Source organism: Pelobates fuscus, chromosome 12 (assembly GCF_036172605.1).
Source record: "Pelobates fuscus isolate aPelFus1 chromosome 12, aPelFus1.pri, whole genome shotgun sequence".
Classification (NCBI taxonomy): Eukaryota; Metazoa; Chordata; class Amphibia; order Anura; family Pelobatidae; genus Pelobates; species Pelobates fuscus.
This window is the reverse complement of record NC_086328.1, coordinates 126,139,939-126,212,027: the sequence shown is the minus strand read 5'-3', so window position 1 is coordinate 126,212,027 and position 72,089 is coordinate 126,139,939. Positions and strand designations below refer to the sequence as shown.

General features: G+C 41.5%; 1 protein-coding gene across 3 annotated transcripts; it reads left to right on the top strand.

Annotated features, from left to right (window-relative positions):
• The first annotated feature begins 27,870 nt into the window (after positions 1 to 27,870).
• SPI1 (Spi-1 proto-oncogene) lies at positions 27,871 to 65,961 on the top strand. Of its 3 annotated transcripts, none has more exons than XM_063438224.1 (5): positions 27,871 to 28,029; positions 63,466 to 63,556; positions 63,738 to 63,943; positions 64,758 to 64,914; positions 65,092 to 65,961. In XM_063438224.1, exons 1-5 carry the CDS (start codon positions 27,997 to 27,999, stop codon positions 65,406 to 65,408), a joined length of 804 nt encoding a protein of 267 aa, XP_063294294.1. In that variant the 5' UTR covers positions 27,871 to 27,996; the 3' UTR covers positions 65,409 to 65,961. The 3 variants fall into 3 exon arrangements, with proteins under 3 accessions (XP_063294294.1, XP_063294293.1, XP_063294292.1); XM_063438223.1 differs by lacking the exon at positions 27,871 to 28,029 and adding an exon at positions 44,350 to 44,582 and having other exon boundaries at positions 63,750 to 63,943; XM_063438222.1 differs by lacking the exon at positions 27,871 to 28,029 and adding an exon at positions 44,350 to 44,582.
• The last annotated feature ends 6,128 nt before the right edge of the window (positions 65,962 to 72,089 follow it).

Sequence of the window (72,089 nt, the reverse complement as noted above, 5' to 3'; positions counted from 1 at the left end):
ATATTTAAATCCCTAGCTCACCCCAGTACTTTGCCCTGTCGTGGTTTCCATTTCCTGGTTTCCTGAGAGTGCTCATTATTCGTGTTTCTGATTTCCTGGTATCCTGATCTTGGCTTTTCCCTGGTTATTCTATATTCTGGTTTCCCTGACTTGGCTTGTGTTTATGGTATTGTGTATTTTCTGGCTTCCCTGACCTCGGCTTTCCCTTTGACCATTCTTTGTCTCTAGCGTATTAGTCCGGCCATTCTAAGGCCCGGTTTACGCTCTGTCCTTTTATTTCCCTTTCCTTGTAAATGTATATGTTTACATAGTTTCTGCGTGCTGGACCACACTAGTAGTCGTGACAGTAAAGTGCTTAGCATTACCCTATCGATTGTACTTAGTAGGTTTACAAATTTGTTTATTGCCTCAAATGAGCTTCTTCTGAGTTCAACCTGGACGTACATTGAGGGAACATCAAACTACACACTGGCAAGCCTCATAAACCCATGTATTAAAATCAAGGTGCACACAGAGAGAAATGTAACAATTTTTTTTTTTTTTTAATTCTTTATTTTTGTGGGTATGCAGGTATTAAATTCGTTTTACAACATGTGCATAAAGGATAACATGTATTAAATACATTCCATATAACCAACAGATAACATATATGGTTGCACAGGTGCTATTCCACCCGTTTTTTTTGTATAAGTTAATCTCTGCTTCACTCCCTCGTGCTAGGGACAGTGGAATCATGTAGTATCTTGGAGGGGGCCAGTGAATAGCGTTATATGCCCTGCTCAGAGGCGTTAGGGTTGCGGACTTAGCCTGGGCACGTGTGTGGGAAGTGGGGGGCGTACGGGTATATCGGCCGTTGGCCGTTCCATGGTATGGTGCGGGTCGTAACGTGTCAGACTGGGTGTGTGGTATACCATCGCTCCTTTAGTGGGGAGCCTATGGGTAGATGTAAGGGACCTCGCACTGGCTTGGGGTGGAAGGGGGAGGGGGAAGTCTGCTTAGCCATCATCGCTAGTCATCTGCTTGCAGAGCCAGTGTCAATAGTATGTCTGGTACCCTGAGGAGTTTAGGAACTTGACTTGTGTACAAACAAAAACTAAACTTAATAACTGAACATCATAAGCTACATTGCCTGCAAAGTAATAGTGAAGTCCCAAATGTAGTTTACTTTCAGTGTAGATAACTTTCAGTGTCCCATGTTTAGTCTCGTGTTGGGGCACCTGTTTGACAGGTTGTAGGTGCACTTGCGTTTACGATCGCTTATCCTGCGTTAGGCAGGTCGTTGTCCTCGGCGTTGCTTCTCTGGGTATAAACGGGGTTATTTCGGCGACGTTCCATATTGGGCTGGGTCCTGTTGCTGCTGCAGGTGTCGAGAGTCCCAGGGACTGGAGAAACTTGGGTGCTTCAGTGCTGTGTGTCAGGTGGATCGTCTTGCCTGCGTGCTCCGTTGTTAAGCGGTGGGGTCCCCACTTATAGGGGATAGCATGTTCCCTCAGCATCGAGGTGATGTGGCGGAGGGATCTGCGCCAGGTCAGTGTATGCCGTGATAGGTCTCTGTAGAAAGTCAGGCTTGCTCCCTCAAATGTGACAGTGGGAGAGCCTCTCGTAGCTCCCATGAGGGCCCCCCGGTCAGAGTCCCTGATAAATTTAAGCAGCACATCCCTGGGTGCCTCCTCGGGTGCCTTGGGTGCTTTGGGGATGCGAAAGCAGGAGTCAATCCCTGCTTGTTTTGCTTGCTTAGGGATCAATAAAGTCCCTATTAGCCTCCTGCAGTAGTGTGGCAGCTCCTGGTTCACGACCGATTCGGGCACTCCCCTGATCCGTAAGTTTCTGGCTTTAGTTTTGTCTTCCATTCCCGCAATTTGTGCTGTCAGCGTTGCACACTGTTTTTGTAAGAGTCCCAGAGCTGTGTCTGTTGCCACCTGTGCCATCTTTGTGCCCCCGAGGGACTCCTCCACGGAGACCACGCGGCTTGAGAGCGTGGAGATTTCCCCGCGGACAAGCGCCATATCGGCGTCGAACATCGCCTTGATGTTCAGTGTTAGTGCTTTAATATCCGCTTTCGTGGCGGGTGCTGCGTCGCCTAGGTCTTTAGGCTGCTGAAGTGCTGTATGTACCTTGTTGGGGACATGGAAGGAATCCGAGACGCTGTCTTCGTCTGAGGATTGTGGGGTATAGGCCTCCGTCGGCGCCATCTTGCCGGGGTCTTGCCGCTGAGATGGGCGCATGAAAGTGACGATATCTTTAGATCCCGATCCGGAATCTGCTCTGCTCTTCTTAGTTTTTTTCCCCATAGCGTAGGGCTCTCTGTGGATCTAATTGTCGGGTCCCAGAGGTTACTTTCGGCACCGTATTTTCCTCTTTTCGAGTCTTGCGTTCAGAGCTGCAGTGAAGTGCGACTTGCTCATTCAGGCGCTGGCTCCGCCCCCGAAATGTAACAATTTTAACAATCTGTAGTGGGTGCAATTACTGGTAATGCTAACCCTACATTAACCAAGAAAATACAATCTTTATTGCAATAATAGCAGTAATAAAATGTATGTAATAATGACTATGCAATAAGTAAAAGTGGCTGTTTGCAACTATTTTTCCATTGATATTTTGTTTTGACTTGCTGTTTTCTGTTCTTTATACTTTACAGAGCACCCTGTGCTGTCTTCTAACAGGTACTTTGGTACTTTTGCGTATTGTATAGTCATAATTAGAATTATTTTAAGTAACAAAATGATAAGATATGAAGAAATGTGTATTTATAATAGAGGGGTTTATTCTGCCCAAAAAAAACGACGTTACCTAAAACAGCAGAAATGCTTCATTATCATTTTATATTAGCAGAAATAGACACCACCAAGAACAAGACACGGTTGCCCACTATCCCCCATCTTGTATATCTTGTTGATAGAACCACTTGCTACAAGAATGTAGTCAAAAGTCAAAGTTATGTTTATATTCGGATGATGTTTTTGTTTTTTTAATGGATCCAAATGAATCGCTGAAGCACCTGTTGGAAGAATTAGATTTAGATATATCTCAGGATATAAACTTTATATGAGTAAAACTATCGCTCACCTTTTTAGTGTAGATAAAAAAAGAACGGGAGCGAATTTGCAACAGTTACAGTTTTAATTTTTGTAAAAAACACTTTCACTTACTTGAGTATAATCATTCCAATTGATATAAAAAAAAAGTTGAGGGGGCGGGGCCTGACTGTCATGGAGGGAAGACATGCCTTGCTAGAGCTCCTCACTATGCTAAGTTAAAATGGCACTTCTTGACCACAAACAACCCTCAACTGAGACCTTAAGAGACTTACCAGCCCTCAGTCCCCGTGGTGAACCGGTGATGTGGCCCATGAGCGGACAACAGACAGCCAGATATGCCCGCGAGAGTATGCGGCCTGGCGGGCGACGGATGGGAGAGGCGGCCGCACTCCCGGTCTGGAGCTGCCTTAGGACCGACTGCTACGGGTGGGAACCCCGCAGCCCCCCCCCCCGGACCGGTGGGGGTAATCCCGGTCCACCCCGAGAGTCCTCCTCGACACGGCGGTAATAACAGAAAGGTTAGCCGGAGAGATGAGAGGCACACCAAAGATGGCGGAGACCACGCGGCCCTCAGACAACCAAGAGGTGCAACACAACCATGTGTCCAACCTGGACCGCATATTTCAAGAATTCTGGCTCAAGCTGGAGCACAGACTTCAACAAAGTGCCCAACTACCGTCGGAAAGCCACTCAACCCGACAGCCGCCACCTGATCCCCAGCGACAACGAGTAGCTCCAGCAGGAAACAAAGCCACTAAATGGCGGCAGAGAGTCAAACACTCACCTCCTCCACGCAAGACAGCAACATGGAGGGAACAGATGAGACCGAGCACAAGACCTCAAGTACCCACCGCAACAGGGGTGACTATACTCCAGCCGCACGGCTCAGTCAGCCAACCCCAACAACACACGATAGATCACCGCAACGCTAGGCGGCTCCACGAGTGCCCGCAGCAGGGCACTATACAGCCACAACGCGGCATTGGATAAACCACCCTGGGCGAATCGAGCCTTTGTTCTCCTGATGGAGAGACCGGACGCAGCAACCTGAGCCTCACCGTGAACTTGGGGGCATACTTTTCTACCAGCCGGCTCGAATGGAGAAAGACTCATGTCTGGGAGACTTTAGGGGATTTTCTTAATTTATTATATTACTTTACGTTTTCGTTTGCATTATTAATCTTATGTTCTATTAAGCCTATGATGTACCATGCGATAGCCATAGGAGTACACTCAATCTAGGCGCATACTCTAACCTCTCATACGTACTCCACATACACATATCTCAGCCTGCTTAACGAAGTACCAAGATTACTCTCCTCATAACTGCTATGCCACACACCTATAACTCTAAGCATACCCATAATTATCATATGCTTGTGTAGCTAGGCATTAACACTATGTTTTACTAATGCATCAAAGCTTGATATTCTCAATACAGTATATATATATATATAAAATGTGCTGTTTTTCTGCCACGTACATAAATATTGTTGAAATGCTTGCATCTGCTCTCGTTGCTCTGCAAGATTGTATGTTATCTTATGCACAAGAAAAATAAAGAATTTAAAAAAAAAAAGTTGAATGCAACTTTTTGGATAACTTTAGAACTATGACTGTACTAGTAAAAGAATCTAGAAATAAGGAAATATCATGGTACGGTAGAATTAATATCATAAAGGTGAATGTTTTACACAAGTGGGTTTATTTGTTTAGAATGATACCACTTAGCTTCCCAACTCCATGGCTACAATTAATTCAAGGTAGCTTTAGGAATTTTGTGTGGAAAGGGAAAATACCACGTATCAGTAATGTTATATTGTCAAAAAACAAGACAATGGGTGGTTTAGGTTTCCCTATTGATCAACAATATCATGACGCAGGGACTCTGTATCATGTTAATAAGATGGCTAATCCAGCCTTCAATAATGAGGACTGGTATCTGTTAGAAATGATAAATGCATTGGAGGAGAGCAGGAATAAAATAAGGTTGAACAACTGATAAAAAATATTACTATTAAGAGTTTTGTAGAGCTACAATCTACTTACGATCTGCCTCCAAGGGAGGAATTTAACTGTATTAGAGTGAAAAACCTTCTGAACAAGTATTCCCTGATGAAAGATAACAAAGTAGTAATGATGTTGGAAAAAATATTTCAGCAGAAAAATAATTTCAAAAATGTTGGCCAAATGTGTAAAAATTATTAAAATATTTAATAATAAAAAGCAGAAAAATAGTTACATTACTAAATGGGAAATTGATTTGCACCAGCCTCTGTATGAGCAGTCATGGAATTCAGCATTCTCTAGTTTCTCCAGGAACACCCATGGTCTCTCATTAATACACATTTTAAGTGTATTAACAGATGGTATTTTGTCCCAATTAGGATGGCAAAATTTTTTCCAGATAGTAATAACAAATGCTGGAGATGCAAGGAAGAAATTGGCTCTTTATTTGCATATTTTTTGGCATTGCAAAAAAAACGACGCACGTTATGGTCATTGGCCTTTGAGTTTCTTCAAAAAGCATTAAAGACAAATATTAAATTCACTCCGAATAACGCTTTATTGGATACGAATCTGTCCGAACGCCTTTAAGTGCAAGCATATTTAATAACTCATACCTGTGCAGCAGTTAAAATTCTGATTGCAAGAGGCTTGAAGCAGTCATGCCTTCTCAAAGCCAGCATTTGTTAATCAACTGCTATGGCAGGTTCCGATGGAAAATGGTAGAATTTGGTTTATGGAAGTCGAGGAAAAAAACAACAGCACATCTAACAAAGCTTTGAAATTAGCACAAAAAACACTGCAGCAGTCCCTTTTTAAAATTTTATTTTTTTAAACCACAATGAAGTTAAAGGACCACTCTAGGCACCCAGACCACTTCAGCTTAATGAAGTGGTCTGGGTGCCAGGTCCAGCTAGGGTTAACCCATTTTTTTTTATAAACATAGCAGTTTCAGAGAAACTGCTATGTTTATAAATGGGTTAATCCAGCCCCTCAAATCCTCTAGTGGCTGTCTCACTGACAGCCGCTAGAGGCGCTTGCATCATTCTCACTGTGAAAATCACAGTGTGACAGACCCCTTTTGAGAGTGACAGATACCATCTCGGAGAATTGTCGTTGTATTTGGATTATTGTGGATTTCGGGTACTTGTGGATCCGTACGGTACGCGCCGCCACGTGGAAAGAACAATGGGTCGCGGCCATTTTGACCGCATGGACTAATGACCGAACAATCACGAACTTTCCACACGACGAATGTCAACCTTACCGGTAACGTACGCCCATACTGGTCGACAGATCCAAAGTACCGAAATAGAGACACCGGATCCAAGAGAGAGTTTTTTGTTTATGTTATATGGTTCCTGAGTAAATGGTGCGAACGTGTATCTAGCGAACGGCCCAACCGATCTAGGGGATTTTCACGTATATTGTTCCCCTAGATCTCCGTTCCCTAATACACGTAGCACATTGTATTTTTGTTATATATTGTGTGTATTATTAAACCTGTAATTTTTGTATAATATTCTGCTCGGTACAGTGGGAGTGACTCCCACTGTAAATGTATTATCTCCTCCGGATACGGGGAGGAGTTGTTGTACGGCATAAAAGCCCGAGTTGCAGAATAAACATTATTCCTACTTTGACCCTCAACACAGAGTCTCGTCTCGTGCTTGGAGGGGATGACCATTACTTGGATGTCGTAATTATGGGGAACCTGTTATGCTTTAGCTGACTTCGTGCTTGGGGGAAAGGACACCTTCTCAGCGGCGTAAACCCCTACTACACCGGGGTGCCGCTACAATTGGTGGCAGCGGCGGGATCGTTCTTTCACCCCAGAAGGACAGCTACCGAGAGCAATCAGGATGGAGGCCTACTACGGAACGTTGAAACGATCTACCCTAAAAGACTTGTTGGAGAGCCGTGGTCGTTCGGCTAGCAACAAAAAGAAAAGAGACATTTTGGCAGAATTGGTCGCATTGGACTTAGCTGAACAGAATGGCGAACTGGGTGTCGAACCAAACCCAGAACCGGAGATCACCTTGGTCCGAACCCCGGAAGATGAACGATTCGACCACGAGGTGAGGGTAAGGTTGGCTCACTACGGACCAAACCCCTCACCTAGGATCGTAACCCAAGTAATTGCGGCGGTCGATGCCAACCGGCGCCAGACTTCAACCAGCGCCAGTCCAATTGCTGGGACTTTTCAAACTCCCGAGGAAAAGAGGAAAGTCCACTTTGCCGCTTTTAAAAATTTCGTAGAAACAGAGGGGGAGATTGACCAATACCTGGCGGATTTTGAGCGTCAATGTGCCCTACATAAAGTACCCTCCGACGAGTGGGTTAAAATTTTGTCTGGCAAATTATCCGGACGAGCCAGTGATGCTTTCCGGGCGATCCCGGACCATGAGGTGGGAAATTATCGATTGGTCAAGGAAGCTCTATTGTCCCGATATGCAGTAACCCCCGAAGCATATCGGAGACGCTTCCGGGAATCCCGAAAGCAAACCGGTGACTCCTACACCGAATGGGCCTGCCGACTACAACGCACGGCTGGCCACTGGATGGATGGGTGCCCGGCCCTTTACCTCAGGGGCCCATTGCATTGAAGCCCAGCCCCTGGGGGAAGAGCAATGGGAAATTTTTCACGAGGCCAACCCCCTATATGCGGCTGCCGTAGACAACCGTCAACATCACCGACAAACAGTCCGAGTGAATGGACAAGTTGTCAGTGGATTACGAGACACTGGGGCCACCCTAACCTTGATCCAACACGACCTGGTCCCAGAAAAAGAACACACTGGCCAAACGGTGGCCGTCAGAGTGGCCGGGGGTGCGGTGCATCGTCTTCCCACGGCCCGAGTGCATTTGGACTGGGGGGTGGGAGCTGGCCAAGTGAATGTGGGCCTGATGAAAGGACTACCAGCGGAAGTACTCTTGGGAAATGATTTAGCCCCGCTATTGTCCGCTTTTGCTCCTCAAGGCCCTGCTGGAGCCTGCCCTGTCACCACCCGGGCTCAGGCTCGTGCTATTGGAATCGGCCCGCCAGTCGCGGAGACCCAGGTAAGATCTAACCCTCCGACTGTGACCTTAGGACAGACCCCCTTAGACTGGGATACCCCTGAGACTTTTGGGAGGGAGACGCGGGAAGACGTCACTCTACGGAAGTATAGGGATAAGGCAGATAAAGGGGAACCGGGGACAGATGGGGAAAGCTACGAGTGGGTGGGGGATAGACTGTATAGGATCCCCCAGGAGCCCGCAGCAGGTAAAAACCCCGTCCCGCAGAAGCAACTAGTGCTACCGAAAAAATACAGGCAAGAAATCATGAGGATCGCTCACGATATACCCTTAGCTGGCCATTTAGGAGTACGTCGCACGGGCCATAGGATTACCCAGAATTTCTTCTGGCCAGGGTTTAACCGGGACGTGCGACACTATTGCAGAACCTGTGACACTTGCCAACGGGTGGGTAAGAGGGGAGATCGCCCGAAGGCTAAATTAATGTCGATGCCGATCATTGGGGAACCTTTCTATAGGGTCGCCGTCGACATTGTAGGCCCCCTAGCGCGACCTAGCCCGTCCGGTAAGAAATACATTCTTACTGTGGTGGACTATGGGACCCGGTACCCCGAGGCAGTACCCCTGCCGAATATTGAAGCTGAGACGGTAGCCGATGCCTTGGTTAAGATATTCACTCGGGTGGGGTTCCCTAAAGAAATCCTATCCGACCAAGGAACCCAGTTCACTGCCGTACTCACACAGCAGTTATGGAAAGTGTGCCACATTAAACCCCTGCTCAGTTCCCCGTACCACCCCCAAACTAACGGTCTCTGTGAGCGCTTTAATGGGACTCTCAAACAAATGTTGAGGACCTTTACGGACGGTTGCAGAGACTGGGAGAGATTCTTACCCCACCTGTTATTTGCGTATAGGGAGGTCCCCCAAGAATCTACGGGTTTTTCCCCCTTTGAGTTATTGTATGGGAGGAGGGTGCGAGGACCCCTCGATCTCATTCGGGACCACTGGGAAGGGGAAACCGAACAGGCAGGGACGCCTATTGTGCCATATGTCCTGGAACTCCGGGACCGCATGGAGCAACTCTCCCTATTGGTAAGGGAGAATCTCCAGGCGGCCCAGGGGCGACAGAAACGATGGTACGATAGGGGTGCCCGGCAACGACTATTCCACATAGGGCAGAAGGTATTGGTGCTAAAACCAGTAAAGGACAACAAACTGCAAGCTGCGTGGCAGGGTCCCTACAAGGTTCTAGCCCAACTCTGTGATACCACCTACCTTATTGCCAGCTGTGCAGATGAAAGGATCCAACGATCCTTTCATGTGAACATGTTGAAAGAATACCAAGAGCGACAGGAAGATATTAACGCTGTTTGTGCCCCAGCTACTGATGACCCCGAAAATTTACCCCTACCTGACCTGCTAGAAAGGGAGACTCACCCCGACCCAGTAAGCCTAGTGAAGCTGGGAGAGCGACTGAACCCTACGGAGCTAGAGCAAGCTAGACAGCTCCTATGGGAAAAACAGAGTACCTTCTCCCAGGAGCCCGGATACACCACCCTGGCCATGCACAAAGTAGAAACCCCAGGACAGGCCCCCCTCCGACAACCCCCTTACCGTATTCCGGAAGCCGTCCGGGACGGGATGCTGAAGGAAATACGGGAAATGACCCAGCTAGGGGTCATTGAGCCATCAGACAGTCCCTGGGCTTCTCCCGTAGTCCTAGTACCCAAGAAAGACGGAACCACTCGGTTCTGCGTCGACTACAGGCGACTAAATGAAAAGACTACCACTGACGCTTACCCCATGCCCCGGGTAGACGAATTATTAGATCGCATAGCCAGGGGTAACTATCTCTCTACCATAGACCTCTGCAAGGGTTATTGGCAGATTCCCCTGGCCGAGGATGCCGTCCCCAAGTCGGCCTTTGTCACCCCGTTTGGCTTATACCAATTTAAGGTCATGCCATTCGGGATGAAAAATGCCCCGGCTACGTTCCAGCGAATGGATGGCTTCCAGGAGTTTGCGTGTGCATACCTGGATGACATTGCGATCTACAGTGAGTCTTGGGAAGAACATTTAGTCCACGTAGGGGTAGTACTAGATAAGATTCGGGCCGCGGGCCTGACACTAAAACCCGAGAAATGCCGGGTAGGGTGTGGAAACCAGAGACCGGAGCCTGCCAAGGTTGAAGCAGTAGCGAACTGGCCCACACCGAATACCAAGACCCAGGTATTGGCCTTCTTAGGGACCGCCGGGTATTATAGGCGCTTTGTCCCTGATTATAGTACGGTAGCCAAGCCCTTGACTGACTTGACCAAAAAGAATTTACCCAGACAGGTCCTGTGGTCTCCCGCTTGCGAAGCCGCATTCCAATCCCTCAAACATGCTCTTGTTAATGCTCCTGTCTTGGCTGCCCCAGTACCTAACAAACGTTTCCTTGTACATACAGACGCTTCCATGTATGGACTGGGGGCTGTGCTGAGCCAGATCGGGGAAGATGGAAAAGAGCATCCGGTCGCATACCTCAGCCGAAAGTTGTTACCGAGGGAAGTGAGTTATGCGGCCGTAGAGAAAGAGTGCCTGGCCCTGGTATGGGCATTGAAAAAACTAACTCCCTATCTGTATGGACAAGAATTTTCCTTGGTAACCGATCACAACCCATTGGTATGGCTTAACCGGGTCGCAGGAGACAATGGCCGATTGTTAAGATGGAGCTTGGCCCTGCAAACGTACAATTTCACCATCAGCTATCGACCCGGTAAGCTAAATGGCAACGCCGATGGGCTGTCTCGACAACTTGACAATTCTCCGGATAAGTAAATTCCGGTCATCCCTAAGTTCATCCGAAAGGATCAAGCCAGGTCTGCCGGAGTGTACCACTAGGAGGGAGCCGTGTGACAGACCCCTTTTGAGAGTGACAGATACCATCTCGGAGAATTGTCGTTGTATTTGGATTATTGTGGATTTCGGGTACTTGTGGATCCGTACGGTACGCGCCGCCACGTGGAAAGAACAATGGGTCGCGGCCATTTTGACCGCATGGACTAATGACCGAACAATCACGAACTTTCCACACGACGAATGTCAACCTTACCGGTAACGTACGCCCATACTGGTTGACAGATCCAAAGTACCGAAATAGAGACACCGGATCCAAGAGAGAGTTTTTGTTTATGTTATATGGTTCCTGAGTAAATGGTGCGAACGTGTATCTAGCGAACGGCCCAACCGATCTAGGGGATTTTCACGTATATTGTTCCCCTAGATCTCCGTTCCCTAATACACGTAGCACATTAGCACATTGTATTTTTGTTATATATTGTGTGTATTATTAAACCTGTAATTTTTGTATAATATTCTGCTCGGTACAGTGGGAGTGACTCCCACTGTAAATGTATTATCTCCTCCGGATACGGGGAGGAGTTGTTGTACGGCATAAAAGCCCGAGTTGCAGAATAAACATTATTCCTACTTTGACCCTCAACACAGAGTCTCGTCTCGTGCTTGGAGGGGATGACCATTACTTGGATGTCGTAATTATGGGGAACCTGTTATGCTTTAGCTGACTTCATGCTTGGGGGAAAGGACACCTTCTCAGCGGCGTAAACCCCTACTACACCGGGGTGCCGCTACACACAGTGAGAGCACGCAAGCGTCCATAGGAAAGCATTGATAATGCTTTCCTACGAGACCGGCTGAATGCGCACGCAGCTCTTGCCGGGCGTGCGCATTCAGCCGAATGGGAGGAGAGGAGGAGGATCGGAGGAGAAGAGCTCCCCGCCGGAGAAAGGTAAGTTTTAACCCATTTCCTCTCCCCAGAGCCCGGCGGGAGGGGGACCCTGAGGGTGGGGGCACCCTCAGGGCACTATAGTGCCAGGAAAACGAGTATGTTTTCCTGGCACTATAGTGGTCCTTTAAATTAAACCTTGTACCTGGCTGGCAGCCAATTAGTTTTAGAGTATATATTTTAAGTACAGGAGTTTGTTTGGGCTTCCTTTCAGGAGTAATGGCATGCTCCTGTGGTTACTGATGTATGTTGGTATGTTTTTTTGTGGCTGTTGTGGCCTATGCTACAGAGATTATTGTCTTATGTTTTTAATGTTTTGTGATTTAATAAAGATTAATAAAAAAAAAGAAAAGAAATCTGCACTTTTTGTAAAATAAAAAAAGGACACACTCTTTACGCATAAAGTTAAAGTGCTTTTGGTATGAAGAGTGTCCCTTTAAGCCTAAAATATTGTGCATTTTTACAAGCATTGTTGATCTTTGTACCTAATATCAAGAGATGAGACGAAATACAACCAATTAGTTGATATCTGATATAACAAATTATATGTATTGCTTTTTTTCAGCCTTCATTTCAATTGAAACTTTTACTTCTGTGAAAAACCATTGCATAAAACATTGAAAATCACCTAACGTGTGTTAACCTTTATTTTTTCCGTTTGTGTTAAAGATTTCAGCAAGTGTAATAACAGTCCATTTCAGGTCAGGCTAAGCCAGGGCCAGGCCCGGACCGGGACAACATTTCAGCCCGGGTAGCTAAAGGTAGAGCGGCTCACTAGGATGGGCGGGGCCACAAAAGGGCGTGTTTTGTCATAACTATTGACAAGCACATCCCCCCCACCCCACCCCCAAAATGAATATGTTCGGTGTGATGCCCCTTCAGAACATGGGGTGGAGTAAATTTCCTGTTATTTTTGGTGCAATGTAAGCATGAGCTGTGTTTGCTAGTGCCTTGTCTTTGATGTCCCCAACAGTTGGATACCAGAGAACAAAAGTGGAACAGGGCTGTTAAACCGTGTTGTTCATGTTCGGGAATGCTCCCTGTGATGTTGTACGTGTTTGGATACTGTTTGTGAGATTGCATAGAGGGTATGCAGTGTGTTTGTGTATGTAAGTGCAGGGGATGCAATGTTTTTTATTTATGAAAATATAGTGTCTGTAGTGTGTTTGTGTGTGAGTGCAGGGGCTGTAATGTGTATATGTGGACAGAGTGTGTGTAGTGTGTAAATGGAGGGGGTGTAATGTGTGTATATAATGAGGTAGGATATTGGCTTAATTAATTTAATAATTTAAAAACATGCAGGGAAATGACTATTCCCTGTATATTTGGTATTAGTATATGTCTTATGATCAAGGCACTAGTTGTGAAACTACCGTATTACAGTACAGAATGACTCATACACAGATGCAGAGTTAATTGTGCGTGTTGTGGATAGAGAGCAGGATACTCAAGGACTGCTACACAGTTGCTTGTGACACAGTGGTGACAAAATAATTGTTTCTGGCTATGGGAGGGTAATGTATAATAAACACAGGTTACTGGCTATGGGAGGATAATGTATAATAAACACAGGTTACTGGCTATGGGAGGGATAATGTATAATAAACACAGGTTACTGGCTATGGGGGATAATGTATAATAAACACAGGTTACTGGCTATGGGAGGATAATGTATAATAAGCACAGGTTACTGGCTATGGGAGGATAATGTATAATAAACACAGGTTACTGGCTATGGGAGGATAATGTATAATAAGCACAGGTTACTGGCTATGGGGGATAATGTATAATAAACACAGGTTACTGGCTATTGGGGATAATGTATAATAAACACAGGTTACTGGCTATGGGGGATAATGTATAATAAACACAGGTTACTGGCTATGGGGGATAATGTATAATAAGCACAGGTTACTGGCTATGGGAGGATAATGTATAATAAGCACAGGTTACTGGCTATGGGAGGATAATGTATAATAAACACAGGTTACTGGCTATGGGAGGATAATGTATAATAAGCACAGGTTACTGGCTATGGGAGGATAATGTATAATAAGCACAGGTTACTGGCTATGGGAGGATAATGTATAATAAACACAGGTTACTGGCTATGGGAGGATAATGTATAATAAACACAGGTTACTGGCTATTGGGGATAATGTATAATAAACACAGGTTACTGGCTATGGGGGATAATGTATAATAAACACAGGTTACTGGCTATGGGGGATAATGTATAATAAACACAGGTTACTGGCTATGGGGAGGATAATGTATAATAAACACAGGTTACTGGCTATGGGGGGATAATGTATAATAAACACGGGTTACTGGCTATGGGGGGATAATGCATAATAAACACAGGTTACTGACTATGGGGGGATAATGTATAATAAACACAGGTTACTGGCTATGGGGGGATAATGTATAATAAACACAGGTTACTGGCTATGGGGGGATAATGCATAATAAACACAGGTTACTGAATATGGGGGGGATAATGTATAATAAACACAGGTTACTGGCTATGGGGGATAATGTATAATAAACACAGGTTACTGGCTATGGGGAGGATAATGTATAATAAACACAGGTTACTGGCTATGGGGGGATAATGTATAATAAACACAGGTTACTGGCTATGGGGGGATAATGTATAATAAACACAGGTTACTGGCTATGGGGGATAATGTATAATAAACACAGGTTACTGGCTATGGGGGGATAATGTATAATAAACACAGGTTACTGGCTATGGGGGATAATGTATAATAAACACAGGTTACTGGCTATGGGGGATAATGTATAATAAGCACAGGTTACTGGCTATGGGGGATAATGTATAATAAACACAGGTTACTGGCTATGGGGGGATAATGTATAATAAACACAGGTTACTGGCTATGGGGGGATAATGTATAATAAACACAGGTTACTGGCTATGGGGGGATAATGTATAATAAGCACAGGTTACTGGCTATGGGGGGGATAATGTATAATAAACACAGGTTACTGGCTATGGGAGGGATAATGTATAATAAACACAGGTTAATGGCTATGGGAGGATAATGTATAATAAACACAGGTTACTGGCTATGGGAGGATAATGTATAATAAACACAGGTTACTGGCTATGGGGAGGATAATGTATAATAAACACAGGTTACTGGCTATGGGAGGATAATGTATAATAAACACAGGTTACTGGCTATGGGGGGATAATGTATAATAAACACAGGTTACTGGTTGTGGGGGGATAATGTATAATAAGCACAGGTTACTGGCTATGGAGGGATAATGTATAATAAACACAGGTTACTGGCTATGGGGGATAATGTATAATAAACACAGGTTACTGGTTGTGGGGGGATAATGTATAATAAACACAGGTTACTGGCTATGGGAGGGATAATGTATAATAAACACAGGTTACTGGTTGTGGGGGATAATGTATAATAAACACAGGTTACTGGCTAAAGAATGCAGCTTCAGAATTAATCTAAATTGTATGCTGTCTAGGAGGTGGGAGGGTCTGGGAGGGAGGGTCTGCTGCTGATTGGCTGGAATGTGTCTGCTGACTGTGAGGTACAGGGTCAAAGTTTACTCAATGATGACGAATAGGGGGCGGACCGAACATCGCATATGTTCGCCATCCGTGGCGAACGCGAACAAGCTATGTTCGCCAGGAACTATTCGCCAGCGAACCGTTCGGGACATCACTATTCAGCACTACCACTATGTTTTTATTGGATGACATCACTATTCAGCCCATGCTTAAATACCTAAGTGGGTCTTTGCATATGGTCAGCACTTCTTGGATGTCTGGCCTGGTCTATAAATGTTCATGAAGATGATGTAACACCTGTCCTCTAGAGTGGTTTCCAAACCAGTCCTCAGGGCACTCCAACTAGTCCAGAATTTAAGCATTACTCAGTTGGGTCAAGGTGTTTTTTTTTTCCTTTCTAAATACACCTTAGACACAACTGGCTAATCTCTAAATCCTTGACTTGTAGCGTGCCTTGAGGACTGGTTTGGAAACCACTGCTCTGGCGGGACAAATCATATAACCAAGTCATGGATACAAATAAATGAGAGGTGATTAGCTTATTTCTCGTTACCAAGAGGAGCAGTGGTGTATCCTGGTTTTGTGCTGCCCTAGGCAGGAATATTCCGGCTCCCAGCCTCACTCTGCGGCGCGCGAGGGAGCTGAGCAGACAGCTCAGAGGAAGTGCTCCCTCGCCAGCCGCCCACCAGCGCCGCCCGACCGCCCAGCAGCCCGCCGGCAGCCCAGCATGTCTGTTAGCCGCAAGGCTAACAAGACATTTGCCTTGGGCATTTGGGGGCGGCTTTTTTTTGCCGCCCCCTGGAAAATGCCGCCCAAGGCAAATGCCTTGTTTGCCTCGCGGCTAATACGTCTCTGAAGAGGAGAGTATCAGGATAAACAAGATGTGAATGTCCACTCTCATATCCCATGGCACAGAGATAATGTTTGTAGAGTAAAGGGACACATTTAAATCTCCTGTTGAGGCCATTTAGTTAGAATTCCAAGTATGCTGCAAAGCAAGATGTTTAGTGAAAAAGAACTAAAATCGAAAGCAGAATAAGAAAAACCTTAATACAAAGTAGTGTGAGAGAGCATGAAGGACGTTAGATCAACAGGACGATAGAGTTACAGACTTACAGTATATTCTGCTGTACGTTTTCTATGGGTTTGATGCTTTTAAAACTATTACTAGAGTGAGTTTATAAAAAAAAAAAAAAAAAAACATAAATGCATCATTCTCATCAAATGACACCCGGAGGGACATTATACATCAGGATCTGTACTCGGAAACCTGGATCACTGTTTGGATCATATTAGGGAGAAATATTGGAATGCAAGGTATTATGTCACAAATGACATTTGAGTTGTGGCTGAGGATGAAATCCACTTCTTAATTTTCCAAAAAAGGCTGGAGCATCTTTTTCCCTTTAAAGGAAAACTCCAGTGCCAGGAAAACAATCTGTTTTCCTGGCACTACAGGTTCCCTCTCACTCCCACCCCCCAATCCCCAGTTGCTGAAGGGGTGAAAATAATGTTATTATAAAATATCTCTAATGGAACGCTCGTGTTCCAGAGCTAAGAATCCTAGCTCCGGTTTGTAGAGATTTTTGGTCCACTAGAGCGACCAAAAATATCTACAAGAGCTAGATAGAAAAGAGAGACAGAGGGATTTGCGCCCAAAATAGGGACTGTCTTATTTAAAGAGGGACACTTGAGAAATATGTGGCTTTGGTGGGCATAGCAAGACAAGAATAGATGCAATGCAACTGATCATTTTCATTCTGATACATTCCACCAAAAATACAAATGCCTATAATGTTAAATTATGGTGATTAAATCTTGTTTTGATAAATAAGTAGGTCTCTTACATGTTACCCCATTTCACATATCCCAAGAATCCCTCTTATTTTTTTATTTTTATTTTTTTTAAATCCTTTATTTTTGCTGTGCATGAGATAACAGGAGCATGCTTGCAATGCCACAACAGCAGTCACAGGCAGTTTGAAAACAAGCATAAGTTAATATTTACATGAAATTCATAGAAAGCACAATTTTATATAGTTTATAAGACAAGCTGAATACAGGCTGACTATGTATGTCTATCGTGGTGGGTCGCGTTGGGATCATCAAGCTTGAGACCGTAAACATACAGTTATTCTTGTGTGTTGTGTAAGAGTAAGTAGAGGCATTCAAACAGTGTCTAACTAGCTGGACATCTCTGCTCAAGTTGCTTAAACTGGACTTTATCAGGGTTATAAGATATGGTATTGAAGGAATAGTTAAAGACTTATTAGGCATAGATAGCCCCTGCTGCCTCAATTTGAGATAGACATGTGCAATTCGTTTTGTTACGAATGTCAATTCGGACAAATTTCGGGCAATTCGGACATTCGGATACTTCCGAATAGCTGAATTGCCGAAGTTCCAAATTGCTGAAGTTCAGAAGTTCAAAAATTGCAGAATTTCCGAAGTGTCGAAGTTTAGAAGTGCCGAAGTGCCGTAGAGCCGAAATTCCAAAGTTCCGAAGTATCGAAGTGCCGAAATTCCGAAGCCTAGTATTGCCGAAGTACTAATATACCTACACAGTGGAAGAATGTTACAATGTATATAAGTTTAAATAAAAAGTATACAAACATAGCCAGGATTCAGCTGTAAGCACTTGCAACACTTACAACAATCAAGTAACACACATTCATATAAAATGTAAGTTACTTAGCCAGTCAATGGAATGACAGGAATGAATAAGGAGATAACTCCCTAATTCCCACAGTATTAGGGAGCTATCTACCAAAAGGCTGAAAGACCTAAATTGGTCTTTCAGCCAAATTTACTAATACTAAGTAAGGATTACTTAGTATTAGTAAATTATGCCCCTACTCGCTATACCACAAGTAGGGGCATCCTGAAACGCATAATGATTATGTGGGTAGTAAAATGACCAAGTTTTTGTCCTTTATCTTAGACTTTTTCTAGAGTGTAGGTCTCCTCTCACTTATTTAATTACTTTCCACTGATACCAGAGTTACAAAGTTTTGTTCAAGCAGACTAGTTAAATGTTCGATTTAACAAATTGTAACTATTAACCCAACATGCAGTGTGAAAACCCACCAGTAGAAACAGAGACAGATAGAAAGTCCCTAAACCGTTCCTTAGAATGGCAGGAATATAGAAAAAAACGACAAGAAACGTCAAAAACAAGCCAAGGTCAAGGGATCCAGAAATACACAATCACGAGAAACGAAGCCAAGTCAGGGAAACCAGAAAACAGAGTAGTCGATGACAAGCCAGGTCAAATACCAAAAATGCCAAAAGGAGAGAAGAACCACAACAGGAACCACAACAGGGCACTGTGCCTTGGGCAAACTGAGTTTGTATATGATTTCGTGCATGGTTAGCATAACCATGCCCCCAAAAGGTGCGAGTGTGCTGAGCTCTATCGATTAGCTAAGTTATGTCATAACAGTGAGTGTCTCCCTGGGTGATCACACAGGCTGGGGGCCAATCAGCCATCATCGTGAAGAAGTCCAGCAATAGCTTGGTACATGCCGTGATCTGTGTTTCCAGATACAGAGGTTGTCTTCAGTCCTGCAAGACGGTCTAAGAGGCATCAGAGTGCTGTGACAGCTTGTCAAAGCCTTCCAATGTTAGGAAAGGCTCTGTAAAATGTCTATCGGATGTCTGATGATTGCAACATCCAGCAATAGCCTGGAACATGACTTAATTGGCATGTAATGAGTGTGTCTGCGTGCCAACAACGAGCCTGTAGGAAAATGTATTTGATTGCTGTGGCATGATGCCATCAAATTTTGACGCTATTTATGAGCCTTCCTGTAACTATATATTATTAGTGTCTTGCTCTGAAAGATTGTGCTCATTAGGAAATAAATGTATTGTACATGTGTTGCTTCTACATTCTGCACATAGATTAAACACTGACAGTTATTGTTGAGGTTATGGTGCAAGGAGGCTGTGCCTGAAAATGTTCCTATTAAATCCCCATCATTTTCTATCTTTTCAGCTTCATCTGCAACATTCTGACTCCACCCCTTATCTTAATGACATCATTTGAGGAAGCTTCTTTCTCCCACTATACAAGTAGTTGTACAGCATGAACATGCACTACCAGCCCATGTCATTCACACAAGTCTCCCTCATATGCAGGAGCTGTACTGTGAGCATGTGTTCTTTGTCCTGGGATTCACACAATATATAGGCTTATTTTATATGGCACAGATGCACTGATCTATAAGCACTTCAGTAAGCTGTACTGTTTATAATACTTGAGAGAGAGTGTGTACTCTCTGTAATGGCAAACTTCCCAACATGTCAAGTCTCCAAAGAGCACAGTTTTGTTTTAGCAGATGTGACCAGAAGTGTGGCCCCCAGGAGGTCAACCCTTTGCTCAAATAGAACCTATATATATATTGCAATTATCGTAGGAAGTCAGGGGTACCTACCTACGAAAGGCTGAAAGCTCTTCAATAGGTGATATAGAACAGGCTTATTATTTGACACACCTTTTTTGCATTATTTTAATGGCTGTGTATTTGGCATTTAAAAACTCTTCGCTGCCCAAATCCCCCCCAAAATAAAATTCACTGTTTGGTAGATATGCCCCCAATAAAACCATTCATGTTTTTAAGTCTTGTATTTATCTCTATTTTGCAGCCTTTGCAATCCCTCCCCTGCTAACCCCGCCCAGCCTTTCTGTTGCTGTCCAATCACAGACTTCCCAATGCAGCTCAATGAGAAGACCTTGTCACTCAGGTGCTCTGGGCAATTGCTGCCTCTTGAGTTTATCTCCACTGAGCTAAACAAACCAGGAAGAAACAGGAGTGGTTGACTGATTGACAGCCCAGGGACTGTAACAGGGTTAATTTATAAAGGTGCAGTTTTCTGTTGAAATCTGCACTTTTTATAAAATGAAAAAGAAGAGGACACAGTCTTAACACAAAAAAAAGCACTTCAGCAAGCTAATGTGCCTCATGGGCTTTGAATTTCCTTTAAGCTTTAAATAGAAAATACTACATTTTTACAAGGGGTAAAACTGCTTCAATTTAACACTTTTGTATATCAATATTAGCATCTGTTTTGTGGCTGTTGTAGGCGAGAACGGCAGGGGTTGCATTAATTCACACCTTTCACAGAATATTGTAACCCTTTTATTACTAATGTTTTTAACGGGTGCACGGAGAAAACGGGACACGAGGAAACAAAACAGGGACAGGGCAAAGCACCCTAAAATCAGGAGGAGAAACAGAAATAATGTTGTTGTTTTTTCCCTTCTCCAGAGCAATGTGTGCCTTGGATGTGCCAGGACAGAACTGGATTGCGATGTCATTTATAAAATCTTTAATATTCATTTATTAAATCTTTTGAAAAAAAAAAAAACATTTAAAGGAAAACATAGCATCAGATAAAAATAAACCAAACACAGAAACTATAACCCTTGTTATTTGTTTTTCAACGTCTTATGCACCTTCCAGTTCCAATTCCTTTTTAACACTTTGTGTTTAGAACATGTCTCCTATTCTTTGAAAAAAATAACTGGCTAATGGTCCATACAGTGTTTGTTTCTCCTTTACTATTGTCTCCATTTGTCCTCCTCTCCGATTCTTTTCCTATCTGCGAGTTCCATTCTCGTGCTACCCACAGCCTGTGGTTACTACAAGGTGTGTGCCAAACGACCGGTAAAATGTACTTTAATAGTTGTGGTGTGGCCGTGGTTTCTGTGGTCACAAGAGGAACCTGCCTGTGTGAGATAACACTCACCAGGACCTGCTCCAACCTACGTGTCTGCGTAAAAAAAACATCAGAACCACAGGGCCTGGAATTCACCTATCTCAGCATTGTATACAGGATACAGTGTCGCAATATGCGTGATGCAGAGAAAGATGGCTTTGTCACACAGCAGACACAGGATGCTGGCTCATTTATGTGTGTAATGTCCCACAGGGAATATTAAAATACATCAATGAACCTCATGTGGTATTGATTCATGGTATTCATTAAATAACAGGTTACAAGCTTGTCAGAGAGGAATATGGTTGTGAACCCTTTTTAGAATTCGTAATAGAAAAAACTTAAAGGTTTACTCCAAACAGCATGATCACTTCAGTGATTTTAAGTGGTTATGGTGCCTGGAATGTGCATTTGCAATGTTTCGCTTTTAAATGCTGCACATAAGGAGTTTATTAGCCAGCCCAGAACAAGATTTCCGAGCCGTGTAATGTCAATTCTGTGCATATTCCTATGCAGAGAATTGCGTACATTGGGTGAGGGTGGTCAACTGACGCTGTATGGCCAGCAGGATTGACTTCTGGCTTATCTGGATGTCATCATTGGTGGACACAGGAGGACAGTTGGCGCCAAGCGGGCATGCTGGTACGAGGGCAAACTGTAGCAAAAGATAAAATAGGATGGGGCGGGGTAAGATAGGATTTGACTGCCATGTTGAATGTACGCATTTTGGCAGATCCACGAACCGTGTAGATTTACAGTGTCAAGGCCACTAGGACAACAGCTATTATCCTTTAGTCATTGGGGCTCCTGAGGATCCTTACTGGACATATTAAAGTCTCTGTTGGGTGGCAGTTTATAGCAACAGTACTGAGGCTAACTCGTGGCCTATCTAGTAGGCTGGGTGTTTGGGAGGAAGCCATTTCCATTTCGCTAATCTCAATGACAGCCGCTGGTGCTTTGACCCCTGATTCCCCCTGCCAGTGAGGGTTATCCTGGTATTTACCTGTTGGTGTTGTGGAGTCTTTCAGCATTTATGAGTGACTGGGGCAACAGTATCTCCAAGATGGCGGATGTCACGTGCTTCTCTGCATATCAGGGCCTAATAACATCTAGTATGCACAGGCTCGATAAGCGGTTTGTTCCTTTCTGGCTGTGGTGTGACCATAGATGGTGGCTATCCATGTTGAAGCTTTGTAGAGAACCATTGATTCTAATACCTACCTGTCTGCAGCCTGCACAGAACATCTTCTCACATGCTGGAAGGAGCACATGTACCACCTAGAAAGTCCTGGAGAGGTCTAAGGGCAGGCTACTTACAGGTCCTTTGAAGACCACAGCCTATACCATTCTCCAGACGCAATGCGCTTATGTCCTCACAGTATTTACGGAAGAAGGGAGGATGTCGGCTCTGAGAGGATCGCCTACATCGCAGGCTACAAGATGGACCAGCCTGGTTGGCATTGTGCTCTTGCCTGTCATGCAGCCTAAGTGCTTGCCTGTGGATCAACTCGATTGTGTGGTGTGGATCTTCTACAGTGGATCTCATCCTGCATCTTCTGTAAACCTTGAGCCCAAGCATCTCTATGGGGCATTGGCTAAAAGACCTAGCCTACATAATATGTTTGCCTGTGCTTTACATGAAGAGCCGGTTACATTAACTATGTGCTTTGTACCAGTGCATACACTAACTGTATAGATAGATTTATTGTATGTTGTTCTCACATCACAAGATCTCCAAAATTGTATAATTGAAACCTCCTAAACTGTGTGTTGAAATGCAAGGCTATTTGTTTTGACCGTAACACCATTTCATTTTCCTAAGATAACTGTATACACTGGAACTTGACTCATATTCCGAGCCAATCAAATAACAAACATTTTGAATTCAGATTCCGTATGCTTCTTCAGAGGAATTTAGGTAGCACACGGTTTAGGACACTCTCAGGGACATTTACCCTTCACACTAGCTCTTGCTTTTTTCACTCTGCTTTTTATTCCTTCCCCTTTCCTGTATTTCGGTCCCCTTTCGGTGTCCCTGTTTCCTACCTACCTCCTTTTTTTTTTTTTTTTTTTTAATTCTTTATTTTAGGCGTGCAGAGTTAAGTACAAGCTTTCTTAATGACTTATGACAAGAGGTATAATGACAATGTTTAAACAGATAAGGTCAGGATGTGCTGCACTTTTTTAAATTTATTTTTTATAAAGAGAAACAAGCTTATTCGCAGTAAGCCAATAAATGAGCAGTGAGGTAATAAAGACATGCACATTGCCATTAGATTAGACTAGAAGTAAATAAAAGTAAACATGCTGAGCCTATGAGCAACTGAATCTAGCTTTTGTGAAAATTCCTCTGGGCATGAATTCAAACGAGGGTAAGATAAGGAAACAACACAGGTAGCCTGCATCCCTGCCCACATTATTAGTATACCACCCCAGGCTGTACTGGGACATATTAGAGACATCCTCAATGACCTGCCACTTATGTAAATGCAATTTTTGCTTCAAGACATAGAATAAGAATAAACATATGGCATTGGCAAGGCAGAGTATGTGAAATAGTGTAGGTCTGTTCATGAGCAAGAGGGAGCATGTTATAAACAGTGGGAAGGAGCATGACCTGCAGTTCTAACATGGCGGTCAGCCTATCCCCTGTACTGGGAATTCATAGTCCCGCATGGTATGTGCTTCCTTCTTCGGAGCTGTTGAAGTCTGCTGCGGGTCCTGGGTTTGCAGTTGCTTCTCCCGTCTCTCTCCTTCTTGATTCACCTCCCTCCTGTGTCTTCTGATGGTGTGTAGCTGCCAGGCTCGTCGGCATTCCGCTGTGTTCACGGCTGCTTTGCTGATGCGTCGACGATGCAGCCTTTGTCTTCTCCGTCTCGCTGGGACCTTGATGGCAGTAGTCTGATGACGTGGGGTGCGTCTGGTAAGATTAGAGGGAGTCACAACTGGCTGTGGAGCAGGTAGGATCAGCTTTCTCTCCAGCTTTTCCCAGAAAGCAGCGAAGAGGGCTTCTAGGCGGTGGTGAAGAGTGGATGTCTCTTCATGCAGCTCCTGGTGTCTCCGCCATTTTACAGACCTCTCTGGCTGTTTCTTCGGCAAGTAGTGCTATACCACGATTACCTGCTGGGTGTTGGCAGCCGTCAGGGTGGGGACCGGGATCACCCCCGCCGGTCCAAAGGGGGGGGTAGCAGGGCATCACTGTCATGCTTGGGGCCATGCCTGCACCCGTCCGGGAGTGCGGCCGCCTCTCCCTTCCGAAGTGCCCGCTAGGCCGTGTTTTGCTCTGGCCACTAGAGTGCTCGAGGGAACCGCCGCGCTTGGTCCCTGATCCCTCCGTCACGTCGTGGTGCGATGAGTAAGTGTCAGGTTTTAAGGTAGTTGCAGTATGAAGACCGATTGTCCATTTTATACAATGTGTCTCAGGGAGCTTCCCAGACACACGTCCAGTCGCCATGCGGGTCAGGCCCCGCCCCACTACCTCCATATTTGTAATTTGCTTTCAGCTGTTGTGGGAAGTGCTCTGTGTTACTACTTTTCCTCGTTTTCTTTTCCTAAAATATGTTATTTTGTTAAAGTAAAAAATGAACTTTTTGTTTTATATTCCTGAATGTCTTAGAAAACAAAACCAGTGTGCATAATAATTAAGTCAGGGTCATATTTGACAGTAAGAAAGATAGACAGCTGCCGATAGGTTCCTGTCTGTTATTCGTGCCTAGCCTAACACTTTGAATAAAGCATTTTTTAGATAGAGATTTATTTTCCAGTGGAGAAGGCCGGGGCACATGAGAATCCCTTACTTACAGGCAGTAGCGTGTCTTGCCAGTGCCTGGTCCGGAACAAGGCAAGTATTGCGTCCCCTAACCTGTGAACCATTAGCATTCCCTGAGCGCTTAGATAGCCTCACCCCTCTTTTCCCACCCGCCTCGTCTCCGTGATGTGTGACACTGATAGTTGCATACCGTTAAGATGCTATTTAATTGGCACCTACGTAATGGCTGTAATAAGCAAGAAACATACTGTAAAATGTTTACCATTTTTTTTGCCTGTCATGTTTGAAAACTCTGTAGAATGTTTGAACATTGAGAGATTTTATTTGTGAGAAGGTTTCCTATTTTTTTTTTAATTTATTATTATTACTTTCTTTTTTTCTTTTGAAATTTTGCGCCCCTAAAAATTTTGCACCCAAGGCCCCTGTGCCCCCTCCTCCCCTCTCCCCATGCTATGCCAATGCTAACAGGTGCCCGTGTTAAAATATGGCTCAGAATCTAAAAAAGGCCTTTCATAAAAAATTTTTTTTTAAAAAAATACCATGTTAACTCACTTCATTTAAAAAGCAAAATACTTGGTAATTTCATACTCTTAAAAGGTAACTAAACAGTATATTTCAAAAGGACAAATGTCTGATTCAGTGCTTAATTTCTGTAGAAGTATAAATGGATGACAGTTCACTACCCTGTCAGCATGCAGAGGGTTAAAATTACTTGCACACACATTCACAGCGTGTTGGTAGCAAGCTTGGCGATGCCTGCGTGGTATTCTAACACGTTTAATCACTTTAGAAGTTCTCACATAATGTCCTGGCTGGGCTACCAGTAGGTGTTAGTCAAAGGGTGAAAATGTGTTTCTTTGGTTCTATGTGGCTCACTATTTAAAAACATAACTGCTAAATTGTTAGCATCAGGATCATCTGTGCGTTTAACGCCAGCAGACACTCGAGTTTTTTTTACGATGTCATTCCCGGAAACAGAGAGAGGCCACAAAATGAAAATTTTTCTTTTTCTTTTTTTTTGCACAGAAAGGAACAGAAGAACATTTTCACCACTTGTCGCAACAAATCTCAGATATATTTTCCACCTTGAAACAAATAAAACAACATTTGGAATGTATACCTTCTGTACAGTAATAAAAATTAAAAACACTATAAAAAGCATCAGACATAATAGTATATATAGTATGCACAGAAAAATGTAAATGCCATCAACAACCCCTTCTACTTTATGCAGGCCGTTATATCATATATTCTCTTTATCATTTCTTAAGACAGGCCTGTACACCACTACTAGTGTTACAACTAGGGTTGTATTTGATATATTGGTATTGGTAATCTCTGACGGGACTCTGGGAAAGTGGCGAGAGAAATTATATACACATCATAACACAAACAGACACAGTAGACACACACTGCCACACGCTCACAGTATAAAGACACTGACACACACACTCAGGAACAGTATGCACACACTTGGACAAAGTATACACACAATGACACACTCAGACAACAGTATGCAAACACATTTAAACAATGACATACTGCCATACACGCACTTGGACAATGACACACTGCTATACACACACACACTCATTCAGATAGTATACACACACACTGCAGCACACACACACAATACTACATGCACAGTCAGACATAGAACACTCATTGTAAGTGGTTTATGATTGATTTAAAGAGTTTCCTCTTATGTACCTCCCTGAGGTATTACGTAACATCAGATAATATTGTGTCATGTGATGTCACGCATATATAATTAATTATGCAAATTAGCACACACACAAAAAATATGTCGACCCTAACCCCCACGTCCACAACTCACATCTATTTTAGGATCAGTTACTTACAGATCTATTAATTAAATACAAGCAACAAAAATAATGATTTGCTTCCGATATCTTTTAATAGTTAGCTAAGGTATACTAAAAACACTTCTCTTCCCCATAAGCTAAGTCAGGGCAGCAATTAGAAATTTTGAGACCTAACAGAATAATCTGGGGAGGGAGTCTGGTCAGTGTGCCAATTCATGGACTTATGACGCTTCATAATATTGAGGCTGGTACTCAGGGCAGGGGCTGTTCGGGACTCAGGGCAGGGGCTGTTCGGGACTCAGGGCAGGGGCTGTTCGGGACTCAGGGCAGGGGCTGTTCAGTACTCAGGGCAGGGGCTGTTCTGAGAAACATTAGGTGACTTACTAATAACAATTTGTTCAACTTAAATGTAATTTATAACAATGTATCTTATTTTTACAGACTGATTTATTGTATTTTAACACATTGTAGTATAAAGACACATTACAGGAAGTATTATTGCTGTGGAACTCTGTTATACACTCAGACACACACCAACAATATGGAGCTCTTAGAAATGAGGGGCTTTATGATAGAAAAGAGGGTCAGAGGGATCTGAGCCCAAAATAGGAACTTTCCCTCCTAAAACGTTACACTTGGGAGGTATGTAGTAGTAATACATTATTGGGATTCAGTGAGTGGGCCTACTAGCAGTCCTTATGCCTTGCTAATCAATTGAATGGGCCCTTTGACTGTATAAATCAAAATGTTATTTTAAACACATACATATGGTATCTTTGTGCAAATTTGAAAAACCAGCAGCGTCCTGGCTTTTGATGGACTGCAATAAACGTCATCCCACGGCTGATGCTGGTTGGGGATGATGGGAGTTACATTTCATTATTCCTTCGAGTGACATAGTTTTAACCATCCATGCATTATATAGCTGACATGGAAGTGGCCGTGTTGCGCAGTGCTGTGTAAGCAGAGTATATGGGACTCAGTGTACTGTACGTGTAAAGCTATCCATGGCTCCGGTCATTAAGGAGAAGTAATGGCAGAGAGAAGTGACAATAAAGTATTATAAAGGAAGTTGGCTCACTTCCCTCTTCTAATCCATTAGTAGAATTTATTAGTGTGTCCCTAGCATGGAGCAGGGGAGTCTGCCTGGACCCCATTGTCATCCTGGAGATAGGGGAGAAATCTCACCCAAGAGGACTTGAGAGTAGAATTGGCCCAAACACTGAGTGACCTATGACTGCTTGGTAACCAGTTGATGTGACAGGATGAGTTGCAAGTGGAGTGTGGTTCCTTATAAGGTAAGACTATTATCCAAATGACATATTATTACACTGTGAAATATATGCTATCGCATGCATACACTTACATATAATGTACCTTTCTTACCAAATTGTGCAAAAGTGTACCTTTCATGAAACATGATTTAGGTTAATGTTACAAAGATAAAATGATAATAATTATGTATTTGAAGTCAAAATTGGAGAAAAAATTTATTGTGATTTCATTTTTTTTTTGTGTACATCAGTAGGCGTCCACTGTTACTATGTCTGCAAGGATGCAAATTGCCCAGTTTGCTAAACCACAATGCATTATGGGTGTTACCAAGTCTATTGCCTCCACCGAATTTGCATACCACCATGGCATATTTCGATAGAGTAGATTAGTGTTTAAACTATACATTTATTAATTAAATTGCACAGTATTTAAATTAAAATAATGTTTTGTAGAAGGCAACAGCTGCTATATTTCCTAGTTTGTTCAGAACCAAATCATAGCAATGAGTTTTCTCATTTAACGTGCTTTATTCATTATTGGCTTTCCAAAGCAAGTCAACACATACAGTTCCACGCTATATCGAATTAAGCTTAATTATAGGCTATTTACCAAAATAACGGGCTTTATTAACTAAGCAATAAACTGTGGTGAAGAGATAACTGAATTGCAAAAGTAAGGCAAAAACTGTTACTGTTAGTCAGCGTGGCAATCTTTGCATCTAGTTTTTCCACTTGGGTTTGGATTTATTAACATATGTTGTTAAGGAAATAAACCCCACAGTCTTCTATGCATAGCAGCCAAAATAAAATGGCATATTTATCGATTACATTTCAGACAGCTCACTGATATAGGCATCGATATTAAGTATTCTTTTGATTTTCGGTTAATAGAAGGAACAGAATGTGACGATTACAGTTATATAAACTGTGTATGTGGCTTATGGCGTAAGTTTATGTCCATCCCTCCCATAATGTAGCGTTAGTCCACGATGCTTAGTGTATGACTTGCTGGGTATTATAGGAAGACATGATACCACATTGCAAGTTTTATTAAGTGAGCTACTTGATAATAGTACCACGTTACGATAGTGAATCAAGCAAGCGTTTTTTCTATGCAAGTATAAATAGGTTAATTTAAACAATGAGCAACTGTGGTCCTTAACCACAACTGAAAAATGCTGGTTAAGAGTGTTCGGGATTGTTGTCCACCAATAATTGGAGGATTACGCAAGAGCCTTGTCTGAGCTCCCCAGTAACCTATTTTCTCACTGTTTTTCGTTGCTCCATTTCTAAAGTATCTTAAAGTGGCACTCTTTAGTACCAAAACCACTACAGACAGAATTGCATTTGATAATGAGGAAGTAGACTTTTTAGAATGCCTTTCCAGATTGTCAATGCTGCTGCAGAGGAGCGAATATGAGATACTGTGCCTATAGACTTAAAGAACTATAACCACTACACTGAGCTACACTCTAGTGGCTGCGGTGCTTAGAGTGCCATTTAAATAAATAATTTACAAGGTATTCTTCACTGACAAGATCTCTACAATCAGGGAAGAGATCTCTAATCTGTCTTCTTCCCCTTACAATACTTCTCCTAACTTCATTCCCTCTGCTGTTCTATGTTCATTCGCACCCACTACATTGGAAGAGGTTTCTGCTCTGCTCTAGTCCTCCCGCCCCACCACCTGCTCCCTAGATCCAATTCCCTTGCATCTCATCCTTACTCTGTCTTCTTCTCTTTCTCCACCTCTCACTAAAATTCTCAATCTCTCTCTCTCCTCTGGTATATTTCCATCGCCCTTCAAACATGCAACTGTAACCCCAATTCTAAAGAAGCCCAACCTTGACCCTAACTCTCCATCCAACTACCGTCCTATCTCGCTACTGCCTTTTGCATCCAAGATCCTTGAAAGAATTGTGTATGCGAGATTGACAGACTTCCTCGAGTTCAACTCTCTGCTAGACCCTCTTCAGTCTGGTTTCTGCGCTAAGCACTCTGGAAACGGCACTGACCAAAGTATCCAATGATCTACTCGCTGCAGAATCTCGTGGTCACTACTCTATCCTAATTCTCCTTGACCTGTCTGCAGCTTTTGACACTGTTGATCATCAACAGCTTCTTCTCATCCTCCGTAATATCAGTCTACCGCTCTTTCAGTGTTTCTTCCTCTGGCTCTGCTTCATCTCCCCAACTCCTCTCTGTTGGTGTCCCGCAAGGTTCAGTCCTTTGTCCCCTACTGTTCTCCATCTATACTGCCTCCCTTGGTAAACTCATTAGCTCCTTTGGCTTCCAATATAATTTCTATGCAGATGACACGCAAATCTACCTGTCCTCTCCTGATCTCTTCCTGTCCCTCTCGTCTAGTATCTCTGACTGCCTCTCTGCTATTTCTAAATGGATGGCTGCACACTTCCTTAAACTAAACTTGACCCAAACTGAAATTCTGGTCTTTCCTTCCTCAAGTGTTGTTACTCCTGTGTCTGTCTCCCTCCAAGTCAACGGTGCTACCATCAGCTCCACCACGCAGGCTCGCTGCCTAGGTGTTTTCTTTGACTCTGACCTCTCCTTCAAGCCTCATGTTCAGTCTATCGCCAAATCCTGTCATTTCCATCTCAAAAACATTGCGCGCATCCGCCCCTACTTAACGCCATATGAGACTAAGGTGCTGGTCCATTCCACTATCCTTTCTCGACTTGACTACTGTAATCCGCTTCTCAGTGGTCTTACATGCTCCCAACTTGCGCCATTACAGTCAATAATGAATGCGGGGGTGAGGCTCATCTTCCTATCCACCCGCACCTCCCATGCCTCACCCTTCTGTCAGTCCCTACATTGGCTTCCTATAAGACATAGAGCTCAATTTAAAATTCTGGTTCTTGCTTTCAAATCTCTACATAATGCTGCTCCCACCTATCTATCCTCCCTTATACTCAAGTATGTCCCGTCTAGGCCCTTACGATCTGCTGAAGACCTAAGTCTATCTTCTGTCCGTACTCCCACCTCTGATGCTCGCCTTCAAGATCTCTTGAGGGCTGCACCGTTCCTGTGGTACTCGCTTCCCTCCTCTGTTAGATGCTCACCCAGTCTCCATTCCTTCAAAAAATAGTTAAAAACCCACTTCTTCATAAAAGCGTATCAATTAAACTGTTAATAGCTCCCGACTGATTCCTCTTCTGCAACTGTCACTAGTCTAATACTATCCTTACCTTTTGTGTCATTTTACCCCACTCCCTCTAGCATGTAAGCTCATTGAGCAGGGCCCTCAACCCCTCTGTTCCTGTGTGTCCAACTTGTCTGGTTACAACTACATGTCTGTTTGTCCACCCATTGTAAAGCGCTGCGGAATTGTATGGCGCTATATAAATAACATAATAATAATAACTTTGCACTTGTCAAATCAATATCCAGTTATTAAGCCATATTAAATCTACTGTGTAACACAATGTCCGTGTCCGCCCACACACTCGCTGTAGGGTCACCACATGTCTTTATGGGCACTTATTAAGTTTGTATAGTGTTGGATGGTGCATAAAAAGTGCTGCCCATCAGCTTGCTGAATTCTCATGCAGTCAGATTAAAAGAAGACAATTAATTGATAATGGCAGTCAGTTAGGTATCCACTCCGGGATTGTTTTATCTCTCTCTCTCTCTCAATATACACTATATAAATACACTATATATGTTCCAAAAAAAGATTCCCTACAGTGCAAATAGAAAAATTAATCGGGGAATTCTGGGATAGTTGTGGAAACATGATTTCTCGAGTTTCTGTGCCCAAATGCGACTTTTTAAAGATCGACTTTAAAGTTTTTTTTTGTGCTCCCGCATCCCCCCCCCCCGTTCCAAAAATAAGAGAGAAAAAAATATAGTTAAAACTTAGTACTGTGGAATATGATGGCACTATATAAATAACTGTAATTGTATATCATATCAGCACCTTAGTCACTAAACTTCCAGGAAGAAATTGGTCTTTTCAACCAAAAGATGCTTCGTGTTGGATCCATCATTAGGTAATAAAAAATGCCCTGACGGTTGAAGGGTTAAGATCTTTGGAGCAGACTGTAGTACCACAAGAAAGGTATCTGTTCCCAGAACTGCTCTTGTTTTGTGTAAAAGGGGAAGTTATGAGAAAGGCCGGACCATTACCTGTGTTCCTTATTCTGATTCCCCAAAAGGTGAGAGGAGGAAATTAGAGAAGTTGTGGCCACTGACTCAAAAAGGAGAACTCATTGCATGATCATTGTGAGATACATGCAGCATTGTGCAGGTACACATCAACATAAATATAGAAAGGGCATCCTATAACATAGATATCAGAGGGAATATCAGATAACTGTAAATAGGAGAATCTACATCCTATAACTGTAGACATGAGAGAGACATTATTTATCTCTAGACATGAGAGGGACATCCAATAACTTTATATATGAGAGGGGATGGACATAGTATAACTAGATATGAGAGGGACATTGTATAGATATGAGAGAGGGTGGACATCCTATAACTCTAGACATGAGAGTGACATCCTATAACTCTAGACATGAGAGTGACATCCTATAACTCTAGACATGAGAGTGACATCCTATAACTCTAGATATGAGAGAGCATGGACATTGTATAACTAGATTTGAGAAAGGACATCCTATAACTCTAGATATGAGAGGGACATCCTATAACGCTAGATATGAGAGGGGACATTGTATAACTAGATATGAGAGAAGACATCCTATAACTCTAGATATGAGAAAGGACATCCTAGAACTCTAGATATGAGTGGGGACATCCTATAACTCTAGATATGAGAGAGCATGGACATTGTATAACTAGATATGAGAGAAGACATCCTATAACTCTAGATATGAGAGTGACATCCTATACCTCTAGATATGAGAAAGGACATCCTATAACTCTAGATATGAGAGGGGGCATCCTATAACTCTAGATATGAGAAAGGACATCCTATAACTCTAGATATGAGAGGGGACATCCTGTAACTCTAGATATGAGAAAGGACATCCTATAACTCTAGATATGAGAGGGGACATCCTATAACTCTAGACATGAGAGTGACATCCTATAACTCTAGACATGAGAGTGACATCCTATAACTCTAGATATAAGTGGGGACATCCTATAACTCTAGACATGAGAGTGACAGCCTATAACTCTAGATATAAGAGAGCATGGACATTGTATAACTAGATTTGAGAAAGGACATCCTATAACTCTAGATATGAGAGGGACATCCTATAACTCTAGATATGAGAGGGGACATTGTATAACTAGATATGAGAGAAGACATCCTATAACTCTAGATATGAGAAAGGACATCCTATAACTCTAGATATGAGAAAGGACATACTATAACTCTAGATATGAGAGGGGACATCCTATAACTCTAGACATGAGAGTGACATCCTATAACTCTAGACATGAGAGTGACATCCTTGAACTCTAGATATAAGTGGGGACATCCTATAACTCTAGATATGAGAGAGCATTGACATTGTATAACTAGATATGAGAGGGGGCATCCTATAACTCTAGATATGAGAAAGGACATCCTATTACTCTAGATATGAGAAAGGACATCCTATAACTCTAGACATGAGAGGGGACATCCTATAACTCTAGACATGAGAGTGACATCCTATAACTCTAGATATGAGAGGGGACATCCTGTAACTCTAGATATGAGAAAGGACATCCTATAACTCTAGATATGGGAGAGCATGGACATTGTATAACTAGATATGAGAGAAGACATCCTATAACTCTAGATATGAGAGTGACATCCTATACCTCTAGATATGAGAAAGGACATCCTATAACTCTAGATATGAGAGGGGGCATCCTATAACTCTAGATATGAGAAAGGACATCCTATAACTCTAGATATGAGAGGGGACATCCTGTAACTCTAGATATGAGAAAGGACATCCTATAACTCTAGATATGAGAGGGGACATCCTATAACTCTAGACATGAGAGTGACATCCTATAACTCTAGACATGAGAGTGACATCCTATAACTCTAGATATAAGTGGGGACATCCTATAACTCTAGACATGAGAGTGACAGCCTATAACTCTAGATATGAGAGAGCATGGACATTGTATAACTAGATTTGAGAAAGGACATCCTATAACTCTAGATATGAGAGGGACATCCTATAACTCTAGATATGAGAGGGGACATTGTATAACTAGATATGAGAGAAGACATCCTATAACTCTAGATATGAGAAAGGACATCCTATAACTCTAGATATGAGAAAGGACATACTATAACTCTAGATATGAGAGGGGACATCCTATAACTCTAGACATGAGAGTGACATCCTATAACTCTAGACATGAGAGTGACATCCTTGAACTCTAGATATAAGTGGGGACATCCTATAACTCTAGATATGAGAGAGCATTGACATTGTATAACTAGATATGAGAGGGGGCATCCTATAACTCTAGATATGAGAAAGGACATCCTATTACTCTAGATATGAGAAAGGACATCCTATAACTCTAGACATGAGAGGGGACATCCTATAACTCTAGACATGAGAGTGACATCCTATAACTCTAGATATGAGAGGGGACATCCTGTAACTCTAGATATGAGAAAGGACATCCTATAACTCTAGATATGAGAGGGGACATCCTATAACTCTAGACATGAGAGTGACATCCTATAACTCTAGACATGAGAGTGACATCCTATAACTCTAGATATAAGTGGGGACATCCTATAACTCTAGACATGAGAGTGACAGCCTATAACTCTAGATATGAGAGAGCATGGACATTGTATAACTAGATTTGAGAAAGGACATCCTATAACTCTAGATATGAGAGGGACATCCTATAACTCTAGATATGAGAGGGGACATTGTATAACTAGATATGAGAGAAGACATCCTATAACTCTAGATATGAGAAAGGACATCCTATAACTCTAGATATGAGAAAGGACATACTATAACTCTAGATATGAGAGGGGACATCCTATAACTCTAGACATGAGAGTGACATCCTATAACTCTAGACATGAGAGTGACATCCTTGAACTCTAGATATAAGTGGGGACATCCTATAACTCTAGATATGAGAGAGCATTGACATTGTATAACTAGATATGAGAGGGGGCATCCTATAACTCTAGATATGAGAAAGGACATCCTATTACTCTAGATATGAGAAAGGACATCCTATAACTCTAGACATGAGAGGGGACATCCTATAACTCTAGACATGAGAGTGACATCCTATAACTCTAGATATGAGAGGGGACATCCTGTAACTCTAGATATGAGAAAGGACATCCTATAACTCTAGATATGAGAGAGCATGGACATTGTATAACTAGATATGAGAGAAGACATCCTATAACTCTAGATATGAGAGTGACATCCTATACCTCTAGATATGAGAAAGGACATCCTATAACTCTAGATATGAGAGGGGGCATCCTATAACTCTAGATATGAGAAAGGACATCCTATAACTCTAGATATGAGAGGGGACATCCTGTAACTCTAGATATGAGAAAGGACATCCTATAACTCTAGATATGAGAGGGGACATCCTATAACTCTAGACATGAGAGTGACATCCTATAACTCTAGACATGAGAGTGACATCCTATAACTCTAGATATAAGTGGGGACATCCTATAACTCTAGACATGAGAGTGACAGCCTATAACTCTAGATATGAGAGAGCATGGACATTGTATAACTAGATTTGAGAAAGGACATCCTATAACTCTAGATATGAGAGGGACATCCTATAACTCTAGATATGAGAGGGGACATTGTATAACTAGATATGAGAGAAGACATCCTATAACTCTAGATATGAGAAAGGACATCCTATAACTCTAGATATGAGAAAGGACATACTATAACTCTAGATATGAGAGGGGACATCCTATAACTCTAGACATGAGAGTGACATCCTATAACTCTAGACATGAGAGTGACATCCTTGAACTCTAGATATAAGTGGGGACATCCTATAACTCTAGATATGAGAGAGCATTGACATTGTATAACTAGATATGAGAGGGGGCATCCTATAACTCTAGATATGAGAAAGGACATCCTATTACTCTAGATATGAGAAAGGACATCCTATAACTCTAGACATGAGAGGGGACATCCTATAACTCTAGACATGAGAGTGACATCCTATAACTCTAGATATGAGAGGGGACATCCTGTAACTCTAGATATGAGAAAGGACATCCTATAACTCTAGATATGAGAGGGGACATCCTATAACTCTAGACATGAGAGTGACATCCTATAACTCTAGACATGAGAGTGACATCCTATAACTCTAGATATAAGTGGGGACATCCTATAACTCTAGACATGAGAGTGACAGCCTATAACTCTAGATATGAGAGAGCATGGACATTGTATAACTAGATTTGAGAAAGGACATCCTATAACTCTAGATATGAGAGGGACATCCTATAACTCTAGATATGAGAGGGGACATTGTATAACTAGATATGAGAGAAGACATCCTATAACTCTAGATATGAGAAAGGACATCCTATAACTCTAGATATGAGAAAGGACATACTATAACTCTAGATATGAGAGGGGACATCCTATAACTCTAGACATGAGAGTGACATCCTATAACTCTAGACATGAGAGTGACATCCTTGAACTCTAGATATAAGTAGGGACATCCTATAACTCTAGATATGAGAGAGCATTGACATTGTATAACTAGATTTGAGAGGGGGCATCCTATAACTCTAGATATGAGAAAGGACATCCTATTACTCTAGATATGAGAAAGGACATCCTATAACTCTAGACATGAGAGGGGACATCCTATAACTCTAGACATGAGAGTGACATCCTATAACTCTAGATATGAGTGGGGACATCCTATAACTCTAGATATGAGTGGGGACATCCTATAACTCTAGATATAAGTGGGGACATCCTATAACTCTAGACATGAGAGTGACATCCTATAACTCTAGATATGAGTGGGGACATCCTGTAGCTCTAGATATGAGAGAGCATGGACATTGTATAACTAGATATGAGAGAAGACATTCTATAACTCTAGATATGAGAAATGACATCCTATAACTCTAGATATGAGAGGGGACATCCTATAACTCTAAATATGAGAAAGGACATCCTATAACTCTAGATATGAGAGGGGACATCCTATAACTCTAAATATGAGAAAGGACATCCTATAACTCTAGATATGAGAGGGGACATCCTATAACTCTAGACATGAGAGTGACATCCTATAACTCTAGACATGAGAGTGACATCCTATAACTCTAGAAATAAGTGGGGACAGCCAATAACTCTAGATATGAGAGAGCATGGACATTGTATAACTAGATTTGAGAGGGGACATCCTATAACTCTAGATATGAGAAAGGACATCCTACAACTCTAGATATGAGAAAGGACATCCTATAACTCTAGACATGAGAGTGACATCCTATAACTCTAGACATGAGAGTGACATCCTATAACTCTAGATATGAGTGGGGACATTTTATAACTCTAGATAAGAGTGGGGACATCCTATAACTCTAGATATGAGTGGGGACATTGTATAACTCTAGATATGAGTGGGGACATCCTATAACTCTAGATATGAGTGGGGACATTGTATAACTCTAGATATGAGTGGGGACATCCTATAACTCTAGATATGAGTGGGGACATTTTATAACTCTAAATATGAGAAAGGACATCCTATAACTCTAGATAAGAGAGGGAACATTTTATAACTCTAGATATGAGTGGGGACATCCTATAACTCTAGATATGAGAGAGCATGGGCATTGTATAACTAGATATGAGAGAAGACATCATATAACTCTAGATATGAGAAAGGACATCCTATAACTCTAGATATGAGTGGGGACATCCTATAACTCTAGCTATGAGAGAGCATGGACATTGAATAACTAGATATGAGAGAAGACATCCTATAACTCTAAATATGAGAAAGGACATCCTATACCTCTAGATATGAGTGGGGACATCCTATAACTCTAGATATGAGAGGGGACATTGTATAACTAGATATGAGAGAAGACATCCTATAACTCTAGATATGAGAAAGGACATCCTATAAATCTAGATATGAGAGGGGACATCCTATAACTCTAGATATGAGAAAGGACATCCTATAACTCTAGATATGAGAGGGACATCCTATAACTCTAGATATGAGAGGGGACATTGTATAACTAGATATGAGAGAAGACATCCTATAACTCTAGATATGAGATAGGACATCCTATAACTCTAGATATGAGTGGGGACATCCTATAACTCTAAATATGAGAAAGGACATCCTATAACTCTAGATATGAGTGGGGACATCCTATAACTCTAGATATGAGAGGGGACATTGTATAACTAGATATGAGAGGGGACATCCTATAACTCTAGATATGAGAAAGGACATCCTATAACTCTAGATATGAGAGGGGACATCCTATAACTCTAGATATGAGAAAGGACATCCTATAACTCTAGATATGAGTGGGGACATCCTATAACTCTAGATACATGAGAGATCATCACCATTGTGCGATCACATAAGTGATGTATCTGCTGTGTGCCCACTCCTCCCTAGCTTCCTAGTGTCTCATTCGGACATCTTATATGACATGGAAACCTTCCATTGGTCTCCTTTATTATTGTCAGTCTATGTGGCGCTTTTTGATGCTGTGTACACACGTGTGATATCAAAGCCTTCTGTAACCAATCATAACTTATTATAGGGTATATATGCTTTCTGGTTGTCATTGTTTCCTTGTCCCGTCATGGTTCTTACCTGAAAGTGCGTTCACACTGTGTATTGGATTTACTGTTTTCAGACCTTGGCTTGTTTGACCATTCTTGATCTATGTTATTCAGAACTTGGCCTGTCTGTCATTTTCTCTCTGTCTGATGTGACACGGACATATCACATTGAAGCAATGTTAGGTCTATTTACGTATGATATAAAGCCCTACATAGCAAGCTGATGAATATCTCTAACAGCTCAATAAATAAAATAAAGCAGATTACTATTTATATGGGTTAGAATCATGTAACTGTAGATTGGAGCCATTATGTTAGATACCCCGATTTACAGGATTACAGATCATGTGAGTAGGAACATGGTACCAACCCAGGCAAGAGGAGCAGGCTCTTACGTTTCCTAATATTAGCAGGGTCCAAGACAGTGATACTCCTTGATGTCTATCCTGGATTTTTCTTGCAAAATACATTAAACCCATGTAAAGCCAGGGATAAGCAAAGCTTTTGGTTCATGTTTCATTCATATATATCATAGTGCCACCAAAATGGAAAGTAATATTATAGTTTTATTTCTGTATTTTTCTGTATTGTGCGTAAGCATTTCAGCTTAATAGCAATGGACAAAACGTAAAGTTGTCCTAAGCTGTTGCTATTAGCAGCGAGTAGTTTATACCGGCCAACTGATAACCAATGACGTCTGCTCACAATGTAACCGACCAGTCACAGATTAGCCACTCACTTGTAAAGTACAGAAACTCTTTAAGTTATCACCATAGCAACTACACCTTGACTGTAAAAAAAGAATTCCTGCCCATGTATACTTCCCTCTGTGATTGTCCATACTAAAGGATACCAAGTGTATACAATGTATTAACCTTTGATGTTATGTTATACCAGATACATTTATATGTTATGTTTTGAGTTTATTTCTGTTTTGTGAATTGTTCATTTAAATGACAAGTGTACTTTATAGATAGAAAGAATCATTTTATGTTTAATACCATGTGTCTGGTCTTTTATTTAAAGGGACACTATAGTTACCTGAACAACTACAGCTTAATGTATTTGTTCAGGTGAGATCTATAGCTCCCTGCAGGCAATTTAATGTAAACCCTTTATTTTCAGAGAAAATACAGGGTTTACATTGATTGATAGGAATACCTCCAGTGGCCGTCACTCAGACGACCACCAGAGGGACTTCCTATCATGCAGGGCCCTAAAAAGGCCCTGTATACGTCAGACGTTTGAAAATACGTCTGACGTGTGCAGGAGAGAGAAGGCACTGTGTGCACCTTCTCTCTCCTGCCTGTCAGCAGAGGAGAGGAGGCGGGCAAAGACCGCGAGCTGTGCTGTCAGTCAGCTCAGCTCGCGGCCGCGCACACCACGCGCATGCGGAGTAGTGCGCACAGGACTTCAGAGCATGAATGCTGCCCTCTGAAGTATGTGCGCATGTGTGGCGAAGCCAAATGGAAGCGTCTGATTGCTCCCTGCTCGCGCCCGCCCATTTTGTCATTTTGACGAAATAGGGGGCGCGGCTTCACGAGGCTCCCGGTGCTGGAACCAGGTGAGTAAAATCCTCTGCCTGGAGAGTCCCTTTAATGTTATTGCAGGTTGACATAGTTTCATATGTGCAGATAAGTGCTTCAGGGTTTCTATTTAATGACCCCGAAAGCACTTTAGCTTCTTCTTTTTTTTAAATTCATTTTACAAAAAGTGCTGATTTCAATAAAGACAAACGCTTTTATAAATTAAATGACCAATCCACACCCATAAAGCACTTGAGTTTGCTGAATAGATATCTAGGTGAGGAGTATCCCATTTAAAATAGGCACTTTGTAAAAGGGCAGATTTTTATGAGAAATCAACAATTTTATTATTAAATAATGAAACAACCCCCCCCCCCCCCCCCCCGTCATTCAGATAGCTGTCAGTCAGGCAACTGGTCATGTTACTTCCTGGTTTGGTTAGCTCTGTGGAAGCTCTGTGGAAGCGAGAAGCAGGCCATTGCCCAGAGCACCTGCTTTGCAAATATTTCTCATTGAGCTGCTTTGGGAAGTTTCTGATTGGACAGCCACGGAATGTCTGGGCGGGGTTAGAAGGCTGCAGACAAGAGATCTACATCTTTGCAAGCTGTTTTTAACAATACCACAATGGAAGAATGCATAATTAAATGTATACATGTTTTTATTGTGGGTATGTATCTATTAAATAGCGATTTAAAAAAAAAAATGTGGGCAGTGGATTGTCCCTTTAATTATAGGAAATATAGAGGGTTGCCAGGCAAGAGGCTAGTGTTACGCTTTGAGGCTGCTGTTAAAGGACAGCGGTCATCCCATTTTCACTTCTCGTTTTTGAAAAGTTCATTATATTTAATGAAACATTTCATTATAATTTTTAAATGATGTATTTTTTTTTATTTTTGAGAAAGTTATACATTTTATCTCGCGGAGCAGCCATGTTGGGTAAGACACTACTGTTATCTGACCAACTGCTGCTCAACCTGCTGTGATTGTTCTATGTCAAACTGCAGTAACAGGCAAGTTAGGCTGAGCAGCATTCAGTCAGATAACAATAGAGTCTGACCCAACATGGCTGCACAGTTAGATAAAGTCAAAATTTCAAAAAAATAAAATAAAAAATAAAAAAAATAAAACATTAGAAAAACAAAAAACATCACTGAAAAAAAACATTAAGTTTAATTAAATGTAATAAACTTTAAAAAAAGGAAGGACTGAAGATATTCTGAATGGGAGATGGAAAGGTGGCCCTTTACCTTAATGGATATATTGGTAGTTGTTTCTATTATTTTGTCCACACCCAAAATACAAATATACTCCATCAAGACTTGTAACATTTAGAATTTGTCTAAACAAGCATACAATAAAGGGACACTGTAGGCACTGTAACTGCTTCATCTCTATTAAGTGATTATAGTGTCTGGAGTCCCTGGCACCATCCTTCCATTCAGTGTTAAACCGATTTTCATGTTTCAATGCTAAATGAGAGTTAAGATATTTGCTGTTTGGGCTAATGAGAAAGCAATGGGCAGCTGTGATTGGCTAAGTCTCAGATGACCTCTTTCAACCTATCACAGAGCCCATTGCTGGTATGAATTGGTATGTATAAATAGTCTGTAATCTCTTCCTTAGCCACACCTCCGCTGAATCGAGTGGCCACGCCAGGGGATTCCGGGCACTATAACCAATTCAGTGAGATAAAATGGTTATAGAGACTATAGTGTCCTTTTAAATGGACAGTCTGAGTGCCATAATGAAGTTAGTAGTTAACCAGGTATCTGACCACGTAGCAACAAGGAACGAGGAGTCATCCAATTCACAATCTAAAGGGTAACTGTGGGGTAAGCTGCATGACGAGAAACATAGAGCAAGCGATCACTGGACTAGTGTCATAAAATAAACTCTGTCCAAGCCCAGGCCAACATCCTGTACCTTCAGACCTGACTACATGGTGTGTCTAGTTCATCCATCCTCATATGTCCCATTATACAGTGTTTAAACGACAGCTCCTTTTATGGGCACCATGGAAGGAGTCACTGCAGAGGACTTAATTTAACCAAGGCTCTCGGATAATCCTAATTTTGGATGACGCTTGATATATGTTTTCATCTTTTGAAGAAGACAAGATATGCAAAATTGTGCAAAATTGTGTCTTCTCTTCCACTGTACCAGAGAGTGCTGAGAACCTGAGTAGAAAATAATAATCTGAATTTTTTTTTTGTTTGGTTTTTAAGTTACGCCACTGGAAGATGACCTTGCATTTCCAAAATAGCCACAAAAACAGGAGTAAGGAATGGGGACACCGGTGAATAGAAGACACCCCAGCTTCCCTTGGGTTTATACAGAATACGGCTGCATTAGACCTTTGATTACTTTCACATGTCATTACTGAGCATGCATTTAATGTGACATTATATAAACTAGGAAAATGATGGGACAGCACTACTTCTTCATATTCCCAGCAATTCAATGTATTACAGCATATTGAAATACAGCATTTCCCCAGCAATCTAGCCTTTGTCAAGTCAGTACTTTTTCTTGCAAAAGAGAAAAAATCAGATCTAAAAAAAAATATATTATTTTCTATGTTGGTATTATTCTTTGGTTCGTCTCTTCAAGTGGCCTTTTAATTCTGCTCCTACAGTCCTATGACAGTGTCAGTGTCTAAAAAGCAAAAATGAGTCAGACCATATGTGAGTAGAGCCATTTCTGAATATGATAGAATATGGACAGGATTCTGGAACACGATGATGGGATAAACATTTTATAGCCGTATAAAGTAACTAAATCCTGTGCATCTTATTAATGTTTAAACATATCTCCAATAGCAAGGTAATTCACCAAAGTGTGAGTTCTTGGGAATTTAAATTGAGTCCTAAGTGATTTTTATTTATATAATAATTTTTTTTTAAATTGTAACTCAAATGTTATTAAAGGATCACTATATGTCCCCCACCCTCAGGGCCCCCCTCCCACTGGGCTGAAGGGGTTAAAACCACTTCAGCTACTTACTTTACCGGGCTCCCTCGGTGCTGGTGACCTCTCCTCCCACTTCGACGTCAGCTCCCGAGTGGAGCGTAATGCGCATGCGCAGCCAGAGGTGGAGCGTAATGCACATGCGCAGCCAGAGTCACGCGCGCATTAAAAACGCCCATAGGAAAGCATTTCTCAATGCTTTCCTATGGAGGTTCTACACGCTGAATGCGATTTTCGCATTGAGCGTTGGGGAAGCGCCTCTAGCGGCTGTCAGGAAGACAGCCGCTAGCGGCTGGATAAACCCTGCAATGTAAACATAGCAGTTTCTCTGAAACTGTTATGTTTACATCTGAAGGGTTAAAACCTGGGGGACCTGGCACCCAGACCACTTCATTGAGCTGCAGTGGTCTGGGTGACTATAGTGGTCCTTTGAGTTTTCAACAAAGCGAATAGCCAAACCAAAAACACAACTGATCGAATTTTCCCATTTTCGCAATATTGGAATAACATTTTAATTAGTGAATGCCCTTGTGATGTTGCATATATAATAGATAAGTATTTTATAAAATAAAAAAAAAGAGAGAGAGATTTCTCATGACTTTTCATTAGCTTGGCTAAATTGTGTTTTTAATTACTGTATATTTCTTTTGCACTTTCTATAGACAAGCTCATCTGAATTTGTTATCTATTGTGTACGTCATTGGTCTCTATTTTAAATTATGGGTGTGAATGGTACTAGTTATATTATATTACATTGTGCACTTGCACAAAATGTGTGCTAAAATAATAAACAGGTGCCCTGTTCATAGAGATTAAGTAATAATGAAGAGGTTGTGTTTAAAGGTCTACATGCACTGTATGTGCCCAGTAGGGAGGGGGGAAGGAAGAATACATTGCCCACAACTTTGAGTTGAAGGGACAGGCTTCCTGTGAAGGGCCAACTAGAGAGATTTATGCAAGGGGGTGTGCGTGATGTCACTGCTAAATGGTCAGCTCTCTGCAAAGCTCAGTTTTAAAAAATCAGGAACTTAAGAAAGAGGAAAAATTTGCAGTAACAGAAGCAGTGACAGCCTTGTCACCACCCTCCCCCAAATTCAGTCACAAACGGGGGCAGCGGGTGGCTCCATTGCACCCCCTTTGCCCATCCTCCTACTCCTGGGGCAGAAGGGGACCCAATTAAGGGGTACTCTCAGGTCATAAACAGGTCTTAAAAGAAGATCTGTGGATGTTACCGGTTGGCAGAATGGACGGGTTTACTCTCATTGCTCCGGTGAGTTTTTGTTGACCCTGGACTTTCCACTAAATGAACGGGTAGGGTAAGGCAATTTTATAAGATAAAGATTTACAAGCCAATCTGGTTTTTTTTTGGTTGTTTTTTTTCTATATAGAATATACAGGGTTATTCACCAAAGTGAGAATGTAAAGAAAGTCAGCTATGCTTTAACCTTAAATTAGAAATTCACCTTTAAGTCACTTTGAATTCTCACTTCAGATTGAATATATTTTATTGGCAGATACTAGCCAAATGGTCAATCTCGATTGCTAATTCTTTATCTAAAAACCCAATCTCCATTCCTGATAGTTTTCTTCTTGTTGGTAGATCAGTAAGTACCAAGCCCCATCATTATATTTGTCTTTATCCATCTACGACTCACCCTGTACTTTAGAAGCCTGCCCACTGTTAACCACCCTGAAAATAATTTTAGTAACTAATCTTTGGCATGAGAGTAAATCATGACTTTTAGACTTTTACAAATTTTTTTGTTTTTGGCATAATTTGCAGTTTGTAAAATTGTGAGGCTTGCGAAGGGTTCTTTAGCCATTAAACCTCCATAATGGTGTGTGACGCTATCTATTGCTTGCCCTGTAAGCATTTTAAGAGTTAAACAGTCCCAGGGGGGGAGTTTTGGCACTGCTGCCAATGGCAAATTACAGATGTGTCGAGGCCAGCTGTTGTATTACTTCCCCTTGTATTGATGGCATTCACAGCCTAAACCAGGGCATTTTTCACCTCTTCCCCTTTTTATAATGGTAAAGCTCTGTGGTATATGTTGGAGCTATATAAATGCTAATAATAATAATTGACCTGTTTATAATTGTGATCTCTGGCTAAATGGCTTCCAATTCACAATTGATTAGTCAAATAGTCAATGACGAAAGAGACATGTTTAAGGTTTTGCATAAAAAGCAATTTTATGTTAATGTACTGAAGGTGCAGCTGCAACAATATATCGATTGATTTCCGTGGTGATTGAGCAACGTTTAGAATTTTGCCAAATAATAGCCCCAAAGGAGAGTAGATTTGGAATGACATTAATTAGTTACTTCATAGTGTTTTCTAAAAGCTGTGTAATCAACAGATCAACAGATGTTTAAACAGCAATTGGATAAAAACTTGCAAAAACATAACATACAGGGATATCATTTCTAATTAGTGGGGTAATAGCTGCTTGAAACAAGGAGATATCTGACTGCTGTCTTGTGTCAATATCAGTAAATCTCAATTAACATATAACACTATAAGAGAGAGTCACATAAACTGTAAAAAACGCAAAAAAAAAGATGTAAACATTTATTCTGAACGTGCGTGTTTGCAAATGCACCTGTTAGCCTTTAGATAATGACTAAGAAAAATGAACACATATATTCGGCACCAGATGGGTGCAGCACCACAGCCTCCACTCTAGACCCAGAAAAGTGATGTATTAGAAAAAGTGACCTTCTTTTTTTAATTTTACTATCAGCAGTAGATCTGGCAATGATTTGACCAGTTAAGCATCTCTGTGAAGCCTATCTTGCCAAATGGATTTATTTAGCGATTTGAAGTGAATTTAACACTAAATTTTTAAATTTGCACTAAAATAGCTGCGATTGTAGCAGAGATGGAGTATTTTGTCAAATTAGCTATTTTTGTTTGAATGTTGTAATTCGGATTTCAATTCACCAGAATTCGCCGTTGAAAGAATTAAACCCCAGAGACTTATTCTAGTAAAATGTTTCCAAGTCCACTACTCACGGTGGAATAAGGAACACTTTTTCATATATTTTTTTGTTTTTGTGAACATAATTTATCTTATTATTTAATTGATCGTGGGTTGTTTTGTAAGTATTTACTACTTGCGTTCTCACAATCCCTCAATAGACAGAGTTTCCTGAGATATTTCTGTGGGTTCTCTAGTGGTCATGACGAAATTATACAGATTAATCTATCTAAACCTACGTTAGAGGCATCAGTTCTCCTGTGGGTTTATATTACAGGACAATATGTTTTTTTAATATAATAATAATTTCTTCAAGTTCTGAAATAACTAATTGTATTTTTTAAATGACATATATGTAAAATAATTATATAAACTCATCCCTACCTTTGGTATATGACAGGATCATTCGGCCATATACATACACCTTGGACCAGACTGTGTTTGAAAACAGATAGTTAGTCTCTATGGTCCTCCCTGCTTCACTCCCTGCACAGAAACAGGGAAGACCATAGAGACTAACTAGGTTTTCTCATTTTTGTACATATACTTCCTTTAAAAAAATATATTTCCTTTCAAAACTTGGTAAAATAATTATTATATCAAAAAAACAGTTTTGAGGTGACAGTCGTCTTTTTTTTTTTTTTTTTTTAATTCTTTATTTTTGGTATGCAGGTAATTACAACGGTGCCTGTTTCGCCACAACAGCGTTGACAGGCTCAATTCTCGTATGATAACCGTATTGTGGCAAGTTGAGCATGCATACATTTTTATGTGGTAAGAGGTTGAACAGTAGCTTTATATTAAGACATGGCAGAATAGTTAGCACGTTTGGTACATGTTGGTAAGACTATGTAGCTGAGCTGTGCATGTTTAATTAAGTGGGTATGAACCGCTTAGGAAGTTACACGCTTATGTGAATCTATGTCATGTGCAAATTTCCCCACACGTTACCAAGAAATAAGATGAGGGCATGTTAGATTAGATATTATACAGAGCTCTGCAAGAATGATAGGTACACATATATATGTATATTTACAGCCACATAGACACCCTTTCAGTAGATGGGATTACCCTTGTGAGTACACTTTTGATAGACATTTAGTGGTCGCCTGCCAGGGGACCCCCCAAAATATATCTCCAAGCATTTAAATAAAAGGGGATATAAGGACTGCTATGGTAGTTATAGTCCCGATGTGTGTCATGGTCGTAAGGTAGCAGTCCCTGCATGGGCAATCTTAGCGAGTGCCTGTCTTAGGCGGGAAAGGAGTCCCTGTTGCCGTGCCGGTCCTCTCGTGCAGTATGGTGGCTGTAGGTGGTCAATCCGTGTTCGTCAGCCTGCATGCGGTATGGGAGGTAAGGTTGAGTTGTTGACACTCTGTATTTAGGCTGGTGGGGTATAAGGAGGTGCTCGCACGTTCCCGCTTGGCATACCTCGGCAGTCCGTCCGCGAGAAGTCGGTAGGGAGGGTGCACCTGTCAGCCCTCGAGCATGGATGGCTGGGCCTGCAATCTCCGCCATTTTAAAGGTGGACTCTGCGCTCTGTGTTCCCTCGTGAAGGTGCCGCTTGTTGCCGGTGCTGCCCGCCAGTTCATTCCTTGCAGGGGGAGCAGTGTGGGCTGCTTCTGAGCCTCGCTGACGGTTTTGGCGCTAGCGTCTGAAGTCTCCGCCATCTTGCGCCCTGCTCCTTGGTGCTGGATCCGGGCGGCCCTGCTACTGCTCCCGGGATGGTCGGGGCATGTGGGGGTGGGGACCGGGATCACCCCCCCGGTCCATAGGGGGGGGAACGGGGCCACGTCTCCACGGGTCTGGCTCCTGTCTGAGCACCGATGGGCAGGATAGCGGGGCAGCGGCCGTCTGCCCCACTCACCGCCGGAGTAGGCCTCGTTGGCGCCAGTGAGGATTCATCCCCCAGGGGACTGGAACCGGTCCGGCCAGCCTCACCCTGGGTCCGGTACTCTTCACCCGATGAGTTTCACCGATGTTAGTCAGCGTTTTATGCCAAAATAAAGCGTTTTCTTGTTTTTTCCGTTATAAGTTACAGGAGCTGGCCTGACATGCGACCATCTCGCTCGGCGGCCTGGCCCCGCCCCCGACAGTCGTCTTTTAACCCCTTAAGGACACATGACATGTGTGACATGTCATGATTCCCTTTTATTCCAGAAGTTTGGTCCTTAAGGGCTTAAACCCTACGAAGTAAACTTTTTGTGAAATGGAGGAATCGACCACGAACAGCCTCTATGTGCATGACTCAAATTAATCACGGGTGAAGTGCAGTCCCTCAAAATTTGTTGGACTTCATCTTTTATAATTATTCACAGTACTTCTGCAGAGGATTACGATCAGGTCTAAAAACTACAAAAACTCTAAAATCTACAGCTGGAGGCTGATAAGAGTGCAGTATTGCCTTGTGCTCTGTGGTACAGAGTAGAAGACAGTACTAAGGGCGTAGGGGGGATTTGCAATTAGTCACATTTAAACCAGACACATTGCACATGGTATTGGCTAAGATGAGGCCTCGCTGCCTATCAAACGACACATACATTTTAGGCTCTGTCAAACTGCCAATTTTATATATATATATATATATATATATATATATTTTTTTTTTACTGATTTCCAAACAGTATGGGCAGAAACATGTATATAATATAAAGAAAACAGTGCATTGCAGGACCAGACCTTTTTTTTTATACTTTGTGCTAATTATATTATTACTGGACCGTTAATTAGCCTTGTGCGTTCGAGATCTTTATAAACACGGACTTGAAGGAACTGCCTTGCAGCCAAAGTAGAAAGATACCTAACTATTTGTCACTGAGAACCCATAGGGTTTTGTAATGGGTCTGGAATGTTGCAACAGCAAATTTTTGAGACTCAGTAAGTGGACAGAGTGTATAAGCTTCTGGACATTAACCCCTTCATGACAAGGCTCTGGGCAAATCCCCTTTTAGATTGTGATGGTTTTGGCACGTCCATGAAGGGGTTAAACGATCAATAGTCTTCATTTGAAGTAGTAATCAGAGGCAAATTGAAATATGTTTGTAAAAGTTAGAAGACTTCACTGTCATATTAAAGCTACCAGACTCTTTTCAGAGAAACTGAGTAGTGATTGCAGGTTGCAGGTAGATATAATGGTTTTATCTGGGACTAAAGTTCTGTTCTTGTCGGCTTCTTTGGATTATAAACAGAATCCGTACAGAATTCCTCTGACCAGAAACATGTATAGATGTATAGATGGTAGAGATGAGAACAAACTAATGACAGCATTCTGTGATTCTATGAAATGTGAATTTCTGAAGCAAAACTTGTTTTTAATAAATTAGGGCTGTTACCAGAGGCCAAACCATGGGGTGTTTTCTACATGAACACTATGCTTTACCTATACTACTGCTTATTAAAAAGAATGGCTTGATAAGTATAGATCTCTATGTAATGTTCCATACAAATATCAGATAGGAAGGCCATTGCTAACATTAAATCAAAAGATTAGTGCTTCCAACTCGTCTCAGTCAGGCAGAATAACACACATGGACGTACGGTGTGATGATGATGATGTTGTACCCGCTGCTGCTTCCTTTGCTGAGTTGTCAGATACAAGTGAAGCGGTTGATGATGACGATGCGTCCATGGATGTAACGTGGGTGCCCGCTCGGCAAGAAGAAGAACAGGGCGAAAGTTCAGATGGGGAGACAGAGAGGAGGAGGAGACGAGTTGGAAGCAGGGGGAGGTCGTTGCAAGGAGCTACTGGCACAGTCAGACAGCATGCATCGGCACCCGGGGTCAGCCCGACAGCACGCCAATCAACGCATGCTGTGTCCACCACCAGAATGCCATCATTGCAGAGCTCAGCAGTGTGGCATTTTTTTTGTGTGTCTGCCTCTGACAACAGCGATGCCATTTGCAACCTGTGCCAAAAGAAACTGAGTCGTGGGAAGTCCACCAAGGTACAACTGCTTTGCGTAGGCACATGATTGCACATCACAAACGCCTATGGGATCAACACATGAGTACAAGCAGCACACAAACTCAAAACCGCCATACTCCTCCTAGTCCAGCATCTTCAGCCACGTCAACCACTGCTGTCGTCCTTGCCCCCTCTCAACCATCCGCCACTCCGTCTCTCGCCTTGAGCAGTTCCCGCTCATCTGCCCACAGTCAGGTGTCTGTCAAGGACATGTTTGAGCGTAAGAAGCCAATGTCAGAAAGTCACCCCCTTGCCCAGCGTCTAACAGTTGGCTTGTCCAGAAAGAGTCCCTGCGGGTTTTAAAATACGCCTGCCCATTGAAGTCTATGGCGGTTCGCCCGGTTCGCCGGTTCGCAAACGTTTGCGGAAGTTCGCGTTCGCCATTGGCAAACCGAAAATGTTATGTTCGCGACATCACTAATTAGGAGCAGATTCTTTAAGTCCTGCAAGTTGAGAGGTGGGGCATTCATGGATCATATTTGTTGTTCCACCTCATCCCACAGATGCTCAGTTGGATTGAGATCTGGGGAATGTGGAGGCCAAGGTAACACCTTGAACTTTTGTCATGCTCCTCAAACAATTTCTGCAGTGTGGCAGAGTGCATTATCCTGCTGGAAGAGACCACAGCCTGTACATAGTCTGCAACAACCTCTAGGTAGATGCTTCGTGTCAAAGTAACATCCACATGAGTGTCAGGACCCAATGAGTGCAGCAGAACATTGCCCAGAGCATAACACTGCCTCCACCGGTCTGCCTTCTTCCCACAAGGCATCCTCTTCCCCAGGTAAATGACGCACATGCACCTTGCTATCCACCTGATCTAAAATAAAACATGATTCATCAGAACAGGCAACATTTTCCGCTGCTCCATGGTCCAGTTCTGGCACTCATATTCCCAATGAAGGTGCACTGGTAGGGGCTCAGGGGTCAGCACGCTGACTGGTCTGCAGCTACGCAGCCCTATACTCTGCAAACTGCGATGCACTGTGTGTTCTGACAGCTTTCTATCATGGCCAACATTCCATTTTTCAGCAATATGAGCTACAGTAGCTGTGGGATCAGACCAGATGGTCTAGCCTTTGCCACGTGCATCAATGAGCCTTGGACGCCCATGACCCTGACGCTGGTTAACCGATTGTCCTTCCTTGCACCACTTTTGGCAGGTATTAATCACTGCATACCGGGAACACCCCACAAGACTTGCCGTATTGGAGATGCTCTGACCCAGTCGTCTAGCCATCACTATTTGGCCCTTGCCAAATTTTCTCTGATCTTCTCACTTGCCAATGTTTCCTTCTTGCAACCAGGGCCGGACTGGCCCACCAGGATACCGGGAAATTTCCCGGTGGGCCGCGGCACCTGGGGCTGGGCTGACAGCCCCATTCAGTAATCAGGCTCCTGTGATCCCGGCCGGCCATGTGTGAGCTGTGCGGCCGCACAGAGTCCCATGGGAGCAGAGGGGGAGCCAGGCGGGTGGCACAGTTAACACAAGGCCGGACAGGATAATTAAAAAAAAAATGAAAAAATTGCGGCGGAGCTTAGCGTGCAGCAGGGGCGGAGCTTGCTGTGCAACGGGGCGGAGCTTAGCGTGCGGTGGGGGCCTGGCTGACTGCAGCATGGGAAGCAGGACGGAGTCCCTGCTTCCCCAACAACCAGCCTCCAGGAGCTCCAAGGGATGTGGAGGTAAGAAGCAGGTCAGTGTGTGAGTGACTGTGTGTGTGACTGTCTGTGTGTGTGTGACAGTCTGCCTGTGTGTGTGACGGTCTGCCTGTCTCTGTATGTGTGGATGTTTGCCTCGGTGTCAGTGAATGTCTGTCTGTCTCTGTATGTGTGGATGTTTGCCTTAGTGTCAGTGACTGTCTACCTTTGTGTGTGTGCATCTGCTAGTGAGTGAGCGAGCAAGCATCTGTGTGTATGTGTGTGTGTGTGTGTGCTAGTGAGGGAGCCTCTGTATGTGTCAATGGGCTTGTCTGTAGGGAGAGTGTGTGCACATCAGTGAGCTTGTCTGTAGTAAGCGTGTGTGTTTGACAGTGAGCTTGTCTGTAGTAAGCTTGTGTGTGTATCAGAGTTTGTCTGTACTAAATTTGTGTGTGTGCCAGTAACCTTGTCTGTGTGTGTCATTGAGATTGTCTGTCAATGAGCCTATTTGTGTGCATCAGTAAGATTGTCTGTGTCTGCATGTCCGTATGCTTTACTGTATAATTGAATTACCCTGAAATAACTAATATTTTGAATTAGAAGAAGAAATGTATCAATATATATATATATATATATATATATATATATATATATATATATATATAAATATATATATATATATATATAAGTCAAAGCTGTTGTACCTTGCACTCAGCCTTCAAAGTTGTGTGACCGGGTGCATCACCAGGGCTCCAGTATCCAAGCAATTGAAACAGTTGGCTGCACTCTCAGATTTCCTTAAAACTTAATTTTTATTGAAATATTTAAGAGAAGATCAACGTTTTAGTCCCTCTTGTGGACTTTCATCATGATCCTGATGCAAGTCCACAAGAGGGACTGAAACGTTGATCTTCTCTTAAATATTTCAATAAAAGTTACGTTTTAAAGAAATCTGAGAGTGCAGCCAGCTGTTTCAATTGCATATATATATATATACACCCTACATAGCACAATGACTTATGGGGCTGGCATCGATTTTTTTCCAGCACTTTTAACTGAAGTCCTTGGTTCCAATGGAGCAATATGAAAAATAGAAGAGACAAAACCCAAATATAGTGTAGTATTTTAGGGTATCAAATAAAAAAGGTTGCACTTATACTTTTCTGGAGCTCAAGTTCAGCTCCAGATCACTGCGCCTGGATGGTAAAATCCCCATCTGTGGATATGTAGATGGTCCTGGTCAGTGGTGTATTTTGGACTTGTGCTGCCCTAGGCACGACAAAATTCAGGCACCCCCAAAATCTAAATTTGCTCCCCCAATTCCTGTCTAGGCTAGTTTTTTTGAATGACAGACACATGCTCTCATTAATACATGCACTCATATACACTCACTGACAGATACAGTCATTGGCACACACATACAGTCACTGGCACAAAAGGTTTAGCCAACACACACTGTCACTGACAGACACACACTGACACACCCACTCACTGACAGGCACACACTCTTAGATACACATAAAATTAGATACACACTGACACACACTCACAGGCCCACCCATTCTCACTTATAGACACACACTGACAGCTACACTCACTCACTCACAGTAAGGTGGACAGACCCAGAACACGAAGCAAACAAGGCATTTGTCTGGGAGCTTGGGGTGGCATTTTTTGGCGCCCCCTCTGAAAATGCTGCCATAGGCAAATGCCTTGTTTGCCTTGTGGTAAATACATCCCTGGTCCTGGTCCTCTATGAGGAGGTGTCTTTAGGCCAGTGGTTAGCGTTAGTAGATAGTGTTCTAGTAATATAAGAAAAAAATATAAAACCAAATTATAGTGCTCTCTGTAATGTTAAAATAATAAATAATTAAAAGGAGATATACTCACAAAGGAAGAAGTATTGCTCAATCCTAAACGCCATAGGTGGTATGTTCCCCACCAAGGAATATGGAGTCTTCCAGGTAAAATCCTCAAGTATGCAGATAAAAATGGCCTGGAATTAATAAAAGTTAGTTTTATTAATAAATTATAACATCAAAAAGTATTAAAAACATCTTAAAATATTAATAACACACCAACGCGTTTCACCCGTATATAGGCTTTTTCAAAGTGTTCACCTTTGACTAGAAAAGGTAATGGTTAGGCTTTGAAAGGGAGAAAGGATTGGTTTTAGAAATGAACTGCCTGCTGCACCATCAAAGAGGAGAGATCTATCCCCTAAACAGGGACTAAATTAGCTGTTCTATTGGGTGGAAATTGGATTGTGATGTTTCAATGTTTTGTTTAGTGGTATAATTTGGCATTGATTTGTAGTGGTATAATTTGCCATTGAAATCAAAATGGCAAAGTTTAGGTGAAATTGCCAAGCTGGGACTATAGTAGATTTTGATTCATTCGAGGTTGGAGTTAAGTGAAAAAAAATACATTTGTGTTCAAACCATTTCCTTAAAGGGACACTCCACTGCCCAAATAAAAAAAAAAACATAAAATGAAACAAAAAACACAGTTTAGTAGATAGATCACCAATGAAGATAATGCATTTAATGGTGTATCTTGTGCATTGGGTTTATATCTAAAAACAGCTTGCAAAAGCTGCAGATCTCTTGTCTGCTACCTTTGTAAGCCCTCCCCTTCTAACCCCGCCCAGACTTTATGTGGCTGTCCAATCACAGACTTCCCAATGCAGCTCAATGAGAAGTCTTTGCGAGGCAGGTACTCTGTTAAATTGCTGCCTCATGAGTTCGGTTCCACTGAGCTAAACAAACCAAGAAGTAATAGGACTGGTTGTTTGATTGAAAGCTGGAGGGTGTAACAAGGTCAAATTACACAAGTGCCAATTTCTATTAAAAGCAGCACTTTTTGTAAAATGATAAATAGAACAGATTCGTCACATAAGCTGAAGTGCTACATGGGTCTGGGGTGTCCCTTTAAACCCATTGAAAACAACTGTCAGCCCATCACAACCCATGCTGTCATCTCATGCTTGTATTTATTTGCTATTTTAAACTCTGCAGATTTTCTACCAATATTAAAACAAATTTGCAAACAAATTTGGGACTATTTTTAACTACAGACTAACCTTCACAAGACCGAGCTATAAAACATATAGGCTTAAACTCTCCTACAATTCCTCCCGGTTATTTGCCTGTTCTCTGACCTCAGGTTGATCTAACCTATCAATCAAGTTACATAACAGAGGGAAGTCCGTTAAAATTCTGTTATTTCCACAACTACCCATTTCCACAACCATAATTTATGACAGATTAAAACCATAACACACAGCTAAAATGAAGTCAACAATTTTAGGCGAAATAAATAAAAAGAGATCTGTTCTCAAGGGTTAACCTCCTAACTTGGAAGCGAACGATGGTTTGAGAAACACCATTTCCCCTTTTTATGCATTTTGTAATCTGGAAAAAATATGAGCAATCAGGTTACTGAAAACCTCCACCCAAACAGTCAGGAATTTAGAGACTGAATATGCTACAAGTACCAAGTTAACACAATGATCCCACTAGTCCCCAAATGGTAAATATAGCTTATTTTCCATTTACAGCCTTCAAACAATCCTTAGAGATCATAATGTGGCCCTTTAATCCCAAACAGTAATTGAATTATGTGAATTTTGTCATTGATGCATGTCTACAAACCACATCCCATTGTGTACTAGCCACGACCAGCACTGTAATATGTATATTATGCCGAAATCGAATGGCTGTAAGATTTGCAATCAGTAATGTTTAAAAGTACCAATTGCAAACTTAATATGCTGGGCAGATTTTAAAAACAGTATTAGTCCCGAGACCTGTATTTGTAGGACAAAAAATGTGACTGTCATAGCAAAAACGTGACTCTTGGCAAACTTGAAAGATAGTTGTGAATGTTCTTAGTTTGGCTATTTCAGCCTAAAATGTTCAATTCCTTTGTCAATTTTCTAGCGTACCCAGTTTTGTGAAAACTCATTTTTTTTTTTAAATTAACTGACTAATCTCTCTATCCAAATATCACCTGCCCATACTTACTCTGGTTATCTGCTGCTGGCCAGGTTCTGGTTCAGTAATCATCTAATTTTATGGTCAGATGGCCAGATTTTGACTTTTGCTAAATAATATTTAATAAGCTTTCCAAATGATACAATATCGTTAGAAAAACTTTGCAAATTATTTATATTCAAGAATTACATAGAATTTAATGGTGACTTCTATATATAATTAAGTAGAAAGTGTTTCTACTAGTAATGAATCATTTGGGATTGGGAAGCTTATTAAATTGAGGTCTAGGTTGGGAGAAGTCAAAGGAAATTAGCATCTTGAAGGAGTCAAAACTATAAGTCCTGTAAATACTTACACTATTTAAAAAAAAAAAAATAAACTTGAGAAAAACTTAAAATCTACTGTTTTCTTTCTTTCAGCTATATTGAGCTATCAGAAACACAATATAGCATGGCATGCGCTAACTGAACTGAACTCTAGGCTCTTTTTGATACCCAAAATACATGTATACGTATAGACATATGCGGAGGAGTTTAAAGACCCATAGGAGTGAAGTTCTGCGCAGGCAACAGGGTTCAATCCCAAGAAGAAGATAAAGTTCCTGTGGGAGCTAGCATGGCTGTGGTTGGTTAGGCTTTGAGGGCAACAAGGGTTTGATTATCTAAAAGACATGAAATAATCTGTCCAAAGAATCCAAATTTATGTTTATGTTTATTTCCTAATGATGCCCAGTGGACTTCCTCCATGGTTCTAGGAAGTTCTACTCTGGAGATCTCATTATGGGATCCAGAGTCTTTTCCAGTAGGAGGGAAAAGTCTAGCCTAGTAGTATATGGGATCTAGATCATCTGTGGGAGAATTAAAACATCTGCTTCAGGGTCTGTGTAATCTGGTCCCAATACTGACGTAAGGAGAGGCAGTCCCACCAAATGTACTCAACTGTGCCTAATCCTGGGTTCCACCTCGAGCTCTTGTCACTATTGCTGGGAAGAAGGAGTGTAACAGAGCTAGGGTTCTGTACCAATTAGTAAGTCACTTGTAGAAGGATTTCTGTTTAATTACTGTAGTGGGCATTAGTTTTTGGAAAATAATGTTCCAGTCAGTCAGGGTAGATTGTACGCGCAGCACAGTTTCCCATGCTTGTTGGTAAATTGGGAAAGAGAGATTGGTATTGCGTTGGATTAGGTTATATAATTGGAGAGTGGTCTGGCATTCTTTTTAGTAGAACAAACTCTTTTAGTAGAGGGGCACAGCTCCTCGGGGGGAGTTAGGTCCCTTGGTTCCCAGTGTAGTAGTACTAAAACCCTTTGTCAGTTGAGGAATGCATGGTAATTCCAACATGGTGGGCAATCTATCTATATTATTTTTTTGCATACAGAGCAATAACAGATAATAAAAAAAGAAAAAGAACAAGAGATATGAACCCAGGTGACCTACAGATTATAAAAAATATTCAAAAGGAAAGTATAATACAATAGGCTTTGTGTTACAAACATTGACCCTGTGTTACTTTGCTTTGAACAAACATCGAATCAGGTTTCTAAAGAAATTCATCTTTAAGTATGTTTCTACATAATATAGTAAGTACTAGTAAGCTTTGTTTTGGCACATTATACAGTATCATATATTAACTTTGCTTTTATGTATTGTTGATACGACGAGCTCTGAACATTGAAAGTCATGTGAGTCTCTTAACAGACCGGTCATCTGTCCTGGATCCCGAAGAAAAGCCCTGATTTAGTGATGCTCTGGTCCCTGTTTTTTGTCATAGTGTTTCGTGTCTGAATAATCTGCTGTTTTTCTCAAGTTTTTTTTTTTTTAAATAGTGTAGGCATATGCAGGACTTAAAGTTTTGACTCCTTCAAGATGCTAATTTCTTTTGACTTCTCCCAACATTTTTGTATTAAGGGTGCAGTCAGAGGGGAAGACTATGGTCTATCAAATGGTATATTGACTGATTCTTAGGTTATATAGTTAACTCTAGACACTTATCTATGATGAGCACTTGGTGAATTTAATATTTATTTGAGTTGGGTCTTTATATTTCATGGGAGCTAGGCTCTTTACTGAATTTGTTGTGATGTTGAGGCCTTAACCTTAGAAGAGATTATACAATAAAATCCATCATTTGAAAAAGAGAAAAAATTACTTTAAGATAGATACTCATTTTTCAATGCAAATCTTGCCAATACTCTTATTTGTCAAAGAGGGACATCGTCTTCAACTTGGAAATGGTGTAAGGTTACCTGTGATATGTAACTACATTCTGTGCTTTTCTAGAGGAAAAATGTACACAGATTTTCACTTGCCCTCTAACCTGCGCCATTATAGCATCAAAATTGACAGGGGCCACCACTTGTCCAATTAATTAACGCCATTTTTTTGTCAATTATGGTGCTGGACACTCTAAACTTTCATCTTTCTCTTACTCTTAATTGGTATGTCAAAGTGAAGACACATAGTGGCCTACATCATTATAGCGACAGCCAATGCACATGTTCTGGGAGCGCAAATATGATGTGGTATGTAACCATGATGTAAATTTTTACAACCCAGCCCTCTGGCCTTGTAGCTCATTGACCACAACAGTGCATTCCTTGTAGTTGTGATTTATTCTGGTTTGAAGGGGCATACTGTACCCAAGGCTGGTGCAACTATAAGGAGGCACAGGTGGCCGCCTAGGGTTTTTAGGATCAGGTGCGCAATCCAAATGAACAAAGCCCCTCCTGTGTTTTTTCCCCTTAGCCCCTCTTGTGTGTCTCTTCTACTCCCCACTTCCTTTGTGGTCTCTTCCACTCACCCCCCTTGTGGTCTCTCACTTTCTACCTGAATGATCATTTACTAACTCTAACCATAGTAATCATTCACTAATACTAACCATGGTTTTTATTCACTAACACTAACCATGGTGATGATTCAATAGCATGAACCATAGCGATCATTCACTAACACTAATGGTAGTGAACATACACTAACACTAACCATGATTAGGATTCACTACCACTAATCATAGCGATTATTCATTAGCACTAACTATAGTGATCATTCACTAACACCACATTTTTCATTCAGTAACACCATGGTTATGATTGACTAAACTAACCATAGTGATAACACTAACCAAGGTTAAGATTCACTAACACTAACCATGGTGATTGTCAAGAGCACTAACCATGGTGATCATTCTCTAACACTAACCATGGTGATTGTCACTATCACTAACCATGGTGATCATTCTCTAACACTAGCCATGGTGTCATCACTAACACTAACCATGGTGATCATTCTCTAACACTAACCATGGTGTTTGTCACTATCACTAACCATGGTGATCATTCTCTAACACTAACCATGGTGATTGTCACTATCACTAACCATGGTGATCATTCTCTAACACTAGCCATGGTGTCATCACTAACACTAACCATGGTGTCATTACTAATACTAACCATGGTGATTGTCTCTATCACTAACCATGGTGATCATTCTCTAACACTAGCCATGGTGTCATCACTAACACTAACCATGGTGTCATTACTAATACTAACCATGGTGATTGTCACTATCACTAACCATGGTGATCATTTACTAACACTAACCATGGTGATCATTATCTAACACTAACCATATTGATTATCAAGAACACTAACCATGGTGATCATTATCTAACACTAACCATATTGATTATCAAGAACACTAACCATGGTGATCATTCACTAACACTAACCATGGTTTCATCACTAACACTAACTAGGTGATCATTCTGTAACACTAACCATGGTTTCATCACTAACACTAGCCATGGTGATCATTCACTAGCACTAACCATGGTGATCATTCACTAGCACTAACCATGGTGATAATCACAAACACTAACCATGGTGATCATTCACTAGCACTAACCATGGTGATAATCACTAGAAATAACCATGGTGATCATTCACTAACACTAACTATAGTGATCATTTACTAGCACTAACCATGGTGATAATCACTAACACTAGCCCTGGTGATTCAGCTAGATATGAACCATATCATGTAGAACAGAAGCTATTTTAGGTATTTCAATAAATCTATCACCATTTTTCAATATGGTTCCAGTTATCTTTCCCTGTCTATCAGAATCCATCAATATTTTTATTTATGAGCAGAAATGCTCTTTCATCACTGTGATCTACGGATGGAATATGTTTCACTGTACAATGATGTTCTCGCAAAATAATCATTTCTAAACATATAGGATAAACTCAAAAGTCTTCTTTCACTTTTGGCATTTGTTAGTCATTTGCCAGGAAACCACTATAAATATTTTCTTGACGTTGCCTGTAACTGCTTATTCCCTGCCATTTATTCCCCATACAGACACAAATGAATCGGACTATACTGCAAAAGTTTTTTTATCTAAAAACCAAAATTACAAAATGACATTCTCTCCTATAAATTCATGGCCACGATGTGTCTATAAAATATTTTTAAAGGTTTATCCTCAAATATTAGATAATGTGAAAAGCCTATCCAAAAACATTAAATCAAGGCCAAAGTCAATTGTAAAGATAATCGAGATGTAATTTTCAACTAACATTCAATTTCAGTAGAATTTGAAAGCCAGTTCTTTTTTGTTTCTCTAAAAAACAAAAATCATTCTACTACCCTCCGGTCAATTTGTGAGTCAATGTGAAGCAATTTCCGTAAATAATATCTTATCAGAATTTATTGCACACTGATGTACATAAGCATGTGTTATTCATAGATCTCTTCATGCTACAAAAGTGGTTCACGTAGTAATTGATATTACAGGGCCATGTCTTATAATTCTATTCTACTTGGTCTGGTTTGAGTTAAAGGGAAACCCCAGACCCCTAATGTACTTTAGTTTACTACAGCGCTTTACGTGTGAAGAGTGTGTCCTCATTTCTCATTTTACAAAAAGTGTAGATTTTAATAGAAATTGGCACTTTCATAAATTAAACTTGCTACACCCCTCTTGGCTGTCAATCAGACATCTGATCCTGTTACTTCCTGGTTTGTTTAGTTCAGTGGTGCTAAAGAGGCAGCAATTGCCCAGAGCACCTGCCTTGCAAAGACTTGTCATTGAGCTGCATTGGGAAGTCTGTGATTGGACAGCCACAGAAGGTCTGGGTTGGGGAAGCAGGAAAGAAGAGACATGCAGCATTTGCAAGCTGTTTTTATATATACAACCAATAAAAAAAAAACATAATTAAATGCATTTATGTTTTCATTGGAGCTATACCTATGAAACTGTTTTTTTTTTTTTAAGTTTTTGAATTTGGTCAGTAAAGACTGCTTAAAAGCACAACAAAGCAAGATAAAACATGATTTACAGCTAACATTAAAATACCGTTTATTGTATATTGAATTTCCTGCGCTGCTATCACACAGTCCAGCATCTTATTATTGGCCAGAAAATAAAATATGAATTGTAATGTTACTTATATAAAGTGTAATTTAGCTGTACTGGTCTTCACTTCCTAGCTCTGTAAGATCTGAATGCATGTTTGTTTTTTATTTTAGTTTTTTGTATTCGTAACACCCATCTCATTAAATTCCATATAAGATGTACACTTTTTACATTTTAAATCGATCTTACTGAAACGTTACTATCAAATAAGAGATCAATAAAAATGGAAGCCTAATAGCTTTCTAGTTATGATGTCCATTATTTTCATAATGATTTATAAACTTAGATATTTGATATATCATTTGTTCAACCTGTGAATTGAAGGACAAATCTTGTTTGTTAGCAAATTTAAAAATATTTGAAGCTTTCACATTAACAAAGACATTTTTAAATAAACAATGATACAATCTTCTAACACCCGCTGCTGGTAGAATTCTCTGAAATCTCCCAACAGTATAATTTGATAAATCAGGAATTGTAGACAGTAGACAAAGCAATTACACATTTTATGCTGTATTCTAAAAATTCTCCAAGTGAGCAATTTTTCAGTTCAGCTTTTTTTGGAGAATAAAATTGCAATTCTCTTGTGGACATTTCAACAATTAAACATACAATGGTTTAACAAAAAAACACATGTAATCGTTTTCACAGAATTCCAGGGTGTTTAACACTCCCCCCCCCCCCCACATGTGTTCCCTCCCCCCCCCCCCCCACATGTGGGTTTTATTACTTTCTGAGATTTTATAATTCTTTATTTAATCCTATCTACAAGAGAAGTCTCAAAGGAAACATACAAATTAGAATATTATATTGAAAATACTATAAAAAAATAAATTAAAAAATAAACACTTTAAAACGTAATGTACAAACAATGTAATTTAATGCTGGCAACAGAAAATGTTTCGTCTATGGTCACATCAAAACCAACTGCAGTAACAACTGTTGATGCTTGGGAGGCTCTGTGTGCTGGGTGTTAATACTGTTAATTCCTGATATATCTGTTTCAAACCCCGACTCTCTAAGTGCTAGCACTCACACCAGGAAAGAGTTGTGTAAAAAGTTAAATTAATCTGACCAACTGTTGAATTGTCAGGAAACAGATGTTGACATGCTTTTTTAGAAAGCACTGATATATTCTGCAACCTTAGAAAATGTCGGATGTTTTTTTTGGTTGTAATATTTCTTCTCTAAGGAAGCACTATAAAGGCACTGAATTACATTTCTGGGTGCTAAATAACGCCACTGTGATGAATTTTTGGAAACGGGCATACAACTTATAACATAGATTGTTGTTGTTAAAACAACAGATAAAGATAAAGTTCCACCCCCGGTGTTTTATATAAGAGATACTTTTTTTATTTCTTACTCTTCATACCAGTTTTTGTAGCCATTCCTCACAAACCACATGGAGAATGAGGCTGGTCTCCACTCAGTTGGACAATCTTTTAGATAGTGAAGCTAATCTGGATAACCTTTTTAATGCTGGTTTCCAAAAGTAGTCTTATCTTTTAGAGAGAGAGGCTGACTCAGTCTGATGACCCTTTCAATGAGTGCAACTGGTCGCGTATGAGATGGATTATCTTTCAGTGAGTGAGGCTGATTTCCACTGAATTGCTTCATCTTTCAGCGACTTATGTTAGTCTTTATCGGTGACTGAACTTGGTCTCCACTGAGATGGAATGTCTAATTTTTCAATGAACAAACTTGACCTCTGCTGAGAAGCTTATTTTTTTAGTGAATGAGGATAGTGTCCATAAAATCGCTTAATCTATACTGAAGTGGTTAATTTCTGAAGGTGTAAAAAGGTTTCCAATCAAATGCATTATTTTCTTAGAATTGGGGATGTCCACTATCGGTGGATAATCTTTTAAATAGAGGTTTGTGCATTGTAAGGTACAACATATTCTAAGGATTAAGGTTTATTTAGCCTGAAATACATGATGATTTGGATCTTCCCAAGGAAAGGCTATCTGAGACACTCTTTCAACAGTTGACGGTGGTTTGAAAATGAAATATTTAAGCATCCACTAAGTGAGGCTGGTCTTCACAACCTCTCCATGGTGATATCCATCATCTTACCAAACCAATGTTCTATATGTGTTGCCTTTTTAAAAGATGGACCTACTGTTGATTCCTTTGTCTTCTCCTTTGTCACAGGCACATCCGGAGGAGCTGGTACCTTATGACACTGAGATTTATCGCCCTCCCCAAGAATATTATCCATATCTCAGTGACAGCGAAAGCCACGGTAACTATACAATTAATATATAATAGATACTTATATTCAGGGTTCCACTCGTATGGGGTCAGTCTTGGGAATTTTAGAACTCTGGCCAAGAATGATAAAAAAAAAGTTAACCAAATGCTAGACAAAAGCTGTGTTAAACAATAAAGAATATGAATGTTATACGTGTCTAACACTGCTTTAGCTTCCTTGTTAGAGCATTATTGGGAGTATCCTGCCCCCCACATTCATGGAGACCTGGATGGATTCCCAGACTCTCAACTTACAGAGCTGCAGAACGTGCAACCTCCACAACTTCAGCAGCTTTACCGACACATGGAACTGGACCATCTTCATGTCCTCGAACCAGGATTGCCCGGTCAACACGCTCACCTTCCATTGGGCCATCAGGTTATTTTCACTCTTTAAATACATAGAGCTGACTTATTCCATAGAAATGTATGGAGATGGGTAACAGAGACAAAAGTAACTGAGAAATATAGCCAGAGATAAAATTCCATAAGGAATGATAAAGTTGACCAAGCAGAGAGGAACATAGTTTATAGGATGCACCGAAAAGGCAGGAACAGTAAAGGCGGGATGCACCAGACAGAGAAGAACACAGACAGTAAAACAGAACATAGACCCCTCGAAGGAGTACGGGATAAGGGGCATAGACAAGGCTCTGTTACTAAGCCAAAAGTCCCAGGGGAACAACCCAAAACTCTGATCCTCGCACCACGCAAGAACCTTAAAACAATGCATATAACATAGATAGTATTTGAATATTGATGATATGAAGGAGACCTGCGCATCCCACAATGCAAATCTTCCTGCCTTATGCATCGATTGTAAGAAAAACTTTTCAATAAAAACAGATTTACAAAAAAACATAAAACAGAACACAGCAAAAACAACTAAGCATGAGGGAGTATTTCAATTAAATATCTACATGCAATTATGTTACATGATTGCCTGCTATTGTTCTTGAGATGACGGTAGACATGTTGACAAGTATTACTAATATGGAAAAAATAGCAATTACTAGACACATATTTACCTCAGATAACTTATCAGCCTTTCATTGAAAAAATATAGATTAAAAGCAGAATCAAATTCATTCCAGGTGATGGAATCCAGCCCCATTTGCGAAGCAAAATTAACATATGTAAAACCAAAAATGTATGCAAATCAACCTCACTGGATGACTTTAATCTCCCTGCAGATGTCCTATTTGCCCCGTGTGTGTCTACAATTCCAAACAGCTGGACAACCTAGCTCTGATGAAGAGGACCATGGAAGACGTAGCCCTCCTTTGGAAGTTTCAGATGGAGAGATGGATTCACGAGAGCCAAATTATGGGATGTTAACAGGAGAACCAGGTAGGAAAACCATACCCACATAAAAGTGTATGAATGAATATGAAAACTGAATTTATAGTAAAAACATATTCTTGAGAGCTGAAACATTTTGGCCAAGATCTAATAGAAATGAATATTATGGTGAAAGTTAGTGTGAAATGTAAAAACCTTTTTTAATATTTTTTTCTACTTCTGTAGGTAGCAAGAAGAAAATTCGACTTTATCAGTTTCTTCTAGAGCTACTGCAAAGTGGAGACATGAAGGACAGCATCTGGTGGGTGGATAAAGACAAGGGAACATTTCAGTTCTCCTCCAAGCACAAGGAGGCACTTGCCCATCGCTGGGGCATCCAGAAAGGGAACCGCAAAAAAATGACCTATCAAAAGATGGCAAGGGCATTGCGCAACTATGGAAAAACTGGAGAGGTGCGCAAGGTGAAGAAGAAGTTGACCTACCAGTTTAGCGGAGAAGTGCTCCTCAAGGCATATTCTGGGAGGAAACACTATCATCATTGATTTGCAGATTGCAACCAACGGTGCCATCAGGAGACCACGAGTGGTTATTCAATCAATAGTTTAAGTGGGTAAGAAAAGGAGCGTTGAGCGATTAACTCCATGTGTAATGGTCCAAGGTCTTCTTAATATTTCCAGATGGTGATAGCCCAAACAGGCCACAACAACCACTTCTTCGGTGCGTTTAGCACTTTGGTACGAAAAGACTCCATTTATGCCTTGTGAGGTGTACAACATTTTTTTGTAAATATAATTAATATTATAGTAATTATTCTTACTTGGAAAATGACTGGTTGAACGGATCAGAGACATTGACTAGTGAAATAAAAAGAAAGTTGGCGGGTGCATCTAATTAAAAGCTTTACATTCCAGCATTATTAATGAGAAGAGTTTCTAGCACAATATTTTTCTATCCAGACATTCACTTCCTAAGAGACTTATCTCAGTACCACTATAAAAATTATAATGTTAAACAGAAATCCGAGAGGCTACCGCAATGTAAGCACAACATTTTTATAAGTTATTTTAAGTTTGAATAAAACTTTATATAAATAAATACATTTGTTTGGTTTGCCATATTCTAGAAATGCCTGATGATTTGCTAATAAAAAAAGAAAGAAAAAAAAATAATTTTCATGTGCATTGTTCAACCAAATGTGACACTGATGAATAATTCTGGAGAACTGGAAACTGGAAGGGGCCTTCTGGAATGGTTTTACCATGCATTGATTAACACATACTCTTTTACTCTAATTATTATCATACTTATATAAGAAGAAGTATATCAGCCTATCAAGGCTAGGAATGATGCATAAATGCTGTAGCAATTCTTGGAAACACAGAATTGTGTGGAGACCATAAAAAACTAATGTCGTACGACCTCTATGATAGTGGTTTAGGTTGTCTCGAACATAAGGCAACGCTTTAGAATTTTGCTTCTGAGCATTGAAAAGAGAGAGTAAAGACCCAGAATAAAAGAATAAGGAAGTAAAAAGTAGGAAAGAAACAAGAGAGAGGGAATGTAAATTAAACCAGATATGTGCAGTAAGAATATGACTTAAAGGCAGGACTGTGAACCCCACGATGCTTGCTGGAAAGAGGTCCCCAACTGACATACAGGGTATCACGATTCGGGAACCTAACACGCTAACAGGTCACAGAAAGAAAAGGGTGCTATACCGGTCCTTAGAATGGCCGGGTTAAGCACACTAAGAATAGTCAGGAGCCCAAAATGTGGTGACAAAATACGATTGAACGTAGAGACACAATTAATGTGATACCCCGTGTAATCAGGGCCTCACAAGATAAGCCCACGGAGGAAAATGTCCACTTAAGACAGGCATCAGTGAACAATCAGAGCAGACCAAAACACCAGCTACCGAAACAATCCCAATTTTACCCACTCGCTCCCCCCCAACTCCCTGCACCCCCACCTATGGCTTCCCCTCAACCACAACCCCCTCCTCCTTTTCCTCCCAAAAGCTAATGGTAAAGAGATATCCAAGCTGTACATGACAGAGAGTACACAACTGTATAAAGGGTATGTGCCACCACACAACTGAAAATTACAGCCCTTCTGAGAGAGGGTGACAAATGTATTCACCGCATGCTAACCTGTAACGATGTAAAATACAATGCAATGTGTACTGAACTACAACCCCAACCTTACTTCCCTATTTCATTTCTGTACCCCCCTCCCCCTGTTTAACATGTGAAAAATAAAAATGGTCAAATTGAAAAAAAAAAAAAAGAATAGTCAGCAGACAAGCCAAGTAAAGGGAGCCAGAAAACAGGAGAACGAGAAACAAGCCGAGGTCAAAGGAATGGAGAAGATGGGAAAATCGGAATAACAAGCCAAATAATCGGTAACCAGAGAGAGACGCACGAACAGACTGCAATACAGGTATCACAAGACCACAACAGGGCACTGAGAGACAGGAAAGGTAAGTATATAAATCCTATGGTTAATTCTGATTGGATAACTTCCAATCAGAATTAACAATCACACGTGGGAGATATTTACACCTCCCACTGTGATTATGGTACTGTGACTTTAACGCCGGGTCGCGTGACTGACCCTGGCGTTCGCATAAATGCGCGGGCTCCCAGCGTGCAGCGTTATACATGCTGCCGCTGGGAGGCGAGGAGGAGGACACGAGCGGCGCCTGGAGCAGGGAGGACGCCGCTCGCTGACAGGTAGGGGAAGGGGAGACCGCGGGTGGCGAGGGACAGAGGGTGAGTGCTACAAGTGGATTGCAGCCTCCCCTTACAGCCGCCCGCGGTGCCCTGATACAGGGTACTAAATACAATAAATGAGAGGAAAAAAGACACACAGAAGGAGGATGGGGCAACGGGACCTCACCCGAGATCATGCAAACTGAAAAATATAGACCCCCCACCTGCAAGAAAATTAGGTAGGTATGGTTAACTCATACATGCAAGATTGATAATGAGAGCAAGTTGGTTATAGATTAGCTCAAATATGCTCACAGTTACAGTGCAACACTGCCGCAGCTCTTCAATATAGACCTTTAGGCTGCTCATTGCGTGGTAGGCCTCGTGTCCAATATCCCATGTTTTTCAATAGGTATCTCCAAAATAAAAGAATCGTTGTGTTCCACAACACATGCTACAGCGAGCACCGTCCAGCGTCGGTTTGTGCTAGCTTTCCAATAAGGCAGATTGTAAATACTCAGGTTAGAGCTGCTGAAGATGGCATCCATGCAGCTCGAGACCCCCTCCCTTACATTTCTATATTTTTTATCTTCACCACTGACTTACACAACATGCCTAACACTTGATGCAGATAATTTTGTCTTCACTGTAACACACAAGTTAAATAAAATAAAATGAAAAAACAATCAGGCACTTGTTGATTGCATAGTTATTCACCCCGAATGCCATGAAACTGTAAAGGATCAGGAAAGAAATCTCAAAACACAGAGCCCAGTCAGACAACTACACAGAGGAAAAGTTTAAAAGAGTTTTACTGGTCCTTAGAATGGCTTGGATAAATCACAGGATCAGACAGTGTGTACCCATGGCAGAAAACCCTAAATAAGCTTTTGCCTTCATTAAATACAATGGGGTTAGTGATCAGAGTTACATGTTGTATTTATTAAATTGATCTTGAAAAAATTATAACCTTCTTTATAGTAAGTTTTGTCAGATTTGACAGAAATTTCCATGTGCATGGAGCACAAAATTTGTAGGGGCAGAAAAAGTCAGCCACTTTTATGTCGGAAAAAATGGTGCAAATATTCATAAGTTCATTTAATTGGGAAAACAAATTGCATATTCACAAATGATGGTTAAGGTGCAAAATATTGAACATTTTCTCCATACTTACCGTAATTTTCTTTTCCTGGCTATAATTCATGGCAGCATCACTAATGGGTTAGCTCCGCCCCTAACAGGAACAGGACAGGAAACAATTAATCAATTATAACCAGACTATAGGTATAAAAGGTCCCTCCTCCCTCTAACCCACAGTCTAGTATAAAGCTAACAAAAATGTATTTGGGAGGGTTGCTGATGCTGCCATGAATTATAGCCAGGAAAAGAAAATTACGGTAAGTATGGAGAAAATTTTCAATATTCCTGGCCATTCATGGCAGCATCAGTAATGGGTAATACCCAAGCTCCGTAATCAAGGGAGGGTGAATAAAGACGAGACTCCAATATTATGCTGCAAAGGAGATTTATTCATGAGAGATTCACTGAGGACAAAACCCCTCTACCGAAAGATGATGAGGAAGAGACCACATCCAGTTTGTAATGTTTGATGAAGGTTATAGGTGTCAGGGTACCTGTTGTCTCTACCTCAGAGGAGGTGAGACACTGTGAATTCCGTCCTCTCAAAGGAACTGACTCACTCGTTCCTCGCGGTCCTCTCGGTCGTTTACACACCGGACGCCTCTGATCCGCCTCCTTTTATGACGCGGCTCTAGTAGCCGACGTCATGACGATTAGCCGTTCCGACCTGTCAATCAGTCCTGAGCTCGAATCAGGACTCGTCGGGGGCGTGATCATCTATTTGGAACCAGGGTATATAATAAGGTTTTGTGTATTGGTTCATTGCCCTGTCGGGGTTCTAGCTAGTCTAGTCACTCAGCGCTCTTACCTCTATTTGTCTCTTTGGTTCTGATCCGGCTTGTTTATTCTACCCTGTTTACCTCTGTTACCCTTTTGACCCGGCTTGTCTCTCGTTTACCTGCTCTCTCGTTCCCTCGACCTCGGCTTGTCTCTAGACCATTCTTTGCTTACTCCTTACGTTAGTCCGACCATTCTAAGGTCCGGTATACGTAACTTCTACTGTTTGTACTCTGCGTGTTGGATCTCTGTCCCGATCCTGACATTACGACAGGGCCATGGATCCTGCAGGTACAAACACTCAGGTCGGTTCTCCTGACTCTAGATTTGAGGCCATGGATCATAGAATGGACCAGATGGCTCTAGCGTTGCAAGCCTTACTATCTCGTTCTAGTAACCAATCAGAAGAGATGCGTACTGCTTCCATCTCTCCTGTAAGTTCAGGCCTAGAGGTAGCCACAGTAGGTGCTTCATCTCGTATAACTCCCCCTGTACGTTATGGTGGTTCTCCGGATACGTGTCGAGGTTTTTTAAACCAGATAGGTATTCATTTTGAATTACAACCCCGCTCCTATCCTACAGATAGGGCGAAGGTTGGATTCATAATCACACTACTCATTGATAAAGCTTTGAGATGGGCTAACCCTTTGTGGGAGAATGATAATCCGTTAGTCTATAATTATAATGCCTTTGTCACTGCTTTTAGAAGGACTTTTGATCCTCCAGGTAGAAAGGTTAATGCTGCTAGACTACTGTTACGTCTTAGACAACATAACCGAACCCTTGTTGATTATGCCTTAGAGTTCAGATCCCTGGCAGCAGAAGTCAAGTGGAATGAACAGGCTTACATGGACGTATTTCTAAACGGACTATCAGACCAAATTCTAGATGAGGTTGCCACAAGAGAGCTTCCTGAAAATTTGGAAGATTTAATTTCTTTTATTTCTCGAATTGATGAACGGTTAAGACAGAGACAGAACACTCGAGATAGAACCCGTAGACCTTCCTTTAGACTAGCTCCCTCATTTCAAAGTCCTGAATCTACAACTTTAGCGCTTCCAGAACCTATGCAGATAGGCAATACTCGTCTCTCAGAAGAAGAGAGACAGTACAGGAGAAGGGAGGGGTTGTGCATGTATTGTGGAGCAAGAGATCACCTACGCCTAAACTGTCCTAACCGCCCGGGAAACGCTCGCACCTAAGTTCCTCTAGAGGACAGGCCTTGGGTGTTTCTATCTTGTCCTCTATACATGACTATAAAGATCATAGGCTTCTACTACCTGTTTCTTTAGTTTGGGAGAACGGAGTATTAAATACCATGGCGTTGATAGACTCCGGAGCTGCTGAAAGCTTTATTGACCGAGCCTTCGTCACTAAACACTCTATCCCATCCCAGCTAAGGGATACACCCTTGGCCGTTGAGGCCATAGATGGTAGACCATTATCTGAACCTGTTATTTCTCATGAGACCTTACCTGTTAACTTAACTGTTGGTATCTTACACGAGGAGGGTATATCCTTTATGCTCATTTCATCTCCTTCTGTTCCAATAGTCTTAGGGTATCCTTGGCTTAAGAAACATAACCCCATTATCGATTGGGAATTGGGTGAAATAATCTCTTGGGGCCAAGGTTGCCGAAACAGGTGCTTACAGAAGGTCTCACCGGTTTGCGTAGTTGACACACTGGTTAATTCTACCCAAGCTACTGACGTACAAATACCACCCCTATACCTGGATTTAAAGGCAGTCTTTGACAAGAAGAATGCTGACACTCTACCTTCACACAGGTCCTTTGACTGCAAGATCAGACTCTTGCCCGGTACCATGCCTCCGAGGGGCACGGTATATCCTTTATCTACTAAGGAGAACCTAGTCTTAGAGGAGTATATTCGTTAGAACCTGGACAAGGGATTCATTAGGAGATCCTCCTCTCCTGCCGGGGCCGGGTTCTTTTTTGTGAACAAGAAAGATGGTACATTAAGGCCTTGTATTGATTATCGGGGATTGAATAAAATAACTATTAGAAATGCCTATCCGATTCCTTTGATTACTGAGCTCTTTGATCGTTTAAAAGGCTCCAAAATTTTCACCAAGTTAGATCTCAGAGGGGCGTATAACTTGGTGAGAATCCAACAGGGAGACGAATGGAAAACAGCTTTCAATACCCGTTACGGGCACTATGAGTACACGGTAATGCCTTTTGGTCTCTGTAATGCACCAGCAGTATTTCAGGACCTGATTAATGAAGTTCTTAGGGAGTTTCAACATGATTGCGTTATTGTATATCTGGATGATATACTTATACATTCTAGTGAGATTGAGACTCATCACAGACAAGTCAGAAGGGTATTGCGCAAACTTCTACAACATGGATTGTACTGCAAATTGGAGAAATTTAGTTTTGACCAGTCTCAAATAAACTTCCTTGGGTACGTTATTTCTGGGGACGGTTTTAAGATGGATCCGGTCAAACTCCAGTCTATTTTAGATTGGCCTTTGCCCAGGGGACTCAAGGCCATTCAGAGGTTTATTGGATTCTCTAATTATTATAGGCGCTTCATTAAAGGATACTCGTCTATTATTGCGCCTAT

Excerpts from the sequence above, each read along its gene's own strand:
- SPI1 (XM_063438222.1), top strand. The coding sequence starts at position 44,538 with ATGTTACCGGTTGGCAGAATGGACGGGTTTACTCTCATTGCTCCG. Across the intron at positions 44,583-63,465 it reads GGTTTACTCTCATTGCTCCG|GCACATCCGGAGGAGCTGGT; the intron begins GTGAGTTTTTGT and ends CCTTTGTCACAG. Across the intron at positions 63,557-63,737 it reads CAGTGACAGCGAAAGCCACG|CTTCCTTGTTAGAGCATTAT; the intron begins GTAACTATACAA and ends ACACTGCTTTAG.